This window comes from Vigna unguiculata, chromosome 5 (genome assembly GCF_037176805.1).
Source record: "Vigna unguiculata cultivar grain cowpea cultivar isolate G323 ecotype 2 chromosome 5, ASM3717680v1, whole genome shotgun sequence".
In the NCBI taxonomy this organism is placed as follows: domain Eukaryota; kingdom Viridiplantae; phylum Streptophyta; class Magnoliopsida; order Fabales; family Fabaceae; genus Vigna; species Vigna unguiculata.
The window spans coordinates 11,942,058-12,014,146 of NC_140796.1; the positions used below are offsets into that span (position 1 = coordinate 11,942,058).

The window sequence follows — 72,089 nt, forward strand, 5'->3', positions numbered from 1 at the left end:
TATAGCGGTAAAAACCTTATGATTTTCATGATAATGCATTGGGTGCTGGTCCAAAATGTTTTCTTGAATGCATCAGATCAGATTGATCCTATTGGATGGAATATCTTCTTCCTCCATATCTTTTCATATTTTCTTATGATCAAAACTTAAAATAGTTTGAGAAGTTAGACACCTCTCATATAGAATCCATGTTCTATTTTCTTTTTTCACTGAAGAATAATGCATCAGCTATGCATGGGTGAAAAATAGTGATATGTGAAATCTAACTGATAAATTACAGAAGGAGGTTCCTCCATACCTCAGCGAAAACAAATTCTGCTAATGAGTGTCATCAAAATGCTAAATCAGTAAATTGCATGTTTTATGGTTGAGGTTTCATTGAAAGCCAAGCCGAAGTGTATTGTTATAGTTTTATATATGATATAATGACTTTTGGCATTAGCGTCCTTGCATGTGTGCCTCTACCATTATACCTGATCATTTCATTCAAGAATTTAACAGTTCTTATTATGGCATGAATGTAAATGCAGCAATTGGACCATCAATTGTGCCATTTATTCACTCTAAACTCTTCCATAGTTTTTTAGAACAATTTTCTGTAGATTTACGCCTTCATCCATGTACAGGGAACAAAAAGGTCCCTTCCAAAATGGCCAGAGGAATTTTCTATATGCAAGGAATCCTTTGTCATGTACATGGAAAAGATCAATATTTTGATAAATAACCAAAACTTCAGTCTCTATGCAAAATAGGTGGTTTTATATAATAATTGGCTAGAAAAGAATAAGAATACTTTTTTTTTTGAACCATTCTGAGGTAGTGACTGCTTCAATTACTAAATTTTGTTCGGTAGTATTAATATTTAAGTTGGACTGAATATATTCCGAAACTTTTTTGAACTATAAATTGCTTGCATGACAGGACTCTAACTCAATCCACCCTGTTACATTTGTTTATTGCCATTTGGTTCAAACCTTTTAGGAAGAAACAGTATTGGTTTGGGATCAGATAATCTGCATCCTGAGGTTTAGAAACAAGATTTTGATTGGATCTAATCCTTGGGATGTAGATTATCACTTCCTTTTGTCATGACCAATTTATAGATCATTTAAATCACCCCTTCAATAAAATCAGCATCCATAGGATGTAGATTATCACTAGTGTTTGTTATTGGAGTTCCTTACGGGACAGTTCATGCTTCTTGAGGCATTGCTGCAGATCAAATGAGAGATTCTAGTGTACGTGTGCCATGAACAATGAATCACTGCATGCTACAGGTAAAAATGCACTGTGTACATGAGTGAGAGTGTTATGTGGTAAGATAGGTGACAGGAAATCTTAACCATGAGATCATATGTACAAAAGAGAATAATGTTACATAATCATAAAACTTATGAAACTTTTAATCTTAACCAATTCTCAGAGTAGATTGATTCGAGTGATTAAGATTTGTTAGTTAACTCTTTCTGTCCTTGTGAGTTCTGGATAGATCCTTCTTGACATCATTACAATCTCATTTTGGTTGACAACTCTTTTCTAAGAATAATTTTTTGGTGTCTAATGACTAGACAGAATTGTTTTTGAGATTTTCTCTGCTAGAAAAAACATCATATATAAAGTACACGAGTTCTGAAGAACATTTCTATAGTTTGTAGCGAAAAAAGCACTATATATGTATATATATTGGAGAGCAACCTAATGAAAAAAATAATTTTTATACTAGAGTAAGAGAATTAAGAATAAAACATACATGAAATTGGACAAGAGTTTGCACTTGTCAAACTGTACAGATAGGTAGACACTAATTAAGTAGCGAGCAAATACTTAATTTATTAGATAGCCATAAATAATATAGAAGCACTGTTTTGGTGTTTATGTCTGCTACTTTTACAACATTTTCAGAAACATAGAACATGTTTAGCACATGTTAATAACGAGAGCTTGTTCTACGACAACTTAAAATATTTTGGAATTTATGAATCATATTTTCTAGCTTTCTTGCAGCACATGACTGGCTTCTTCCCTGCCGTATGTGAAGCCTCTCCCAGAAGATAAGAAACTCCATCTCAACACCAAAAAAAAGAAACTATGAAACTTCTACACAAATTGAGTCCGTCACTAAAATGAAAATTAGACTGTGATATCATTGATGAGTATTTAAAGAGAATTCATTAGGAAGATACAAAACCAACGAGAAATTATTCCAATCTAGATAAATGATTGACACCACTTTCAACCTAAAATCTTAAGACAATGAGTTTGTGAGTCTTCTTCCTTATATGTTGTTCAACTTTCCCATCTCTGACTTCAATTGACACTTAGATTCTCAAAATTCTCTTCTCAGGTGTGAGTCCATCCTTTCCACACCAAAAATATGTGAAACTTCCCCATAAACTGAGTCAGTTACCGAGACAAATCTTTAACGCTGATACTACTAATAGGTTTTGAGATAATTCACCAAAAAAAAAAAACAACATCAGTGAGGCATAAGTCGAACCCACATAAGGGATTAATACCACTTACAACCCAAAACTTTAAGATAATGAATTTATGAGTTTTTTTTCTTATTTGGTGCCTAACCTTTTCAACTCTAGACATTGTGAGACTTAAAGTAACACTTAGATTTTTATCAATCTCCAATCAAGTGTGAGTCCTTTACATTGGTATCCCTCATGTATTGTTGTTCACCAAACGAGAAACTTGACTTTGATATTACTTTATGGGTCTTTCAAGGAAGGATGAAAAGACAATACCAATAAGACATGTGTCTAACGTACTATATAAGAGATTGACATCATTCTAATCAAAACTTTTAGACAAATAATTAATGGATCTTCTTTATTATATGTTATTCATAATTAATGCAAGATCCAAAGTCTTCTCCAACCACAAAATTCCATGCATTTTCGTATGCTTCATCAAGTTTATGTGAATCAAGGGAATTAACTGCCACAGTTTCTTATATTCATTAAATATAAAACACACCTAATATGCTGCAAATAACAGGATCATATTTAGATGAATTTTTTTATAAGTTCTTTTATAAAAATAGAATTAAATTTTTCATAAATTAAAGTTAGTTTATGCACAAATTAAAAGTAAAATTTGTAAATATTATACAAAATAGTTTTTACAACTTATGTATAAATTAATATTATACCAAACGGAGTTTGTTACATGTGCTTTACTTATATGTACTTTTCCTCAGTTATGAGTTTGTATGATTTTCATAAATTCTTAGTGTAAAATAGTTTGCATTTTGGTTTAATCAGAAATGATATTTAATATGATTATTATGAAAAATATAATTTTTATTTCAGAATAAAGATTATAAAAAATCGAGATTTTAGTCATATATGATAATCCATGACAAGATGATGCAAACAAATCATTATACTCCGACTGTATTGTGTAATTAAGAGTTACTGTGATTATGATACATTTCAGTGACTCTGGATTAATCATGTATTTAGTTCTTAAATTTCAATTAAAACTGTTATAAATTCTGTACCAATTTCATCTCCATACTTTATGAATGAAATGATTGTAAGAAGTCTTCTACACTCAATAGCGTTAAACAGTATATCGTATGATTTTTTCTTCAAATGTTATATGAATTAAATTAACTGAATAGCGTTAAATAGTTTATCTTATGATTTTTCTTCAAATGTTATATAAATTAACTTATGATTTGATGATATGAATTACACATAGCTACTCTTTCCTGATATTTACGAATAACCTAGCAAATACTATAGTAGATATGATGAGATTGCATTGTAATATTTTTAAAATAATAGAACTATGGAACTTGTTCCTCCTGCGATTAACTTTTTGTCTATGTCGGACAAAGGATCTAAACCAAATCATCACAATTCTTTCTACTCACACAACTAGCTATTACAGGGATGATGCCTTATAAGCTATACCTTATTTATTTAAAGCCATTATCGTCTTCATCATTGTAGAAAAAGACAAGGAAAACACTGTTTGGCAATTGCTCCAAACGTACTTTTTTGGAACTTTTGCCTTCAATTCTTTTGTAGAATTGGAATATTAACATTCGTTTTTCTTTTTCTTTGTCTCGCACTCGCACCATTTGAGGAGCAACCACATATAAAATTAATTTCTTTTTATATTAAGCAAAAAGTTTACCACCAATATGGAGGTTCGGTCATGGGTATATTTTTGTTAATATAAGCAACCACATTTAGTGTTCTTGTCCTAAGCAGGATTCGCTTTTATATTTATATATAAATATATCAAAGAATAATGTGATAAATTGAAATGCAATTCTGAACGTAACAGGTAAGGAAGATAGATTAACGAGGATACAAAATAACTTTGCATAAGAAATAGAAATGGCTGATGAACAAGAATACAAGTACAATCTTCCGTTTTCATCATTTCAAGTTTGAACGTTATTGGATTTAGTACAAAGTAATTTTTTTCACTCCTAAATACAAATAAGAAAACCTATATTAAAATTTATTGTTGAGTAGTTTTACATTTACTCTGTTTATATGAAAAATTATGCTTATTTAAATGTCCATTTGTCATATTTTACAAAGCAACATCCGGCATGTGATTCTATCTGCTCCACACTCTTATAGTATCTTCGCTGATCAAGGAACAAGTAACTTCCCTTCAATATGTTTGATACATAACTTCTTCCTTGAGTTTTAATTTTCTATTACATACTTTTGCAAGACACATTAGGAATATAACTATTATCTTAGCATTCATTAGATAACCTTTTTCTTCCAGAATTGTGATCACTTAAATATTATATTTATAACATCACCTTCTTACAACATCTTTCAATAACAAAACGGTTTCAAAACTTCTACTTTTAACAATATTGTCAAACTCAGAGGATCGTAAAGGTATTGAAAAAGCATAGAAACTTATAGCTCGAGATCATAACTCAACTTGTAAGAGTTACAAGTAGATGAAAAAATATATTTAAAAATATGTGCATCATTAAAAATAATAAAAATGAAAAAATTAACTCATACATAATTCTTGAAATTGGTTCATAACATAACTAAAAGTAGGTTCATAAGTCATAAAATAGACATGCATAAACAATTAATAAATTCATAAATGTTTAATACAAGCAAAAATCCAAGGAATATCAAATATAGGATATTTGTTGTTTTCCACCACATGATCTTCATTTTCATTAATGTTGTCTCCTCCATGACCTTCATCATTATCAACAATTAGAGAAACCTCTACTAACAACTTCATTTTCTCTAACTTCAACCAAAGTTTCTTCATCCAAACTTGAATTTGCCTCATTTTCCTCCACAATCCATTCATCATCAGAAGTAAGATCATCAATGTTATAATCCTTTGTTTTCTTGACATCCTTCTTCAATCTCGAGTTAGTAATCACAAACATTACATCATTCATGGTCTTTTGCTATAAATGATTTCTTTTCTTGGTGTGGACCTAAATAATTATAAAATTAATTAGCACATCATACTAGCCTTTAGAAAAATAATTATAAAATCAATTTCATAAATTTAAGTTCTTACCCTCTCAAAATAACTCCAATTATGCTCACAACCAAATGTACTGCAAGTAAAACTTTATGTTATAATTGAAAATCTTTGTAATTCTAGATGTTTATCACCATATGATTTCCAACATTGTGATGAAGTTTTGGTTGAGTGCATGTTGTCAGACTAAAAAAAATTTGTTGTTGAAACTCTCAATTTGAGCATCAATCCTACTAATATCATAAATGTCTCCTACCTATATATCCAATCATACATTCCACGTTTCATCTCATAATTAACTATAAACTAAGCATCATAATGAAACATGGGATTAAGGTAATGACTTCTAGCATGCAATGACCTATGCAATTGGTTATCTCATCTTTGATCGGTGATTTCCCAAAGAGAAGTATAGCTAAGTAAGATAAAAATAAATAAATTAATCTCCCAAAAACAAAGTTTATAAGTAAAAGGTAATTAGTTATTATTACCATGCACAACACCTTAATTAGGGGAAGAGAACCCTTCAAGCAATTCAAAATATTTTTCCATATTCTCTTAATATCAAATTTTCCACAAACCCTTCATCTCTAGTCTTTACCAATTGAATAGATTGTCACTTCTTTGATGAGAACATCCAAATAAGTAACTCTTTGTTTTCATTCAAGCATGTCAAAGCCAAATAATAAGTGAGAAACAAGTATTGGCAAGTCTTATTAAATATGACTCTTTAGTAAATTTGTGCAACAAAGAAATAACTTGAATAGAAGTAAATTATGATTTTCTTACCATTGGGTATTGTCTCATGATGAAGTGGTATTTTCCTCTCAAAATCTTCCAACATTAAATCGGTCTAGTGAGCTGCACAAGGTGTCTACTATAACTTTTATCTCTTTTGCATTAACAATTCTTTAGCGACCTTGTAATTTGCTACATTATCAATTACAATTTGGATCACATTCTCTTCCTTAGCCTCCTTAAGAGGGATGACAAAAATACATGTGCTCGCGGGTACCCACGGATAAAATTTGTAACAGATAGTTGGTACCAACAGGTATTTAGATAGTTGGTACCAACGCGCGGGTATTTTAATATTCATTCATAAATGGGTCGAGTGCATGTATCATAATATCTATACCGCGGGTATCTGTTACACATGAAAAATTGAAATTAATATTTAATTTATATTTTATTAAGTTAAATTTAATTAAAATTTAATATTTATTTTATTAGATTAAATTTAATTAAACTAAAACTTAATTTATATATTATTTTATATATTTTTAAATTATATTTATATTTTATTTTAAAAATTTATAAAATATCTTTTTTTAAATATTTATGGGTATCTATGGGTACATGTGGATTTAAAAAATTCGTGGGTATTTTTTAAACGGGTACTTAGCAGGTAATAGGTGAATTTTTCTATTGCAATTCAGGTTGTGGATAAGAACTATTTGTACCCGACCCGACCCATTGTCATCCCCACCCCTCAATAACATCATCCATCATCCTAAAAAAAATTCATTTGTCTTGCATATGTTAGAAGTGTCAATAGACTTCCAAAAGATAGTCCCCTTTGGACTATTAACTAGAAAATTAAGTATAGTCCGGATCCTCCTATCAATCCATCCATCTATCTATTATTATGCAGTCATTTTTCTTCCAAAATAGTTTATATTCTTCCAACATTAGATTGGTCTTTTCAACATGTTGCTTTAAATATTTCATCCTAATCTCATGGTATGGTGTTGGTTTAAATCCAACACCATGTTTTGCAACAAACTTAAGCATCCTTGTGAACTCTTCATTCTTTGCTACATTAATAACGTTGTTGTAAATACGGGATGACTTCTCACTCTCTTCTTGACTTGATATTTTTCTAGCATTTTTTTGAATCATGCACAGTATTATCCCGCTCAAATTCTCTAGATATTGATTTTTTAATCAAATTTTATTGCAACATAGAAACCACATCCAACATTGATTTGTTAACCTATTCAAGAACGGTTATACATGCTGCAACATCCTTTGAAGTTCCTACTAGATGATGCTTCAATCGATAAATTCCAACCATTAATACTTTTTCATAATATTTACATTTCACATTTCTTGTTTTCCTATCAATAGAAACACAATGACTCCATGTAGGATCAATCCTTACTCCAATTCCACTTCCTTTTCCACTTGACGTCATTATTTTTCTTAAAATTGTAAATAGAGAGAGGCGACAGGAGGAGAGAAAAAGAAGTAGAACAAACACACTGAGAAAATGAGTAGAAGAACAAAGTTACAAGGAAGGGTGGCGATGAGGGTGATAAAGGCGGCGACAACAACGACTAGGACAATTAGAGTTGACAATAATGAGGGTACTGATTGCAAGGATTTGTGAAGTTTTGTGTGTATTGTAAGTCTTCTTTGCTTGTGAGATGTGAAAGCTAGCCCTAACAAAAAGAGTGGGAAAAGTGTTAAGCTTTTAGGTTGGGTCGAGTTACTTTCTTAGTAAAACATGGGTTAGATCAATTTTTTATAAAACATCGGAACCGTCAAACCCTAAACCCATCACAAAACCAATTAAACCGTAACATCACAACATCAGGGAAGATCGAGGCGTCTAATGACGAGCAAACTTGAAAAAAAAATGCTCTGATTTGGCCAACTTCCAATTCAGCCTCCATATCAACTTGATTTGAGGGTGAAAACTTGTAAGATTGTGTGAGTTTGCAATCTTCCTTGCAATTTTAAATGTATAAATGTAGTTGCTAATTTAAATAATTCATATTAATATATATATATATATATATATATATAAATGTATGAATTTATTGTTTTGTTTTTTAGAATTTAATTCTTTTAAAGTAAAGTAAGTGTGTAGTTGTTCAAGTGTAACGATTGAATAATAAGTTGTTAAATTCAATAATAACTTTTAGATAATTGATGTGCTTTGCAATAATCTATTATTCATGAATATTGTGTTCTTAGAAATTAATCAAACTCTACGAATATAACTTAACTTGACTCTCTTATCTTGTCATTTGAAATAATCTCTCCTCAATAATATTTGCTTCACTGAAAATTAAACTTACCTCCTTAATTTTCATACAAATTATTAAATTGAGTGCTTATTAGTCAACAAAAATTTATCATGGCTATTTGCATTTTAATCAATAAATCTAAAAGTTATAATTTCAAGCCTTATTTATTACGTAGCAACATATTCCCTACAAAATCTTCCACGTAATGTCAACTATTTGACCCTTCTAAACCATTTCACTCTATCTTGCAGCTTTCATCCTTTTCAAACCCTATATTTCTTGTTATTATATGTGAACATTCTTCTTTTACCTTAACTTCTTTAAAGTTTTCACCTTTTTTCAATCACAACTCCTTCTACTTCCACTAGGCATACCAAACAAATAACTTGAAACAAGAGCATCTCCTTCTCTTTACAACCTCGTTATCCTTCCCCACTATTCAAGACAAATGTTCTATACTTTAATGACACAAACTTTACTTCATTTAAAACTAAGAAGAAAACAAAAGTAGATATAACGTGTATTGATTCTTCACTCCTTTAACAATGAATACACTTTTGTTTGCCATAAAGTTTACTGTCCTTTGTATTCTTTCAAAAGAGTCTTTTACTAAAGAAAGGAATCAAACCATTACAGGAAAGCAAATACTAACATCTCCAGCAACCAAATCTAACATTAACTCCATTTTTTTATTAAGAAAAAGGTTTACCATCGTGGACGTTCGATCATGGCTATATATATTTTTGTTAATATAGGCACCCACATTTATTGTCCATGTCTTAAGAAGATTCCCTTTATATTATATATATATATATATATATATATATATATATATATATATATATATATATATATATATATATATATATATATATATATATATATATATATATCATACCTCGGCAAATTATGACATTTTATGGTTGTCTTCATATCATACCTCGGCAAAATTTGGTAACAAAGGGAACCGTGTACATACATAAATTTTTAATTATTCTATTGAAATAAATATGCCATTAGTCCGTACAAAATTCCATTATTTATTTCACTTTTATATATAAAATGAGAGAGTATTTTTTTCGTTCTTAGAAGTTAGGAGAAATAGTCATTACTAAAAAATATATATTTTGTTAATTTTTTTAATTTTTTTTATAAAATACTTACAAATTTTGTTATGAATAATTGCTTGCAAAATTTGTTACCAATATTTTCGTAAATTATTTTGCACAAAACATTTATTGCAGAAAATTTGTAGAAAATACATACGTATTTTATAATTTTGCAAGTAATAGTTACCTATAAAGAAATTAAATGTCAATTAAAATTTGTAGGAAAAGTAGTAAAAAAAATATTTTCTTGCAAAATTTTATAATAAATTTGTAAAAAAAATTCCATGAAATATGAAAAAATCTAATAGTGAGTCAAGAAAAAATCGAGAGACTAATATATTAATGAAAAAACTAAAAGGAAAAAGTTATTGTAAATCATTTTCATGAGTGACATAATATATATAACTTTTATATATATTTTCAGCTTAGTCAATGATGTCCACATCATTTCCCCTTCTTCAAAAGGTTTAATTCTCAAATCCGATAAATCATCACCAATACAAAAGAAAAGAAAGATCAATCACACTAAAAGTATTACTTGTAATTAGGGATGACAAATAAACTCATTATGTGGATATTATTCGAATTCGTCCATGTTTTGACGGAGAATCCCCACATTAACTAAGTATGAATATGGAATATTTCTGACTTTTTCAATTGGATATGGGGATGTACATATTTGTCCCGTCCTCGTCCCCATTCCCATACCCACTATAATTTCCGTCCTCGCCATATCTCTATTCCCGTTTAAATTATTAAAATATTCATAGTTAATTAATTAATCTTATATATATATATATATATATATATATATATATATTACTACACACTTTTTTTTATTTCTTCTAATTGTTTGGTTTGTCATAAAATTCATTTGCATACTCAATATATATATATATATATATATATATATATATATATATATATATATATATATATATATATATATATATATATATATATATATTCATCTTATCATAACCTCTATTTAATTATGTTCAAATGATGTATGTCAATTAAATATTTTTTATGTCTCACATTTGAATAATTCTCATATTTTTAATATTTTTACTTATTGTATATTTGCCTTTTACATGAAAATGTTTAACACTCTCAACTGAAGCGTTCAATAGAATAAACTTTTCATTTACTAGGTAATATAAAAATTTATATTCTTTACTCTATTATTATTATTTTTTATTTGAATAACTCTTTTATTTCGCTAAAATAATTTTCGTTATTTCTCAACCATTGACTATGTTTATATTTGAAAAGTTTTCTTAGATCTTTAAGTTATTTTTCATCTTATCATATTCTTAATTATACATTTGTTTTCCTTTGAGCGATTTTATTCAATAGTCTCTTAAATTGTTTCTAAGACACACATTTGATACATTTTTAATATTTGTATTTATTGTTTATTTTTATCATGTAAAATAATATTTTGATATATTTTATCTAATTATTTTTTTTATTTTCTAACTCATTATTATTCTGTAATTTTGTCACTATAATTATACAAATAAATTTTATTTATTGTAATAAAAAAATTTAATGTACTTGCCATGAATTTCCTTTTTATCACCATCAAACATCTATCGAAGTTCAAAAGATACAAGATTTTTGTTAAAATTTTATTATTATTAGTTTAATCTCTGTTCTTTGCATGATTTTGTTCAAGTGATGTATTATAGCTTTTATTTGTGTATAAAAAATAGAGTCATTAGAATTTTAAAAATTAAAGTAAATAAACAATTTTAAAATATATTTTAATTTGAATATTTATTTTCCTTTCATATTTTTATAAAATATTTTTAAATTTTATCAACTAGGTTTCATTAGTGTTTGCAAATTTAATAAATATTTTGGTTTTCATGAAATTTCATTTGGTATTCTAATTTGAAATGTATACGATTATAATTTCTTTCTAAATATTTAATATCAAAAGAAACAACTTTCCTCTTAATATTGAATATTTGATAATAGGTATAAATACACATTTGGTACCCAAACTTTTTTGGAAAGTTCAATGTGATACCCAAACTTTAGGAATGTTCAATTTGGTACCCCCAATTTTCTAAAGAAGTTCAATTTGGTCCTCTCCGTTAAGTTGGAGTTAACACCGTGTCCGTACAGGACACGTGTCAAGCCATAAAATTTTTATTTTTTTTTAATTTTTTTTCAAAAAATTAATTTTTTTTTTCAAAAAATTTAAAAAACTGCCACGTGTCAATTTATCATCGTGCCACGTGGCAGCTTACAAGCATGACACATGGCAGTGTAATAGTTGTTTTCAATTTAGTACCCCAATTTAAATTTTTGGTTCAATTTAGTACCCCAATTTTTTAAAATCATTCAATTTCGTCATCTTCCATTTGAGACCAAATTAGTAAATAAGCTTAATTACAACCTATATATACATGTTACAATAACTTTTTATAATATATATACATCAAATCATTTCACCTAAATACTTAAATTATTTTTTTTTCCATTTTAACCTTTGTAATTTTTTATACATGAAATTTTTTACACTTGTAAAAAATAAAATAATTTGAATATTTAGGTGTAGTGATTTGATGTATAAATTCAAAACAATTATTTTAACATGTTTATATAAATTATAATTAAGCTTATTTACTAATTTGGTCTCAAATAGAAAAGGACGAAATTGGATCATTTTAAAAAATTTGGGTACTAAATTGAACCAAAAATTTAAATTGGGGTACTAAATTGAAAACAACTATTACACTGCCACGTGTCATGCTTGTAAGCTGCCACGTGGCACGATGATAAACTGACACGTGGCAGTTTTTAAAATTTTTTGAAAAAAAATAATAATTTTTTGAAAAAAAAATTAAAAATAAAAATAAAAATTTCATGGCTTGACACGTGTCCTGTACGGACACGGTGTTAACTCCAACTTAACGGAGAGGACCAAATTGAACCTCTTTAGAAAATTGGGGTACCAAATTGAACATTCCTAAAGTTCGGGTACCACATTGAACTTTCCGAAAAAGTTTGGGTACCAAATGTGTATTTATACCTTGATAATATTATCTTTTATTTATCGTAATTTTTTATTATTTTATAAACATTAATTAATTAATATTGAAATAGTAAGAAAGCGGGTATATGTATGGGTACGAGTATATACCCGTTACCCGGTGGGGATGGGGATGAGACAAAAGTTTGATACTCGTTAAGTTTAGGTATGAGGATGTGGATGAATTTTTTTTATGGGGATAGGTATGGGATAACGAAATTCGTCCTCGTCCCGCTCGATTGTCATCCCTGCTTACACCACACTCACCCGACAAATCTAGTTTGTATACATTAATTATCAATTATCAATTATCTTATACAATACTTGAAAAGGTCCATCCCTTCCTAGCATAAGCTTAGACTTTCTTTGTGATCATGGCTACCGCTCTTTTTTTAAATGCACTTGTACCTAGTCATTTGATTCAAATATGACATTTTTTTTCCACTTTGTTGGCATATATTTTGCACACCCTCCCATTTTCTTCTCAATTTGGCATTACCTTTCTCATCTAACTTCTTGACATGTTCTACTTTATCCTGCCTAGATTGATACTTGTATTAAGAAATGGTAGGTAATGGTAACAAATATAAAGGAGTCAAAGGATTAAAACTATAAATAATTTGAAAAAATGACAATTGAGTAGTACTATGTACAACCCTGTTGCAAGCAAATTCAACATGTGATAAACACTCTTCTTAAATTCTATGATTTTTCTTGGTTGTGTAGATCTAAAGAGAATAGAAGGAATCTATTCACCACCTTAGTTTCCATCTAGGGGTGACAATTGTTAGAAAAGAACAATTTAGTTATAATATTATCCTATAAAGTCCTACAGAAAGTGACTAAAAAATTTGGAATCTTGGTCACTTACAATAATTTTGGGCAAGCCATGCAATCTTACCACTTCTTTATAAAATAAGCTAACAACATGACATACATCATCTACTTTGTTGCAAGGTATAAAATGATCCATCTTGAAAACCTAACAACTACCACAAAAGTTGAATCTTTTCCTCCCTTGGACTAAGGCAAACCTAAAACAAATTTCATAGAAATATTAATCCAATGATGTTTTAGAACAGATAATGGAGTATAAAACCATGTAGCATGACTTTATATTTAGATTTATTGCAAACAATACACTTATCACAAAATGTATGCACATCATGTTTCATATGAGGCCAATAAAATTGCTCATGCAAGATGTTTATGTCTTTGGCACCCCAAAAAAATCCATTAATTCCCCATCATGTGCCTCTTTAACAAAAATTCTCCTAATTGAACCCTTAGGAATGCAAAGTCTTTTATCCTTAATCAAATACCCATCATGTTTAAAATATACCTCAGATGTAGTATGAGAACATGTATGATAGATGTGAGAGAAATCAACATCATGTTCATACAATTCCTTAATACATATAGCCAAGAAATTTAGTTTCAAGAGTAGATAGTAAAACATACTTGTACAATAAAGCATCAACAACCACATTAGACTTACCTCTCTTATGCTTGATGACATAGGAGCAGGTTGTAGCCTAACTAAACAAAGATCGGAAGATTGACATTCGTATTAAAGGACAATAAATGGTTAAAAGAGGAGTTCAAAAAGCTCCCACAATTCACAAACAAGTTGTTTATTTCGTATATACAGTAAAGCATGTGACGATAAAAAAAAAATTCTATTTATTTATTTATTACAGTATACTTATAAGAATTTAGAGGCAATAATTTATACACTAATATATCATTATATTTAAAATATTCACATTTATATATATATATATATTTACAATGCTATATACTTCCTATATCCACATTGTTTAGTACATTTTATATTTCCTACACTAGAAGAGGAAGAAGGATTATTTATTTACAGTTTCTCCCTCATATACGGTTTATCAAACAGGTGGAGGGAAAAGGTTATGGATAGGATTCACTTGGACTGTTGGGGGTAAATAAAAGGTAACTCCGATTTGTCCTTCGATGACAATCGGTGCATTCGGAGCAGAGAGAAAAGTAATGGTAGAGTTTCCCGTTCCCTGAAATGTTACAGAATTATTCACTACATTGGTTTGCCATGCATTTCCCGGAAAAACAGCTACAATGTCGGCGAAGAAGGGATCAGGCGTGTTCGGAGCAGCCATCTATGATAATGTTATAAAATTTTGTTTTTCGCACACAATCAAAAGAAATAGGGAAGTGAGACAAATATCACAAAAAAAAAATAACATATCATAATAAAATAAAATGAAATGAAAATTCTTCCAATTCCATAAAACGGGATCTTTATTATACTTTTATAAAGATATTGATTAATTTTGTAGTGACTAGTCAGGATAAATGAGTTCATGGCCAACAAAGTAACTCAAGAACATCTCATCTTGAGTGATACTAACTCGTTTAAATCCACAAGGTCATACCTCCAACTACAATAATCAAATCTTTATTTATCATAATTTTTATTTCAATATTAAACCATATAATTATATAAATAAATAAATAGATAGGATCAATGAATAATTAAAATAGATATAAATGAATAAAAATGGTTAATACGTAACTAGAGATAAATATAAATAAGTAAATGAGAATAAATATAAATTAAATAAATAGGACTAGTGCATAACTGGAAATAAATAAATAAGATTGGGAACTAAATATAATTTAGAATGAGGTTAGGGACACCTCACTTAGGGTTGATATCGAGATAAAAATTACTAATAGATAAAAACAAATAATCGAAGTAAAAAGATAAAGTGATGGATGTCTCCTTCCCTTACCTTAATTACTATGGAAAACACACCAAGGTTGTACGGAGACTGTGATAAAAATTCTTTCTTCGTTGTAGTAACCTCTCTCTCTTTCACACAAAACTTTTCTCTGATTTCTTTTGTCCAGCTTCTCTTTTGCTTTCTATTTCTCTTACCCCACCCCTATTTATACTATGTTAAGTAATCATTACTTCTAGTTTGATTTTAATTACTTGGTTCCTATACTATTCTAGTTCCATTAGTTCTTAACATTCCATCCGAGATATTTTTTTTTTTCACAATGAACGGATAAAGGATAGAAACATATCTGTTAACATTAAATGCTTCTGATTACTTATATATATACTCTTTTCTTTTAATATGATATTAACGTTCTCATCCATTTGTTTATTCAGTATACTGTCACTTTGCTTTCCAAGGTTTCATATATATACTCTTTTCTTTTAATCTTTTATTAAATATGATATTAATGTTCTCATTCATTTGTTATTCAGTATACTGCCACTTTGCTTTCCACTTATTCAAACTTTTGCATATAATTCATATATATATATATATATATATATATATATATATATACACACGTATATTCATAATTTATTTTATTATTAGTTTCAATAATATGTATATATATATATACATAATTTATAGAATATTGGACTATTGTATAATTTGTTGGTAATAAATTATTACCCATCAGTACAATTTATTTTGTAAATTTACAGCTAGCATATATTATAAGTACTATCGACATTTTTTTTTTATATATATATCATATGTTCAAAATTTATTATACTAGTCACAATACCTAAAAAAATAATGTATCATAAAATTTTAGGTATTGATATACTGAAAACACCGGGGTACAAATTTTGAGATGTTACAAAGCAGACCATAAATTATAAGGTAGCTAGAGACGAATACTACCAAATTTAGTAAAAAGGGCAAAACTTAGCTAAAGATGATGTGAGAAAATTTAAAGGCCCAACCCGATACTGGAAGATGGTGGATGGTTTATTACAACCTTTCATACCAGCAAGTTGAGGACTCAAGGTTGGAGGGTTGTGTACCATCCAAGAAATGATTGACTTCAACATGATCATTTTGATTCTGACCTGATAAAGATTTGTCATAAAACGACGAGTTTCGTTAAAGATTTGTCATGGGTTGAGGTGACTTGCTAGGATTTAGGTCGAGCAAGGAATCGAGGCAACATTTGGGCCGAGTTGAAAGGGAGGGGTCAACCTCAACATAGTTACTTTGAAGTGTGACTCTATGAAGACTTATCATAAAGTAGCAAGGTTAATTAAAGATCTAACATGGGTCGAGGAGTCCTTCTAGGACTTGGGCCGAGCTATTGCAAAAAGTTGATGGACTAGAAAGCTAGATGAATTTCATAAGTAGATCATCTATGGGTTGAGCAATATTGTCAATCTGACGTCGAAAGTTCCCCCCACCAACTGTCTTGGCAAATGATCATGGGTTGTTAGTACTATCCAAGTGGGTTGGATCCGCAAGTTGTGCTTTGATCGTTTCCTGGTCACTCGTGAACACTAGTTAACAAGGTCCCTATCAGGAGTAGTGGGTCGAGTAACCAGAGGATGATCCTTAGTCAGGCCATGGGAGGAGCTCTGAATTAACTGCAAGGCACTTCCACAACCGAGCTACGGAGAGGTCGCGGACCGAACTATGAGAATGACTTAAGTGGCGTTGAAAGACGATATGGATACACTAGTGCAGAAAGGATATTTGGCAACGATTATTTTTGCTATTCTGCCTCGGTTCTAACCGTATGTCCTGTTAACTTTTTAAATAAAATTTTTGTTTTTGGTTATTCCCACAATTTTTAACCTGCATATTTTTTTCAGAAAACCAGACTAGATCAGAACAGAAACAAAACTATATATTTTATGAAACATAACATCATCCACAATCCAAATACATTTAAAAGTGTCTTGTGACAACAATTCAATATCCTAATCAATACTATTGTACAACTGAATTATAAATTTCGCACATATTATCCTGCCAAACTTTATGGACTTTGCGAGAATTGGTGCAGTACTCTTGAATGTTTGCAAAATAAGACACTAACTTAAGCAAATAATTAATCACATATACATACAATAAAACTAATACATAATAGACTACAAATTCATAGACTCATATTACAAAAATAAGAACCTAAGAGCGTGAAAAGCAAAGCGAATGGCAATGGGAGGATGCAACAGTACTCACGTTCCTGAAAGCTACACAGTCTCACCATAATGCAACAATACTTGATAAAGAACACAACCATAAAAACACAAGGAACAATCAAAAATAGGAGAAAAAAATAGAAACCAAGAAAATCCCAACAAAATGCAAAATAACAACCCAAATTGCAAAAATAATTATATAAAACCCGAAATAAAAAAAGGGAATCACGTAATTTTTCGAATTTCAACTAACCACCACACGCAGGCAAAATGTGGCAGAGTGGGACAGTGGCTTGCCGAAACAGGAGCAACGGTGGAGCGAGAGACTAATAGACAATGGAGAAGCTTTGTTTGGGGAAAACAAAGCGTTGTTGAGGCGTAGAATGGTGGTGCAACGGAGGCTGGTGCGGTGGCTGCGTGGGACGAACCAACAACTGTTGTGGAACCCAAATGACCACAACAGCGTGGAAAGAGGCTCGACGATGGCTGATGTCACGAATGGAGGCTGAACGATGATGGTTGGGGACAAAGGAGGCACGATAGAAGAGAGAAAAGGCAAATGTTGCATTGTGGAAGACGAAGAATAGTGCATTCGCGTTTTGAATCACTAATTTGGTATACGGCCTCAGTTCAATTTTAACTGAGGCCAAATGTCCCTCTCCCAATTAATTTTTTGCTTCAAGTCAGGGAAATTGAAGCCTAAAAGGCTTTATGGTAGTGGGTCTGCTACAACCGAGGCAGAAAAGTATATTCTGCTTCGGGTATTGAGGGAACCGAGGCAGAAAAGCTGACAGAAATTACAAAAATGTCATCACACCATTATATGTTTCGGTTTCCTGATAATCAAGGCCTATAACGTGAGTTAAATAGTCAAAACTGTATTAGTGATAAGGTGTGAGGTGGGCCTGGCCCCACAACTGACCTTTAGAGGTAGGCTTGGCAAGGGAGGAAAGCTGAAACAAGATATGGGTCAAGTTTATCGACAGAAGGTCAAGTTAAGGTTATTGGATCTTTCGTAACGAGAGGATTCTCATTTCTTTTTTTGGGAGGGCGAGTGAGTGAAAATTTTGTATGACATTTATTTTTTTCTATAAATAAAACACTCACCCTTCTGATTAAGGAATGAAACTATTTTGTGTAATGTTATTTTTTCACTTTAGGTCAAAAAAAATTCTTTATATTTGTTTTCGGTAAGAAACACTCAGTTTTTTTTTCGAAACAACTTCTTTTTCTTTTTTTTTTAAGATAAAGTTTTTGTAAAGACACACATAACATTGGCACTGTTTTTGTAAAGACACACATAACATTGGCACTCCAGAGTGAAAACGCCTTGCAAATTAAACATATTGTATGAAAAATAAAAATTGGTTAACTAATTTAGTGAAAAAAAAGTGTAAGATGATGTTATTTTAGTTATCGTTCCAAAACTAGTTTAAATAATTTCTTTTTTAAAGTGGAATCAGCTTCTCATCTTATTCTTAAATATGAGTAGTTTCACTTTACTCTTGATATTAATATATTTTAGAATTAAAATTAGTGATTATTATTATACTTAAACATGATAGACATTTTCTTAGAAACTATGGCAACCATATTTTGTATGTATTTTACATTCTTACAAGCTAAAATGTTATTTTTTTCAACGTGAGTGCAGTTTTTCGACGAGTATAGTTGATACGAATGATATTGAGTTCTAGATATTAATAATACAACTATCAACAAAATAGTTAAAATAAATACCCAATCAAATTTTCTCATATATTGAAATGAGAACGAACACTCACAGACAACACACTAATCATGAGACAAACATGCATATCTATGAACAGCAACAGGAAAAATAAAAATTAAAGGGTTGGATATTTTAAGATTCATCTGTTTGATGAAATGAGCAACGAACAGTCAGAAACTTTGTGTGCATCGAGAACTTGGTGAGCTAATTCCGTGACATTGGTCTTCATCCTCTCTGACATGTCTGTTTCTCTCACCACACCTTTTCCTTCCAACATCTTAAGCACTTCACTTCACTCCAATGATACCACCAAACAGGGCCTTAGGTTGTCACTGACTACCTCCAGTATCTGCAAACCATAAGAACAACCACTCTGCCAAATCTTCAGTGGAGATTATAAAATCTTTCCATTTCGTTTTGTTCTTTTCTTTATTCTGTATTGGCCTCAGGAAAGTCCTTACCTTTTCCTTTCATCATAGAAAATGAGATTTGTACTCATTTGGGTATGTTGTTGCAATCCAAACAGTTGTAATGAAAATATCATACCTTTGACTGGCAACCATTTCCACTAATAATTTTGTGTTCCCTGTTTCAATCACATGTTACCATAAACCTTAGCTGGCCTATTTTTATCACTAACATTTTGAACTGGAAGAATTTTATCTTTGTAACATAACATGTTCATACGCACCAAATAATTGCAGTTCCGATTACTTTTCAGTTGTATTGCGTTGGGGGCTAATGTGGGCCAACATGTGGTCCTCAATCATACACTATATCACGTGATGCGGTTTGCGCTTTAAAACTCCAACACTCAGCATTGAAGTAACCCCATTTTTGGAATGCTTCAAGTGTATATATATATTTATATCTATATGTATATATATATATATAAGTTCTGATGAACTGATACTAGCTAACACACAGCTGGAAATTTCGATGAACTTTTAGTTAAACTAAGTATCGTTTGTTGTGCTGGAACTGCATCAATGATTGCTATAGTTCTCTCTTCATTAAAGATTATATCAAAGAAATGTTGACGGTAAAATTCCTGAAAAGGACTGGTCCCGAATTGCATATCATTCGTATTAAGATCTTCTGAAGAAGGTTCGAATGAAAAAGTGATTTGTGGACACCAAGCTAGTGTGCCACCATCTTCAAATCATGGCTACAACGAAAAAGAATGGTTCAACTACGACCCTAGCACACCTAGTCGTAGAAGCTTAGCTGGTTTTCTAGCGTTACATTACAATATATTATACCAGTGCTAGTAAAATAATAGAAATTTGGGATGACTCAACATGGAAAAATTATGCCAGAAGATAGGGAAAAGCGAAAATATGTTCAACTGGTCGCCAAAAAGATTGGCAGCAAGTAATTTACACAGTTTTATAATGACCAGTACCATCAAATATTCCAGATGCTGATTAAAAAGCAAGGAGAAAAACTGTATTACATTTTGAGTAAGATACCATGCCAAACAAGTAATGAATCCCACGGAAAAGCTCCGAAACCGCAGATTTATATAGTAATGGGAAGAAATCGCAGTGAATCAAAGCTGATATGGTAATAAATTCAAAATTCTGGAGCATAAACGAAATAGCAAAGATTCCTAGACCGTCCCTGTTTAACCCTGTTACATTATTATTATGGACAAATGCGAAAAAGAATACAGTATTGGCGATGAGATTAGTCCTAGAAAAACCCATCAACTTTACACAGAACTCACATGGGCAACAATTACAACACAGTCACCCCATCACCACCTTCCTCTTAAAAAAACCATTTTTTTTACAAGACTCGGATCTTACAAGTAAAAAAAAAAGGAACAACTCGTTCAAAATCAAGAAAACCATTAAACTAGTATCACTAATAGTTATGATGTATGATCAACAAATAACCTTGTTTTTTAAGTTCATAATCAGATAGAAGTTTGATCTTCGTCGAAAAATATCTGTTGACAGATGTTGTCAATATAACTTCGATAAATTAACACGGCAAAATGTACAATGGTCACCCAAATAACATTTGCGGGAAGATATCAATATCCGAAGAAATTTCAAGAAAACCAATAACTTTCTGGAATGACCCTGAAAAAAAAGAAAAACTATACTTTCCAATAGGTGTTTTTGTCATACTTCTTTTTCTTTCTTTTTTTCTGTACCGGAAAATAAATAAAGCGCCGAAACGGAAAGATTTTCGACTCGTTGCGGACTCAGCGGATGGCGGCGAGTCGGGATCGGAGCAAGAAAACGCTGAGTTCCTGGCCGGGGCACTCGTCGGGGTTGATGAGGTGGAAGGACTCGGAGTCAGCGTTGCCGACGACGTGTTCGAAGTTGGCGCGCATGTACATGAGTTCCTCGGAGGTGTCGGAGGAGAAGCCGGAGGGAATGACGCCGGCGCCGACGGAGACGCACTGCATGGTGCGGAGGATAGAGCGGACGCGGTCTCCGGCGCGTCGGCGCGCGGCGAAGCCTGTCTTCTTGCCGTTGCAGAAGGCTGTCCAGAGGGGGACGGAGCGGAGGGGACACGTGGCGGCGTCGGAGCACTCCAGCGCGATGCGCACGAGGCCGTTGCGCATTTCGCGTACGAGGTGGTCAGTGGAGAGTGGCAGCTCGAGGAGGAGCGAGGGCTTGGCGGAAAGCCGGTCGTGCTGCACGCAGAACCACACGTGCCCGCGGCGGTTCCCGAAGATGGTGCCGATCACCATCGACTTTGAGGGACGGGGCGGGGCAGCCGAGGTGGCGGTAGAGGAGGACGTTGACGACGCCGGGGAGGAGGGGCGGTTCTTGGTCTGCATATGGTGGTCGGCGAAAGGGACGGTGGGTTGCTGCTTGGAAGAGAAGAAACACGGAAGAAAGAATCGACGGAGGGTATCGATAGCCATGGTGGTGGGCGGTGGTGAGAAGGAAGTGATAGTAAAGTGTGTGTTTCTTGAAGAACGGGTGTTGGGGTTGTGGAAGGTCGAACTGAAGGGTAGGATCATGTGAGTGCATGCTTGTACGGTCCGTGCATGTCTCCATTTATATTATGATAATAACTCTCACTATTATTCTTCTTCTCTAATTGCTGTCAGTTTAACCCTTCCTCTAATGTAAGGTCGCTTTACATGTTTAAATTACTTTTTTCTTTCTGTCCTTTAGTTTATTTATTAGTCTTATACTTCTCCATACTTAGAGGCCTTAGGGATGAATCAATACATCATGCGTTATGTTACGAACAGGTATATTATGGAAAAAACGGTGATACTCAGCTCCTACATCGATGTTTAATATGTTGAGAGTAAAAATAAATTTCTACAAACTTGTGAACAAAGTTAGCGATCTTTTCTAACTGATATAAACTGTAACCAATTGATACGAGTGTAGCATTATCAATTGTTAGCTGGCTTGAAGGGATAGGAAGAAGATGCATGAGACCAGTTGAACAACGCCCAATGAAAATGTGGAGGCAGATTGCTGAACAAATAGTGGAGGATCTCCATGAGCTTAGTTGAATACTGAGTTACAAGAAGACTAAAAATGTTCTTTTATAGGAAGGTATGCAAAAGCAAAATTAAATCATAAAATACAAACATCTCTCAGTATTGATGGGGTTTTTGAAATGAGACTGAGTTATACATAATTGAAGTTCAATCCATACATCTCCTTACATTTATCCGGAGGTAATTGCCAATTTGACAATTTCACAACAAGCTTTTAAGTTTTTTTGTCTTGATAATGTCTTAATCATCATATCAGCACTCTTGTCAACAACACTACGAACTTTATCCAATTTCAGCAATTTAGCATTCAAAGCATCGTTAGCAAAATTAGTTTGTGAAAGTCTAAATTGTTCTCAAACACTGCATTTAGAGCACTTCATTGTGCAGGTAACGACAAGAAAAGAACTAAACGTACAAGTTCAACCCTCCAAGAACAACAATAGTGTAATAATAATACTCAAGCTTATTCTTATTCAAGTCACTACTATGCAACCAAGGTGTTCTAAGAAGTTCGTCCCAACAGGAAAATGGTTAGAGAGAAGGCAAAGCACAAAGTGTGAATGATAAAACCAAGGAACCAACTAACATTAGTCTCAATGTACAGAGGCAATAATAGCAACCAAAAGGTCTACTGTGAACCTATACATAGCAAAGATATTGCCACAACTAGAGATGTTAATTTGACCCATGACTAAGGGGTCAATCCAAACCCATCCTTGAATAACCTTTTTAGAGGTTGTTATGGTAAAGGTTAAGATAGGCTTGGACGCACGATAAGACTTTAATTAACTTTTGAAAACATTACTTTCAGCCAGAGTTAAAGTTCGAATCGAGTTGTTACAGGTCGAAGGTCGAGAAGGAGTGACTTAGGTCAAGGTCAAGACAAACTGTCTCGAGTCAAAATTTGAGATGGATCGTTCCATACCAAAGGTTGAGAAGGATCTTCAGAAAGAAGGTTGAGACGGGTCGAGCCAAGCCAAAGGTTAAGACGTGTCAACTCAAGTCGAAATCAGATCGGACTGACTAGGGTTGTAGTCGTGACGGGTAGGCCTAGGCTGAAGGTTAAGACGGATGGGCTCGGTCCGAAAGTGGAGATGGGTTGGTCCTAGCCAAAATTCGATATAGCCTGCCCTGAGCCAAAGGTCGAGATAGCCTTCCTTGGGCTTGGTCCAAAAGTGGAGATGGACTGTTCATGGCCAAAAGTCAATATGGCCTGCCTTGGACCAAAGGTCAAGATGGCCTTCCTTGGGCCCGAAGGTTTAGACAAGTCAACTCCAGGTCAAAGGTTGAGATGGCTTGCCTTGTGTCGAAGTTTGAAATGGCATGTCTCGGATTGAAGCTCGAAATATGTCGCCTAGGGTTGAAAGTTGAGACATATTCGTGCAAGTTGAAGATCAAAATTTACTGGTCCAAGCTGAAGGTCGAGACAGACTAGGTCGAGTTGAATGTCGACATTGGTTGGTCTGACCCTAAAGTCATAACAAGTCGATCTGAGTTGAAGATCGAGACATGTCCCGAGAAAAAGGTGGAGGCGCTAATAAGATATTTTAAAAAGTTAATATTTTGTCATGTTTAAAAAAAATGCCCATGAGGTGACCCTGTGTCACGGGGCTTTTGTGGACATTTTAGTCTTGTGGACTTTTTTAGTTCCAACCCATGTAGGTTAGAGTCATGTCCTGTGAGATTGACCAAATTGACTGGTCTAGGCACGACATGGGTACAAAGACCTCAACACATATATGTAGTATTTCAAAAAACAAATCTATATATTAAATCATTATGAATTGTTTAATATAACATCAATATTTATATAGTCAAAATCGTCTATAAACAAAGTTAGTCAAATATAATAATCTAAATGTATTGTCACTTAATACAAAATTGAATCCAATTCATCTATCTAATATAAAAAAGTGAAAAGCAATGATAGCATAATATTTATTTCTTGTTCTATAATCATAATAGAAACTCATTTAATTACTTTATAAGTTTGTCTTTTTAGAAAATCATTTTGTTTATCCTTATTAAAGTTGTATTTGAGTTATGTAAAAATTATGTCAAAAGAAAAATCCAGACACTTCATGGTTGCATGTCCTACAATTGTCATACGCGTCTTTTGGTGTTTTGTACATGTCGAATACCCCGGAACACATCATTTGTGAGGCATGAACAAGCTTTATAAAAGAGCTACGTGAACAAAAGGTACCACCAATTGCAGAAGCTCTCTAACGGAGCTTTCCCTTCCTCAGTTTTGGTATGAAATTGATGAGCTCCAAAGGCAATGTTGCAGTGTCTTGGACCTCGAGAGCCTACTGCAGTCAATCCAAGACCCAAATAGAGAATAGCAAGGTGTGTGCTTGTGGGTTGTATACAATCAGAACGACTAGAAACATGAATATTATGCCCTGTCATGTTATCATTGATTAGAAGTTATATTGTAGTACAGCACATAACAGAAATTAAAACTGCTTCTATATATGCAAATAAATATCCTGATTCATGAGCTATGCTCTATTTATGTACATACTTTGGCTTAAATTTCAAAGCACGATAACAATAACAATAGCTTCAAGTAATTAAGATCATGGAGTCTGGTTTTTTGGTAAGAACTCACCGGTGTGTAACAAGAAGTAACAACAGAATATAAAAGTAAAATGCATTTTCTTAAACCAGATCCTGCAACGTAGCCAGATCGATTTTTTTACTTGCCATCATCTGTGTGATTTATAAGGGAGAAAACACTACAAAAAAACTAATATCACCTTTACCAATTTGAACTGAACCAGTTTCTTTTTCTAAATTAACACGTTCCCTTTTAGCATAGAAACAAATGACCTGCCATTAACAAAAGATTGGATTCCAATCGCAAACAAATCAATTTTCATCAATCTGATAACAGCTAATTTTCATTTATCTGATAAGACTAATTAAATAAAATACACATAATAATTGTTTAAAAAAAATGAAACTAACAAGTTTGATATAAACCAAAATAAGTAAAACGGAAGCTAAGCTGTTAGAACATGTTATATATTGACCATGGTGTTTTTACGTTTCCAGATTTTGTCATAGCCTGTTAGAAGAATTTCTAAGAGCTTCTCCAATGGAAAATGATCTATTTTCAATAGAGAAACAAATGACTATCCCATAAAATATGCAGATCTTGACCAGGGAGAAGTGCTATCAACACACTTTTTCTAACACGCACTCTACCATTTGTTGCCGAAATAATGTAAGAGAATACAGAAGTAACAAATGGCATGCCTCTAAATTATTGCCTAGTAACATTTATCCCAGAGAGAAAATCTTTCTATCAAACCATGCAACCTTAACCAAGTAGCACAAATCTGCTAATTCCACACATCATATACTGATGGCTAGAAAATCACATCTACATGACTAGAATACAGATCAGGAAAAAGGAGTTATTGCACTCCACTCCATCTAGCCCAATCAACAAATTGCATGCCACCATACACATTGTTGGCAAAACGCACGCCAACAGTGAAAGCCAGAGCAACTGGGGGAACCTGCTTTGCCATTGGTGACGCTTCAACCAACCGTTCTAGTCCATTGACAATCTGGTATCGCGTGTTGGAAGAAACAGCAAGAAACACACCTACAATGGAGGTTCAGGGAGCAAGGAAATGTGTTACAACGAGGAACAAATTACAATAAGCTGAGTTAAGATGAAGTAATGACCAAATGTCAGGAAATGTGTTACAACCAGGAACAAAATACAATAAGCTGAGTTAAGATGAAGTAATGACCAAATGTCAAAATAACAGTAAATCAGAAAACATCAAATGAAGCTTGAGAAATGTTGAGAATCCACATCATACATTTGAACCAATATCAAATGGTACAAAGGTTTCTACACCCTTTTTAGCTACAAACTGATAGCATGCAACATTTGCATATTTGACATGCCACGTTTTGGGTTCAATGGTGTAACAATCATATACAAATATTGTGATGGGTCCTTTTACCTTTTTCTTTAATGATAGGAGGGGCTACAGGAATGGGGAGAGAAGTTACATTGAGGTTGAAAGAAAACAATACAAGTTTTCTTTTGGACAGAACCACAAATCATAAATTAGTTTCCAGTACTTTTCTCACTTGTTCCCAATAACTGACTAAAAAATAACAAATGTTGAAGGCAAAGAGATAATCTCTCTAGGCCTATTTGAGAAACTTGTCCATTAGCACTCTAGGAAATGAACATAAGAAAGTAAAATGGAATGAGCCCTTTTCTTTAAGTTAAAAGCAACTTATAATACTTATATGAGAATTTATATAAAAATTCAGAAGTTAATTTTAGCTTATGAAAGAAATTCAATGTATTTTATCTTCATATTTTCTTTTCTTAGAAGTGTTTAGGAAAAATCTTATCCAAACAGGACCTTCATCCTTTAATGATATAAATAAAGGGCATAATATTTGACCTCGTAACTATATTCATAAATTAATAAGTAATAATTAAAATTTTGAGAAGACTTTCCTAATAATTAAATGAAGACAAAGATTGTTGTCTTCCAGTTGTACGGAAGAGATGAACTACAGATTTTAAACAAAGAACATCTTACCCCAAAGAGCAGCACTCTTTATAAGTGGTGGCACAGGTATATCCTCTTCTGATTTCTTTATGCTCCTGGTATGCAGCAAGAACAAGTGAGAAATTAATTGCTCAGAATAATAAAGATTCATTCATACAGTTTAATGTAAACTATCATCCGGTATGAACACTGGTTCTTAATTAGATATAACTTTGGTACATTATCAACAGAAACGGTTCTATATCAGTAAACCATGTAGTGCCACCTCTTTAAAAGTGTGCACATAAAACATTTTATGTTATACTAAGTGAGAGACCTAGGTTTTACAATGTTGTACCTTGCACACTGTTGTGAATTAACAGAACAAACTCAAACCTTTGAGAAGACAAAGTAAGCACTATGCGGAAGCAAAATAATAAGAGTACGCTCATTTATAACCCGAAAAATCTCAGTGCTTTAGTTAATATCCAGTCATAATTTTATCTATTAACAGAATCGTCATTGTATTAGATGATCCACAAGGCCAATTACAAATATATGATTATAAGAGCCAACAAATTTTCTCTTAACTTGTTTGCTATGAGTGAAGGGATCAGGGTGTTGGAACAAGACATGTTACATTGTGCATACAAAAAAGCAAATCATGTAAAACAAACTCTAGGGTAGAAACTCGTACCTCTTTGCAGTCATGATCATATTTGCAATGCCTTGGCCTATAATACCACATCCAAATCCAACAGCTCCATACATTATACCCTAGAATTCAAAATGAAAGTTAAAAAATAACTGCACAACAGAAACTTCCCACATTGGTTGAAAAATGAAATGATTTCAGTCATTACCTTGTAGAAGTATGTTCCAAGTCTCTGCTGCACAGAAAACCTACATCCTGGCCTTTCTGCTTCAAATACACTGCATACAGTGAGAAAAATAGAAACTTAGGCGAAAGCTTCTTCATACTCCACAGACACAAAGCAAGTAAGACCTAAGTATTGTTAATTGTATATTGTTATTTATGGATAAACCTTACTTCCATGCCTTTTTTAGATGAACAACTATTACTTATATATACACATAAGATATAAAAACATTGACATAAGAAAACAATGCCATGTTAATGGTATGATGACAAACCTGCTAGGCAAGGCTGCATAAGCCTTCTGCATTCTACCAAGGAATCCACTAGATATTGATGGTTTCCCTATTCGAGCGTAGGGCGCCAACATACCTACCAAAGCAACATTAACAACTAAACCAACGAGAAGATCTGCAAGATACAACTCAAATTCGGCCCAAAAGTCTTTGCCTCTCTTTTGAACTTCAGCAAAAGTAGCACAACATGTATCAATGACAATCTGCATACCATGTAAGATAAAAAGTTACATAAATATAAATACATTGAAAACTTCCAACTATGTCAGCATTACATGAATATGAATTGTTTTCACTTATAGCTTATACCATATAAGGGCTGCAGTCATCAGCACAATTTTTTTAAAATATATAGATACCTTGTTACATAGGAAACTATTTTAGTACCATAGTTGCCAATGGTGAATACTTACTGTCATATGTTACATAGAGCACTCAGATGGTTGGATAAGTCAACACACTGCAGTTCTGCCATTAAATAATACGAAAAGTAAACATTAGGATTACTACAAAACAAGACCAACCAACCTCTGTGCCAATTTTGAAAAGAAACGCTGGATCAGCTAACATTCGATTTCGAAGCATAGAGCATGATTTCATGAAAAATCCTAAAGGCCAAAAGGACCCCTGCAATTAAAACAGTAAACATAACAGTATTAAAGTCTAAGGTAATGCTAATCTTGTTTTACACGAGTTTGCGCTCATAAACCATTACAGAATCACAACTTAGAAAGAATAGGGGAAAATGTATAGACATTTAGAAACTGTACCTGCAGGTCCAAATATCTAAGTAGAAGCACCTTACGAATTCCCACACTCTTAGCAGCCTCTATCATGTCTGAAGGAAGGGTGGCTCCACGAGCCTGTGCCTCTCTCATTACTTCATCATATCTCAGTATTGGCCCAAATTCCTCCTCTTCATTGTCATGACTGTCATCATCACCACCATCGCCACCTCCACCACTCCCATCCCCCTCTCCACCACTTCCAAAGCTTCCATTCCCACCACTGCTATCTACTACAACTCCATTATCATCATTTCTATCAATTTTTGAGTCTGACTCATTTTCTCGAGTCACATGCTCCTTACTCAGGAGACCATCACCTCCCCCTTCGGAAAATCCTATCGAAGTCACAGTAGATTGCGATTCAGCTGAGGGCTGCGACATACTCATTACAAGAAACGGCTTTTTCTTTTGCGTAGCCACACATGGTCTACCACACTTGTTCCCACATAGAACTTGAAATGCAGCCTTATTCAACACACCCTTGAAACTCAACCTAATCAAATTTGACTCCTGATTTCCCAAATTCCCGAAAAGGGCTTGTTGCCTCACATTGGCAACACCGGCCACGGAAAAATTTGAAAAAGAACCCGCCATTATCCTAAAAAACTGAACTTTCACTCACCACGATAATACCCAGAAAAGTCGACTGATTTTTTTTTTTCTTCCTGCTGATTAAACAATCAGAAGGAAACCAAACAGGCCATTCCCCAAATCTGCAGGACAAACAGAACCCAACAAACCAGTCACCAAGCCAAACTCAAGCATGCATGCATCAGGGAATGTAGAGAAAAATGAAAATCAACAAGGGCAGCACTCAAGCAATGAAATTTTTGAAAAGAAAATAGGAAAGTTCACTCAAAATGACTAAGAAAATAAAGAAAAAGTACAAGATTAAAAGAAAACATAACAGAATGGTAAGAAATCTACCTTGTTGAGAAGAAGATGAATGGTAGGAAGTTAGGGAAAAACTGGAAGTGAATAGATGCGGCGAAGTGAGGGTAACTGTGTAAGTACTTTTGGCTTCAGTGTTTTTCCCTACTTTGTTTTGTTGAAGTTGGAGTTATATACACATGCATATACAAGGATTGGTCTTATAGCTGCAATAATTCACGGCACAAATGCAAGTGGGGTACCACCTATTGTAAGCGTGGGTCGAACGAGATATTTATTTAGTAGTGTTTGACTGCAAAATTCTTATTAGTCATATTCATGTTCGATATGTCTTCTGCACGGACATTAAAACATCAAATAGTTTTTGTTTGGTCGAATTAATGAAAAAGATCATTAGCCTAATAAAATAGGGTAATGCAGTCAGTTAGAAAGTTCATAATTGGATTGGATTTACTTACTACAAGTAAGTGAGTTAGTTGGTCCAATTTACTAAATTTTAAAAACATAAAAAACAATATAAATGCTAAACAATTTTAAATTAAATAGAAAAACTTTCAATGCTTAATAATTAATGCAAATTCACTTTAAATATTATATGCATATCAGATTGAAATTTTAAAATAAATTAAATATCCAAACCTTTCAAAAGATTTAGAACAATGATACTGTATAATTTGTATTACTTTTTTATATTTTATAAATTGGGAAATTATCATCGACCTCGTTTAAATCCATTTAACTTTTACGAGTTAAATTTATTTTGGTTCACATGAAGATTTCAGTTTTGTTTACCCAATTAACCTGAGGTCTGTTATAAGTTTAACTTGAGCCTATAAGATGGGAAATTTCTTTTTCTTTTTTACTTTATAAGTACGAAAATTCGATTTTTATTTTTAAAAGATATTATTAAATTTTGTAATCTGAAAGGCTTTTTACTTTTAAATTACATAATTCAAAAATATTTTGTTTATGAAATTTAATTTTTTTGATGCAATTTATTTTTTTTTACTTTTAAATTATATAATTTTGTTTACAAAAATAAATTCGGAATTATAAGATTTGAGATCCTGAAAATTATAATAATTGAAAAGTAAATAAATGAGGTTAAATAGATATTTTAAGTAAAAGATAAAATAGTTTGCTAATTATATAATTTAAAAGTTTTGGTTAATAATTATTTAATTAAAAAAATATTAAATATTATTAGGTATTATTAATATTATGAAATATTCTTAGATACTGTTAAATATTAATAACTGATAATGAAATATTTAAAAGATTATGATAGGAGATAGATATAATGATTTGTTAATTTAAAATATTTATGTTATTTTCTAAGTATGATAAAAGATTTAATGAATAATTATTAAGAAGATATTAAATTAATTTCCTAATAAATAAAACAGTTATAAAAGGGAGTCTAAATTAGATTTTATGAATATAATAATATATATGAACCATTTCTCTAATTAATATTCTTTTAGGAGATAATTGAATTTTTGGGTTGAGGGTTTTATTATAAATAGTTGAGTTGAGAAAGTGGTAAGAACTCAAATTTATAATTTTTCAATGATTTAGAGTATGAAACTTAAGGAGAACTATGAATATTTTTTAAGCATTTTTTGAGAGGAACTTGTATAAAGAGGATTAGAATTCAAAGTAAAGATTAAAAGGTTTTAGTTTCAAATGTTGGATAGTCGAGTGAGGAAAGCTAACTAGTCATTTATGTGATTGGTGTTGAAAATGTGATTTTGAGCTATTTTTTATTATTAAAATATAGTTCCTTTTGAGTCAATGAAGGTGTGACTGGTAAAGTACAGTTATGTGAACATGTATTTTAGTTTTAATTTATGATTAAGTAGTGTTGATTTTGTTGTTCATGATGTTTAAAAGAGTTTTATGTGAACTACATGGAGATTTTAAAGTTTTAATGATTAATTTGGCGTATTGGACTTTAGCAATGTATTACTTGGAAATTGAGAAAGATAATGCTTTTAACAAAGGAGTGGGTTTTGTTGGGTGGTTTCAACTTGTTGTTTATTAATTTGTGATTATAAAAGAAAACTATTGATATTTTATGAGTTGCATGAGTGCTTAGGTGCATAGTTTAAAAGGGGGATTTTGTGAAAACACATCTATTTTGTTTGTTTCTACAAATATGTGATTGTGATATTTTGTTTCACCATAATAGAGGAAGTTATAAGACTCTTGCATGAGTTTGAGTTGTTTCATCATAATTGGGGGAGTTGTAAGACTCTGGTGTGAGTTTGAGTTGTTTCATTTGGCAGGGAGGTTTTAGGACTTCGTGTGAGTTTGAGTTTGTTTCATTTTGATCGGGAAGACTATAATTCAGCGAAAGCGAGTTTTTTAGTGAAATATTTGGTTTATTTAGTTGTTTTTGTTTCTATCATCCATAATTTTGGGATTTTTGTTAAAAATTATTAGTTGGAAACTCGTTTCATTTTCTAAGTTAGAAATAAGATGTGTGAAAGTGATCAGGGAAAAACTCTAACCAGGAAAGACAAGGTTTTTAAACTTGTCCATTGTGATTCATCTCTCTTTCCCATAAGTCTATTTGGTAAACTTTCACGTGGTTTACTTTTAATGAGGAAAATGATTCTTGGAAAGTTATATTTTCAAATATTTTGAGATTTTAAATACTTTGTGACATTACTTACGTTTATGTTTGTGGTTATGATTTCCACTTTCAATGATTGTATTTTTATATGCAAGCAATGATCGTATAAGTGTTGAAGAAGATGCACAACAATAAAAGACTAGAGTTGGGGCAAGTAATATGATTGTCACTTAGTATGGATGACAATCCTAAATAGTTATGGAGAGAGATAATAATGAGTAATATTATTTTTAGTCTTAGCTCGAGGGAAAAGGATAACACAATAGACACAAAAAATAAAAAATAATTGTTAATAAGAGTATTTTTTTAAATAAACTTATTTTTTGCTTTCAATTTTAGTTATTTTTATAGAAAATAAAGTGTTTATGATAATGTAAAATATAAGTTTAAATGTAATAACTCTTACTTTTTCAAATTTATATATACATTATTTTTATAAATAAAAAGTTATTCCAAATACAGCATATTACAATTTTTACAGCTGCTTCTCATTTAAGATTTCAAATATTTTAGGGTTAATTATGTTTTTTGTCCCTCAAGTATGGATAATTTTTGGTTTTAGTCCCCCACGTAACGTTTGCTCATATTCAGTCCTCCACGTTTTAAATGTAATGGAATTGGTCCTCAATTTTAAACTCCGTTAATTTTAATTGACATGTGTCTAACGGATGGCCACGTAAGGATCTCGTTTTCAGCTGAGAGGAATTTTTTTGCATGTTTTAGTTACTCATTAATAAGGCACATGTCATTAATGTGATTAAAACAACTTAGCTGAGGTTTTTGTTAGCATTAAAATGTCATTAACTTCACTAAAACAACTTAGCTGCTGAGTGGGGGTTATGTTAGAAAGTGATTAAGCTGTTATCATTTGTAAAAAATCTCAACTGAGGAGATTTGGAAGAACCCTAGGCACGACGAAGAAGACAGTCCGTAATCAAAGCATTTTCAATTTCTTTGGAAGAAGCAAGCTTTGAACGACGAAGAAGGTGGTGGTAACTGCTCGCATTTGGTGGACGAAGAAGTGAGGTTAGTCGTTTATGCATTTTGAATTTCTTTGGTTGAATGTTCACTTTTCTCTTCACCGTTTATGTGGTTGAATGTTGGATTGGGTTGGTTTGTGATGCGATTTCAAATATAGGGCTGGAAATGGGGTTCGCGGTTGTTGTAACATCCCTGGCTACCCCTCCTCGGGCCCCAGAGGCTGTCAGGTTACTACAGCCCAATGCACCCCAACCCCTCACCCTTCTCCGTCCATTCATACTGGGTGGGTTGTTGCCAGTGGGAATCGAACCCCCAACCTGACCTTTAACACCTCTGGCTCACCAGCAGATGCTACCTTATCCGTCCATTAATGCTGGTTCATTTGTGACTAATGAAGAAGTTGGACAACATGACATGAGTGATGAATATGATACTGATGAGTTGGATTCAGATGTTGATAGTGAGGATGGTGTTCGTCGTGATGGGCCAAAATTTTCCAGATATAAGGCTGAAGATATGACAAAGGACTTCAAGTTCAAATTAGGAATGAAATTTTCGTCTTTGAAAGATTTCAAGCAAGCATTAATGGAGCATAGTGTTTTAAATGGTAAAGAAGTTCAATTTGTAAAAAATGATCAGAAGAGAGTCAGGGCTGTATGTAAAAAAAAATGTGGTTTCTTAATGATGGCTAGCAAGGTTGGTGGTAGGGAAACTTTTCAGATAAAGACATTGGTTGGGCGTCATAGATGTGGCAGGGTATTTGGGAACAAAAATGCTAATTGTGATTGGATAGCACAAGTGTTAATAGACAAGTTTATGAATGTGGGTGTAATGACAGTGAGTCAAATTATTGAGGAGATCAAGAAGACATATAGTGTCGGTATAACCCCTTGGAGGGCTGTAAAAGCTAAGCAAATAGCAATGGACTGTTTGGTTGGGGATGGACAAAAACAGTACAGTCGCTTACATGATTATGTAGCTGAATTGGTTAGAGTAAAGGCTGGAACATTCAAAATTAAGATCAATCAGCCTCAACCAAGTATGCCACCAAGGTTTGGTTGTTTCTACATGTGCTTAGACGGCTGTAAGACTGGGTTTTTGGCTGGGTGCAGGCCCTTTATAGGGGTTGATGGATGCCACTTGAAAACAACTTATGGTGGTCAACTTTTGGTTGCAGTGGGCAGGGACCCTAATGATCAATACTTTCCACTTGCATTTGCTGTTGTAGAAAACGAATGTAAGGAGACATGGAGGTGGTTTCTTTCACTACTGCTAGAAGATATTGGGGACATTGAAAACCATCGTTGGGTTTTCATCTCAGATCAACAAAAGGTAAACAACTTACTTGCATTCAATTTATATAGTATTCATTCAGACTATATTCTAACACACAACAATTAACTTTTGCAGGGACTTATGGCAATATTTGATGAAATTTTGAATGGGGTGGAGCACTGTTTCTGCTTGAGGCATCTTTATAGTAATTTCAAGAAGAAATTTGGTGGTGGGATAGTTATCAGAGATCTTATGATGGGGGCAGCAAAGTCAACATTCTACGCAGGTTGGGAAAAAAAATGGGTGAGTTAAGAAACATTAACCCTGAAGCATATAACTGTTTAATTGGCAAACCTAGAAGTTCATGGTGTAAGCATGCATTCAACATATATCCTAGATGTGATGTTTTAATGAATAACTTGTTTGAGTCATTCAATAGTGCAATCTTATTGGCTAGGGATAAACCAATCATTAGTATGATGGAATAGATTAGGTCATACACAATGAGTAGATTTGCAACACTAAGAGAAAAATTAAATGCATATCCTGGTAATGTTATGCCTAAGCCACAGAAAAGGCTTGATAGGGAAGTGGAGAAAAATGGCAATTGGCTTCCAGTGTGGGCAGGGGGTGCAAAGTTTGAAGTAACACAAGGGTTCACCATGGAGAAGTTTGTGGTAGATCTGAGTAACCATAGTTGCACGTGTTATTTTTGGGATTTGATAGGCATACCTTGTAGACATGTTGTAGCAGCAATTAATTATAAGGTGGAAAACCCTGAAGCTTATGTGCATCCATATTACAAAAGAGCTGCATATGAGGCATGCTATAGCCCAGAAATAACCCCAATCAATGGACAACAATTGTGGCCTAAAAGCAATAAACCTGAACTACTCCCACCAATTTATAAAACACCACCTGGGAGACCCAAAAAACTGAGAAGAAGGGAAGCTGATGAACATGTCAGTCATTCCAAGCTGTCAAAGAAAAATCTTATCATGAAGTGCAGCAGGTGTAAGCAGATGGGACACAACATTAGGAGCTGTAGAAAGGGAATCAGGCACAGAAAGGTAAGAACACAAACTGGACCTCTGATTCAATTTTTTTTTTCATTCAAACAAACAAAATCTGGAGCTGTAATACATACCCAATTCACAGGCACAATCACAAGGAACTCCAAGTGTTAGTGCACCTAGCAGCGCTGCAGGACCATCTACCCAAAGCTGCAGTAGTAGAAGATCCAGACTGAGGGTTGCTGCAAACATGAACCAGGGAGAAAGACCACCAACAACCCAAACCAGAAGCATGGCTGCACAAGTGATAGGGTCTCAAGCAAGTACTGCAACCTCTGAACCCACGTGAAATAAAAGGAGGAATCAAACTGTTTTTGTTGCTTTTAATGGTGGACCACTTTTTTGTAGCAGTGGGCATTGTCATAGTGGACAACTTTTTGGATTAAAGCAATAGTTTAACTTATTGTATTCAGATGTATGGACCACATGTCTAGTGTCCAATACTTTATTCAATGTAGTAAAACTTATTGTATTCAGATTTATGGACCACATGTCTGGTGTCCATTAAAACTTGTGTATGGATTACTTGTGTTTTGTGATAATGCAGTAAAACTTTGTGTATGGATTACTTGTGTTTTGTGATAATGCAGTAAAACTTCGTGTATGGATTACTTTGATGAAATCAATTAAATGTATATCCTGTTTACATCAAAGGAAACCTTACAGGATAAAAGTCACAGCAAATAACCACTGTTATTTAACAATGAATTAAATTACAACAGACTTGTTAAGTAAAAATTATCTCATAATTTACAGCACAGTTGTTAAGTAAAAATTATCTCATAAATTACACCAGACTTGTTTCTACGCATGAACTTCTCAGTTTAAAACACCACCATGTAAAACACAATTGAACTTCTCATTTCATTCATTACTGCCATATTACAAATACAAAACACTTCCCCACCAGAAGTTACCTCAAACATACTTAACCATTAAAGTTCCATACATAACTAATCACTGCTAAATAGTAGTTACTAAAAAACTAGTTGCAATTGAACTTGAACAACAACATAAAAACAAAGACAATTGTTAATGTCCACGACAAAAGGAAAAAAACTTGCAGGAATCTCCCAAACTTTTTCTCTTCTTGCAATTTGGCCTTCAATTTCTCATTTTTCTTTATCAACTCCAATATAACTTTCTCCTTCTCCAAACACACTTCATCTTCTTCAGTTCGTGTTCTACCACTGTCTTGAAAGTCCGTTGCGTTCCCTTCATATTTAGAATCCTCTTCATTAAACCATTCAAAGAAATTGCAATGAGAATTGGACTGCATAAATAAAACAAAACCATTAAGACATCAAACGAAATCAAGTTCGCCCAATAAATAACAAATTTGTCACTTACAACCCAGTTTCTACATCTCCAAAATAATCTCCCCTTGTTCTTCATAGTCGTTGCCTTTAGGAGCAGTAATCTTTCCCCACACCCACACAGTTTGGATGTCATATCCTACAATGACGAACAGGTCTGCGAAATTTTCGAACCACTACTCCTCTGCGTACAATGAATCCCTCTGCTCCCACTTTTCATCACCCTACAACGATGTTCAAACTTCAATTTTGGCTGCCAATGAATTCAATACTATATCCCCCCAAACCAACACGAACTGCTCCAATTTTAGGGTTTCAGAAAGACCCCAAATTTCTCTTTTAAAACGGTCTTAAAATATCAAGACCACGTGTTGTTCATCAATTCCTCTCAGCTGAAAACGGGATCCTTACGTGGTCATCCGTTAGACATGTGTCAATTAAAATTAATGGAGTTTAAAATTGAGGACCAATCCCACTAGATTTAAAACGTGGAGGACTGAATATGAGCAAACGTTACGTGAGGGACTAAAACAAAAAATTACCCATACTTGAGGGACGAAAAACATAATTAACCAAATATTTTATTCTAATATTAATAAAATAACACATGTACTATCGAACCCAGGCTCAAACAAGTGTTTAATATTTTCATTTTATGATGAAAGTGATAAATAAGAAACAAGTTAAATTTTATCATACAAATAATCTTGTCTGGGTGGTGTAGTTGGTTATCACGCTAGTCTCACACACTAGAGGTCCCCGGTTCAAACCCGGGCTCAGACAAATTTTTTTATTTTTATTTTATGATAAAATAGCTTAATAACAAAGAACTTAGAAAATGCGTTACGTGAGCTGTGTTGTCTGAGTGGTGTTTATGTTAGTCTCTTTCTCTAGAGGTCTCTTGCTCGAGCCCGTTCGCAGACAATTACTTTTATATAATATTTTCATTTTGTGACCAAATCCAAGAAGGAAGACAAGTCAGAAATAAAATCGCAAGCTTCATTTCCCCTTTCTTTACTCCTTTGCACTTTCCTTCCCCTTCCTTTCGTCCTCCATTCAATTCCTTGCTCACTTCCTTTTTCAACAAACTTTTCTTCGTCGATCAGAGAAAGTGTGTGAGAGAGAATAATGGATTGGGGAAACGTCACCGCTGAGGATCTCATCGACGCTCTCCGCGAGGTCGATTGGTCGGCGCCGCCGCGCCCGCTGTCGGAATTCTTCTCGCGATTTACCGTTCCCAGATCTTCCTCCAAATGGAACAGCCGCCTGAAATGCAATCTCTACTAGTACCGTCTCCTCTTCCCTAACCCTCTCAATTTCATCGTTACCTCCCAATAATTCATGCAATTTTCATAATTTTCATTTTCCTATTTTTTTTTTCTTTTCGATTAATTGGATGCTCAGGCCAACGAATTTCCTTTTCCTTTATGTTTTATTTTTCTGTTGCATGTTTTCTTTTTTTACGATCTTTCCTTGTTTTGGCCTTGTTTAATGGTTTTACGGAATTATTATATTCTGTTCTTAAGGTTCCGTGATGAATTTCGAGTTACTAGGATGTGATGATTAATCATAGGATAGTGTTTTGTAAATTTGGAGATGACTTGTTATTGACGTATTGTGGTTTGGATTATTAGAGTAGAGGTATTATGGGGCTGGGAAATGATAATGATGGTTGTGTTTTTGTTTGCTGCAGCTACCGGACCAACTACTTCCTTTTGATTGTGTCTGTTCTCAGTAAGTGGGCTTCATGGATACTGTTTATTGAAATTATGATATTTGGAGATGGATTCTCATTATTAGCATTTTGAATTGTAGTTTTGGGTTTTCTTCGGAGGCCGCTTGCCATTGTAGCGGCACTTCTTACTGCACTCAGCATTGCTTTTCTGAATGACAGGTAAGCAGTGTAAATGGCTATCTTTATCTATTGTTGTAGATGATTGGTTTTGTAGTTTATTTGATTTTTCAAACATTTTGGTAAGGGTGGTGCTATTTAGGGGGCAGGTTTTATATGACTTTAGAGCTTAATGCATTTGATGCCATTCAAAAAACAAATTAATCTGAAGACTTTCAATTTATATTTTTCCCTTTTGGCACACTGTTAATGAGAGCCTCCAATAGCACGCTAACAGTTTACTACTATATTGAATCATCCCATTTAGTTCTAGGCTGATATGATACAGATGCCATATTTTGTGGGTGGTTGTTGTGTTAAGGAAATTCTGAGCTGCCTTTGGTAGAATATTGAATTATATTCTTTGCAGTGTTCATAGTGTTTCTTTATGCAGCATCATACTTATTAGAAGCATGGTGTAAACCGGTAAAGTTTACATATGGGTTTATTTCTAGATGATATAGCTTGACTTTTATTGCACTCCCAGTATCCATAAGAAATCCTGTCACAAAGCTAAGGCGACATGAATTGCGTGATAGTTGTACTTCTAGCTTTCGTTAAGGTTCTTTCATCCCATGATTGTAATAGCGGGTTAGTGACTTTCTTTGGGAGGCACATTGGATTTTCTTTCCCTTTTTGTGACATGAGCAGACAAATGAATAGGTCTTATTCTGCAGGATGGGAAAGGTAGGTAGGTATGGTAGGAAAGCAAGAGCTTTTGATCAAATTTCAATTTTAGTGTATGTTCTGGGTCTACTCGAGACAATCGTGTTAGTATCTTTGTTCTCAACTTGGATATAAAGAAAAAGTTATGTTCTCTAACACTGCACTAATCTTGTATTTAGAGAGGGAGAATAGCAATGCAAAATTATTTTTGAGGCTGTGATATTTTCATGGTTACCAAAAAGAGAAGGAAAAAAGCTCCAAGGGGTTATAACTTATAACACAGCTGTTGAGTACAAGGAGCTACCTAATAGTTGAGTTTGATTTTAGATATTTTATTATACTCAGATGATGGGATATTAGCCAACTATTTAATATTTACCTTTGGATAATTTGTAAAATATTTTAAAAATTTTCAGCACCAGTATTATGTTATGGAAGTGCTTCCCATCAATGTAATCGGTGTTTTTTTGCAGCTTTGCAGGTACCTTTAGTGAGAAGGTAACAAGAACAGTAAGGCAATTTTCACCACATTTAGCTGCCAAAATGAGACCTCCTCTCACGTAAGCATATTTGGTTGTTGTCTCTTTTTATTTTATAAGTTTATGCATGTTTATCAATTATTTGAATTCCAGGCCTGTTATCCGTGGACGTCCTTCAGCCAAGAGAGCAATTTATATATGTGGTCGACCACGTTGGGTGTTTGTCTTGATATTTTCTTCTGGTAAATGAAGTCTTTGAAATGAGGATTCTTTCAATCATTAGTAATGTAGGATGTGCTATCTATTCTTACTATCAGTATGATATTTTTGACTCTAATGATTCTTACCCAATTTTTGTGCAGCGAGTTTCCTCCTTTGGTTTATTTCTGCTGGTCTCCTGACTGTTTTATGGGCTCTTGCTATTGGTCTTCTTGGTACATTTCATACTGAGAATTTTCAATCCTTTTTGCGATTGTGAAATTTGCTTGAGTTTATTTCTTTTGCTATTTTCAGCTACCATTCTACATGCAAGCTTTAGAACACCGAACTTGAAAGCTCGACTAAACACATTCCGCGAAGAATTCCGCGCAGTATGGCGCAATTACAGTGAACTGTAGCTTACATAAAATTTGTTGGTCTTTGATGTAAGTGCTTTCTGCCTTAGCATTTGTCCATATTAATATGTTTAATGATTTTATGTTTATGTAAAATACAACTGTACATTGAAGTGATTGAGAAATAGATCTGTATATTATAGGTGTTAGGTTGAAAGTGTAGCTTCTTAAGCCGCATATTTTTTATTATCACATGATCTAAGACATTATGAGTAATCTTCATTCTCAATGAATGTGTATGTACTATCAAAAGATAGGTCTAAAAAACACGATACATATGGGAAGTTAAAGGTTGGTCTTGTGATAGACCTGTAAGTAATGCTTATAGTAATGCGATCCAGAGGAATAATTAGGGGAATAATTCCCACAAGACATTATGCAAATGGTTATGCAACCAGGCATGCCCAGGGATGGCAACGGGTCGAGTCGGGCACGGATAGTATGATACCCGTATCCGACCCGCTAAAAAAAAATCCGCCCGTTTACCCGCCGGGTATCCGCTTAAAAAATATCCGTGGATATTTTTAAAATCCGTGGGTACTCGTGGATACCCGATACCCGCAAATATTTAAAAATATATGTATTTTATAAATTTTTTAATATAAAATTATAAAAATAAAATATAAATTAAATTATAATTATAATTATAATTATAATTAAATTTGACATAATAAAATATACTGTTACTTCTAATTTTAATTAAATTTAACTTAATAAAATATAAATTAAATTTTAATTTTAATTTTTTGCGGGTAACGGGTACCCGCAGGTACGGATAGTATGATACCCGTAGCCGACCCGTTTATAACCGGGTATTAAAATACCCGTTACCTGCTACTCGCGGATAATAAATACCCGTGGGTAGTAACTATCCGTCGCGGATTTTATCTGCGGATATCTATGGGCATGGGTATTTTTGCCGTCCCTAGGCATGCCGTTGAGTTAGTAGGGGGATGAGTTGCATGAGAGAGATGAGAAAATAACAGAGCGACTGGCGAGGTGGTATGGGGAAGGCTTTGGAGATCATAAGCTAGGAAAGATTTAAGATAGTGAGAGGACTGAGCCTATTGTAGAGCCGGAGAGGTTCTAGGGTGTGCATTACAGAGTCTCCTTTCTTTTTCTTTGCATTCTTAGTATTTTTGAGATGCAGTTGAGCTCCCAGTTATTTCTTATTAAGATTGTTGAATATATAGGGATGTTCTTAACCATTAATGTAATGGTTTTACTTCTGTATCTTTAATTTTACATATTATTATTTATTTTGTACATCTTCAAAGGCTTGTAAAACAAGCTTTCTTTACTTCATAAAATTAAGAACAGTGTCTGAACTGGACATGAACTCCTTTTGTTGGCACATATGACGATTCAATTTGCTGTCCCTATATATGTAGAGATGTTTACTTTTAGTGCGTCAGTGAAATGATCTCCTTTTAGCTTCTATTGATGAAAATGTGTCAGATGTGGTCTTTGTCTTCCACAGAAAATTCTTTCTTTTTGGCTCCTTGATATGAAAATAGTAACCACACGTGACATGTTTACATAAATGAGAGACCGAAAGGTTTATTTTCAGGACTGAAGAAAACGAACATTGTTATATTTGAAGGGACTAACAACGTATTTGATCTTTAAATATCTTCTCTCTCTGTCTGATGCTACTATCACTTTTCTTCCACTAATGCCTAGGTCTATTTAGACGAACTTCTCTTTAAGCTCTCTTCTAGAAAGGAAAAATAAGAAAAAAAAAATTGAATTAGCTTCTCCATTAGCTAAAACTAGTTTATACATAAGCTAATTTTTGGAAGTTCTCTCAGTTTCTTTTTTTGATCATTTATTTTAAGTTTGTGCTAATCTACGGAGAAGTCAAATTCATATTTTTCTTATTTCCCCCGTAGAAGGTTTTGTGGAGAACCTGGCCTAAAGAGATCCTTGGTATATTAGAGGCATTGAAATTAAACAAGTAATAAACTACTTATGATCCCCAGAGATATGTACACTCAAGTTGTACTCAATGATCTGATTGGCTAATCTTTGGTATTTCATTTCAATTCTTCTATTGTCTTTATCTTATGTCCAGTCGCTAAGAAGTTTTTTCCCCCTTATTGGTGACTGAAACAGGGGTCAGATGTCATGAATATGATATGACACTTGGCTTACTATTCTGATAATGTGTAACCTTGGGGAATTTTATATTTCTTTTGGCTATTAAGATTTCTTCGGCTTAAGGCTTAAGAAATTTATCCATTTACTGATTTAGAACCATGTTCCTCTTTCCTTCAAATGCCTTGCCCCTTTCGCAGTGTCTGTTTTTGTAGTTAGTATAATTGTGATGTCTTCTATTGTGATGCTTATTTTTTGAAATAGCAACATATTTGCATGTTATATAGTGTTTTGTAACGTTGACACTGATTGGCGAACTGATGTGACATAAATGCTGTAGGTGTTGCTGCTTTATGAAGTATTTTCCTTTAATTGAAATGGCACATTCTATAGGAAGTTGCGAACCATTGGAACTACCAGCAGATTGTAAATTTTCAGGAATCTTGTTTTTGTAAAGTACACTGTTTACGTTGTTTATTATGTCTAGAGGAAGCATTGGATTATTGATACATGCTGTAACCTAGAGAATATCATCATTCTAGTTGTCAAAATTCTTAATTGCTCTAGACATTGGTGACATAAGATACGTCAAGTTCTTTTATGTTTCTTTTATTTTGATATTGCTGTGATTCTGATTAAGGTAGCAAAAATGGTTGCTTGCATTTACGATGCTTGCTTCTGAAGCACGTTATTTTAGTGCGTAGTGGATGAGTAGAACTTCAGTTCTTGCATCACATATATTGACTTTGTTTTGCCTAATTTAGTTTTGCATGCTGTTACCTTATTTTCTTAGTTGCATACACAAGCTCACCTAGGGTCAGGTGTTTCTAACCTCCCTTCAAATGAAAAAAAATAAAAAAACAAGTTATTAAAATTACTTTTATTCTTGGGACTTGAGTAATAGTACAAAGATAAGATGTTCTGATACTAAAATATATATATAAAGAAAAGGAATAAATTCAGGAATTTAAACAAAATTCTATAACTTTTTAGGAACTTATTTTAGTTTTTATAGCCTTAGAGATTAATATAATAAGGTGTAATTTAGAGTATTGATCATTTTACTTGCTCTTTTGTAAATCAGAAGGAAACATATGGGTGACACTTCCACTTTTCTATCACTCAATTTGGAACTTCATAAATTATTTTATTATATTATCCAATTTATATTTATTGTTATTATGTAAATAAATTATTAAAGGCCATTGTCAAGTAAAGATATCATCACTAAAATTTTTGTGGTTAAGGTTTCTGTTTCGAGAGTTAATATAGCCACCACACGATTCTTGCATATTCTTTGGAATTATTCCTATAGCTAAACTACCAGTCGTGGAAAACGTGGATAAAGGTTTGGTCTAACCTAGATGAGACACTAATTATAGTTCTAGGAACCACGTTTGACCTTTATTTACGAGTCACGATCTCCACGAATTATGTGAAAATGTGGCTGCTGATTTTATTTTATCCGTGCTAACGTTTCTAATCACAGCTGAATTCTATTAGAATTTGGACTTTTTGCATTACTTTTGTTAGCTTATATATTCTTTGTTTAACTCTACAAAGACTACATCTACTGCAATTAACCCCTCACGATGTTCACATGGTTAGTAATCATTTAAGTACCCAAGTATTCATAATAAACATAATGAATCATTAAAAATAAAAAAAAAATTAATGAAAATAATCTTTGTTATAGTTAGAAATATTTAAATAATTTCACATGTTGAATAATGATATTTATTTCTAATATTCATTCTTTTCATTTAATGAATGAAGTAGAAAATTAATTCATTTACGTTCTTGTGAAGAAAATCAATCTCAAGATTGACTTATGTCAAATTAATTTATCCGAAGTCTATGGATATGAATAAGTTTGTCATTAAGTCCATGAATATGAATAATTGTCATAACTGATGTAGATATGAATGAGATAATTGTTGGGAAGACCACAGAAAAGAAAACAAATGGAGGAAATACTTAAATCAATTGTCTTCGATATGAATAATACGAGTTTGAAAAGATATCAAACAATAAACAACAATAATAAGTAAAATAACGGAATGCAACAAACAAAAAAGGGAAAATAACTTACAAGCTTTTAACTTAGAAAATTGAGTAAAAGACTTCCACTAATAAAAATTAATAGATAATCCTCGAAGAGTCTTCAAAGGTTATAGTTTTTTTTCCTTTTTTTTTTTCTCTACCTGCTTTTTTCTTTAATATTTATGGAAGAAATTAGACCATCGATAAAAAAAAAATATCTTTTTTTTTTTAAGGAATTACTCTTAAACATTACAACTTATCACAATCAAGGTGATTATTATTTTTTAGATATAAGTAAAAGAGAGATACTTTTACCAAAATAACTAATTAAAAAAATTCTTTAAACAGACTCACACAGAATTTACTTTTTCAAACTAGAAGTGTTTATGTAAGTTTAGAATTCAACTTTCGAAGAGTCGAATTCTTAACTGTAAATAATGATTTTCAGCACACAAAAAAGCTAAAATTTGGTTTCCTGATGCTAAAATCTGATTTTTATTTTCTATTTTTCTTTTAAAAATTTCTTCGACAAAAGAGAAAAAAAAATAAATAAAAAGTTATACAATAAAGTAAAGTAATTAATTAAAATATTGAGATTAATTTTAATTTGACTAGGGAGAAATAACATGGCAAAAAATCATTTCAGTCTTGATAAATTAATAAAAATTTGAGTATGTTTGAGAATAATTTATTATTATATTGTTATAATTTGTACAAAAAAATGATGAAAAATATAATAAAAATATAAAATTTTATATCACTATGATAAAAGTATCAAAATATTATGATCATGAATTAAATTATTTAACAATTTTATTATAATGAATTTAAAATTTATAAATTAAAAAAATGGTGTAAAGTCAATTAATGCACTGATAGTTAAACTTAAGGATTAATTTTAAAATTGAAAGTTAATTTTAATTTAATTTGGTTTGAATAAAATATTTGAATGTTTTTAACCTTAAACTATCATTTTTCAATGAACTTTTTAAAATTAAAATATTGGAATGAAAACTTAATCTTCATAATCAATTAGTTAATATTTTACTACAGGACAATTTTACTCTAATGACAAACTCTTAGCTCATATATTATTATTAAAGGTAAATAATAAGTTTAACATAATAAATATTAATATATTTTATTTTTAATACAATAAAAAAAGTTAATAGTCATATTATAAAATTTAATTTTTAGTAATGGCAACATACATATATTAAAAAAAAATTAACATTAACACACAAATTAAACTAGAAAGAATCGCTAATTATTTTAAATTTATAAAGCAAAAATTAAAAGATGAAAGACTTTTTTTCAAGAATAATGAATATTGTAACGATAATTTATATTTTAATAAAATGATTACTAAAAGTTAAACATATATTTCATTATGTTAATCATTAAGACAATTAAAACAAGAATTAAGAAAATTAAATTTTTGTTTTAAGACTATAATTTTATTTTTTAATTATTTTAAACACGAAATATGTCAATGTTTTATTTATTTTTTAATTTTTGAAAAAAAAACAAATTGATTATCACAAATAATTGTACAAATTATTAAATTAATAACACTTCATATGTTACATTCATTTATACAACCCAAAAACTATTTATTTTGTAAGAAATACTATATTTTTTAATTTCAACAAATTTAAAATTAAAACTATATTTTCTATTATACATTTTTTTTTACTTTTTAAGTATTTTTTTTTAATTTAAAAAAATTCAATCTTCAAGAATCAAATTCATATATATATATATATATATATATATATATATATATATATATATATATATATATATATATATATATATATATATATATATATATATATATATATATCGTCACACTTGCAATACAAAACCAATCTTGTTATATTTTTCAACTCCCAATTTTATAGTAGAGTAAATTCAAAATTTAAACAAGTTAAATTTCAAACCGTATTATAATGGTCCTAGAAAAACTTTCCTAGATGACTACCGATTAAATGTCACGTGTCCTGAGCTAGAAGTGTCAAAATGGATTGTGACTTGCGGGCCAACAGCCAAAACCGCACGACCCGAGTTGCAATTTTTAACCTGTCAGTCCGTTTTGGTCTGACTCACCTAATCTGTCAAATTGGCAACCGTCCTTAACCCATTAGCCCGTTTTACTTTTTTTTTAAATTTGAAATTTAAATAAAAATAATTAAAAAGATTAAATTTTCTATGTTGGCAAAAGCAATACAAGTCTAAATGCTGAAGCAAGATTTTGATGATGATAAAAGAAGCCATGAAAGCCATTTGGAAGCCAATATGAAGACCATGTGTTGTAGTGTTTAAAGCTATCTTGTAAAATATAATTAGATTGGTTATAATCAGTATTGTACAAGAAAATTCTAGTGTTTCTCGAAAAATCAAAGTGATAATCGATTATCACTTAGAATAATCGATTATCCTGAGCTGAACCAACTTTTTCAAAGAAAGCACTGGAATAATCGATTATCACCTCTGATAATCGATTATCTGCTCAAAATTTTGTTTTTCATAAACCACACTGGAATAATCGATTATCCTAGTCAGTTGGGCGCGACTGTTCAACTTTTTGACCTAATTTCTGGAACCCCTATTTAAGAGACCTCAGAGTTACTTCTCACTTACCTTTTTGAGAAGCTAGAGTACTAGTGTTGTGACTGCAAGAGAGTTCTCTGAGTGTTCTCAATAAAAGCTTTGAAAAACCTAGTGTGGGTAGAGCGATAACTTTTCCTGAGAGGTGTTCTAGGAGATTGAGTGCTGCTGTGTTGCTAGGAAAGCTAAGGTAAAGGTTCTCTGTGTGATTCAGAGAAAGGTGTTCATCTCTTGTGTGATTCAAGAGAGGTGTTTTCTTTCCTTACACTCTTAATATCTAATTGTATATCTGTTACTTGTTAGTGATTTGGTTAATCTCGTTTTTGAGAGATTAACAACTGGACGTAGGGTCTTTTGATCCGAACCAGTATAAATACTTGTGTTCAATGTTCTTCTCTATCTCTTTATTTCATCTATTGTTGTGTTTAAAGAAATTAATTATTGATTTAATTGATAAATTTTGCAAAAAATTTTAAAGTATTAATTTTATCACTTAAAACCAATTCACCCCCCTCTTGGTTTTTGTCAACACGCTCAAACATTCCGCTGCGCGATACCAACAATTGGTATCAGAGCTTGCTTTGATAGTTATTCAAAATTTTCGAAAATGGGTGGACAAAATCAAACCTTTGCTGAGGGTGCATCTATCAACATACCTCCTCTATTTACTGGTGAAAATTATCCCTTTTGGAAAGTTAGGATGCAAATTTTTCTGGAATCTGTTGATAGAGGTATTTGGGATGCTGTGGTAAATGGTCCATTTGTTCCTGTTAATGTTGTAAATGATGTGCAGGAACCAAAGCCATTCTTGAAATGGACAACAGACGAAAATAGACGAGCTCAGTATGATGTAAAAGCTATAAATATAATTTCATCTGCTTTAACCCTAGATGAGTTTTACAGGATCTCAGTCTGCTCCAGTGCAAAAGATATGTGGGAAATATTGCGTGTGACCCATGAAGGAATAGAAGATGTGAAAAGGGCACGCAAGAACTCCTTGATCCAAGAATACGAAATGTTTCGGATGCAACAAGGAGAAACTATCTACGATGTGAAGAAGATCTTGGAAGAAAGAAGAACATAGCCTTTAAAACCGAAGTGGTTAAAGGCAAAAAGCAAAAGGAAGAAGAAGATTCGGATGACGATGAAAATGTTAGTCTTATGATTAAGAAATTTACAAAATTCATGAAGGCCAAAGGTAAAAATCAATTCAAGAGCAACAAGAAGGATAATCAAGGATCATCCTCAAATTTCAAATGCTACGGATGTGGAGAATCTGGACACGTCAAAGCTGATTGCCCAAATTTAAAGAAAAGTGAAGAAAAGAAGGGCAGAAAATTCTTTAAAAAGAAGGCATACATAGCTTGGGAAGACAATGCCTCAAGCTCATCAAATTCTAGCGATTCTGAAAATGAAGAAGCAAATCTATGTTTGATGGCTAATCATGATGATTTTGACAGTGAGGTAAATTCTACTTGCCACGAAAATGACTATGATGATTTGTATGATGCCTTTCAACAATTGCTTATTAAATCTAGTAAATTGGATACTGCTCATAAAAAGTTAAAATCTGATTTTAAATATTTGCAAAGTAAATTTGAAAAATCTCTTGAAGAAGAAGAATTTTTGAAAAGTAAAATTTCAATTTTAGAAAATAAAGAAAAAGAAACTGTTGAATGTGCTATATGTTTGATATATGTATTTTGAAAAAACATCTTGAAAATGCCTTAGAAAATAAAAATTGTGAAAAGTTAAATATCAAGAAAAACCCAAATAAGACCAAGCATGCTTATAATCATAGTTTTAAAAATAAAGCTAAAAGAACTCATAGAGTTTTGGTAGAAAAAGGAACATATAATTCTATGAATACATATACATGTACTACTACATGTTTTTATTGCATGAAAAAGGGTCATACTTCAAACAAATGCAATATCAAACATTTTGGTGTTCCTGATAAGAAGTATCATTGGGTTCCTGTTCATAAGTAGATATTTTTATTCTAACCCCAAGGACCCAAACAAGTTGTTGGGGACCTAAATGAATTGTTTCCTTATTTTGCAGATAACTTATAAATCCAGAAGATCAATGTGGTATCTTGACAGTGGTTGTTCAAGACACATGACTGGAGATAAAAAGAAGTTTAAGAACTTTAAAAAGAAGGAACAAGGATTTGTCACTTATGGGGATAACAACAAAGGAAAAATACTTGGAACAGGTGATGTAGGTGGAGGAAATACTTTGGAGATCAAGGATGTACTGTATGTGGAAGGACTAAAACACAATCTTCTCAGTATAAGCCAATTATGTGATAAAGGACTCAAAGTAATATTTGAGAGTGATTACTGCACTATTCATCAAAAGGACTCCAAAGAAATAGCCTTAAAAGGTATGAGACACAATAACATTTACTTAATTGATCTTGATACTGCATCATCTAGTGATATAACTTGTTTGGTTGTTAAAGAAGAAAATCCTTGGTTATGGCATAAACGAGCTGCTCATATTAACATGCAACAATTAAACAAACTGATTTCTAAAGAATTAGTAATTGGATTGCCAAAAATAAAGTTTGAAAAAGATAAACTATGTGATGCATGTCAAAAAGGAAAACAAGTAAAATCTTCATTTCATTAAAAAAATGTGATTTCTACATCAAAACCTTTAGAACTTTTGCATATGGATTTATTTGGTCCTTCAAGGACAAAAAGCTTTGGAGGAAATTATTATGCTCTTGTTATTGTTGATGATTACTCACGATATACATGGACTTTCTTTCTTACACTAAAAAGTGAGGCATTTAAAGCTTTTAAAAAGTTTGCAAAAGCAGTTTAAAATGAAAAAGATTTGAAAATTAAAGTTTTAAGAAGTGATCATGGTGGAGAATTTCAAAATGAATTATTTGAATACTTTTGTGAAGAAAACGGAATTATGCATAATTTTTCTGCACCTAGAACTCCTCAACAAAATGGAGTTGTAGAAAGGAAAAATAGATCTTTAGAAGAATTAGCTCGCACAATGTTGAACGAATATAATGTGCCTAAATATTTTTGGGCTGATGCTGTAAGCACAACTTGTTATGTATTAAATAGAATGCTCATTAAACCAATTTTAAAAATTACCCCCTATGAATTGTTTAAAGGAAGAAAGCCTAATGTAGCATATTTAAAAATATTTGGATGCAAATGCTTTGTTCTAAATAACGGAAAAGAAAATTTGGGTAAATTTGATTCTAAAGCTGATGAAGCTATTTTCTTAGGATATTCATTAACTAGTAAAGCCTATAGAATTTTTAATAGAAGAACCTTGAATATGGAAGAATCTGTACATGTTGTTTTTGATGAAATTGTGGACCTTGAGGAAAACCCTCTTGAGTCAAGTAAAACAAATGCATGTGATGAAGAATATTTTAAAGAAGCTCTTGATGAGATGTACCTAAATGAGAACCCATTGACTGAATCTGAAGATCTTTCCAAAAGCTGGAAATCACCTAGAGGATTGTCTCTGAAAAATGTCATTGGAGGTATATCAAAGGGAGTAGTTACTAGAAATATGTCAAATTTTTGTATGACTGTTGCCTTTGTTTCACAGATAGAACCCAAAAATGTAGAAGAAGCTCTTCAAGATGATCAATGGTGTATAGCAATGCAAGAAAAGCTTAATCAATTTGAAAGAAATGAAGTTTGGGAACTCATTCCTAAGGAAGATTCACACCAAGTCATAGGAACAAAATGGGTGTTCAGAAACAAGCTAGATGAAGATGGAAACATCACTAAAAACAAAGCCAGACTTGTAGCAAAGGGGTACAGACAAGAAGAAGGTATAGACTATGATGAGACTTATGCTCCAGTTGCCAAGTTAGAAGCTATACGTATACTTCTTGCCTATGCTTCTCTCATGAAATTTAAACTATATCAGATGGATGTCAAAAGTGCTTTCCTAAATGGATTTATAAAAGAAAATGTGTATGTTGAACAACCACCTGGATTTGAAGACTATAAGTTTCCTAATCACATTTATAAATTAAAGAAAGCATTGTATGGATTAAAACAAGCACCTAGATCTTGGTATGAACGATTAAGTACATTTTTGTTAGAAAATGATTTTGAAAGAGGTAAAATTGATTTAACCTTGTTTATTAAAAGAGTAAATGAGCACATTTTACTAGTTCAGATTTATGTAGATGACATAATATTTGGGTCTACTGATAGTTCACTATGTAAAGGCTTTGCAAGCATAATGCAGGGAGAATTTGAAATGTCAATGATTGGAGAGTTGACATTCTTTTTGGGTCTTCAAATTAAGCAAATGAAAAATGGAACCTTCATTTCTCAATCTAAGTACTGTAAAGAAGTACTTAAGAAATTTGGAATGGATACTGCTAAGGTAGCAAGTACTCCTATGGGAACCTCCTGCTATTTAGACAAAGATGAATCAGGAATAGAGGTAAATCAAACTATGTTTAGAGGCATGATAAGTTATTTGTTGTATCTTACTGCTAGTAGGCCTGACATTATGCAATATGTATGTGTGTGTGCTCGTTTTCAAGCCAATCCAAAAGAATCACATCTTACTGCAGTAAAAAGATTTTTAAAATACTTAAAAGGAACTGTATGTTTTGGACTTTGGTATCCTTCAGGAGCATCTCCTAATTTGATAGGTTATTCAGATGCTGATTATGGTGGTTGTAAAATAGATAGAAAAAGTACCAGTGGTACTTGTCACCTCTTAGGTAGTTCATTAGTCTCTTGGCACTCTAAGAAACAAGCTTATGTGGCTTTGTCAACTACAGAGGCTGAATACATAGCAGTTGGAAACTGTTGTGCTCAAATTCTTGGATGAAACAACAACTAGAAGACTATAATATCTTTCTAAATCACATACCTCTGAAATGTGATAATACCAGTGCTATTAATTTAACCAAAAATCCCATAATGCACTCTAGGACAAAGCACATTGAAATAAGGCATCATTTCCTAAGAGATCACATTAATAAAGGAAATTTTGAGATAAAATACGTAGATACAAAGCACCAATTAGCTAATATCTTTAGCAAACCTTTAGCTAAAGATAGATTTTATGAACTAAGAAGAGACTTAGGCATATTAGAGATCTCTTAAATTGCCAAAAACTCAAATTCCTTAAAAATCCGAAAAATAGCGTCAATAATCGATTATAAGTGTCAATAATCGATTATCAGACACTCTTCAAAAATCCCAAAACATACTGGAATAATCGATTATTTTGGGTAATAATCGATTATCCTTAAATTCTCAACCTTAAAATTCAAAAACATTTTGTAATAATCGATTATTTAGGGCCATAATTGATTATCCTTAATTCTGAGCCAAAAATCAAAAACTCACTGGAATAATCGATTATCACTTAGGATAATCGATTATCAGCTCGTCAGACTTCATATTTTGCCCAGTTCATGAACAAATAATCGATTATCACCTTAGGATAATCGATTATTACACGTCGTTGGACCAACAAATTTCAAAAACTAGCCGTTGCAACGGCTAGATTTGCATCAAATCGCGTGTATATGGCCGTTGGAGTCTTCTCTCTATAAATATTAGCCATTTTTGTCACCAGAACACTCTTTTCTCTCCATCAACACTCAAGACCCTCTCATTTTCTCACAAACTCTCAAAGGCTTCCCTCTCTTTTACCTCAACCATGGCTGAATTCTCTCGTAGAAAGATTCCTACACGTAGAAGGACTGCATCTCGTGCCTCTCAACCCTCAACTGCACCTAGAACAGCCTCCATTGAAGGATGGATTTCGGATGAAGAAAGAAGATCTGAATTCATCACATTGTGGAAAGACAAACCCCTCATCACTCCAAAATTCATCCAGTCTCAATGGTTTGTAAATCGCCATTTCACAATTCAAAATTTTCTGGCTGAACAAGGTGTGAAATTCTTCACAGAGATGCAAGGCACCTACTACCCAGATTTGGTACGAGCCTTCTACTTCAATTACAAATTCAAAGATGGAGTTGGGTTCACAAAAGTGAAAGGTGTCGACATCATTTTAGATGATGATATTTGGGAAAATGTTGCACAATTTCCCATTCATGATGGCACATCTCCAATCTTCACGGCTGACATTGAAGGGTTCAACAGAATTTTTGCATATAGATCCTTTATGAGACGCCCAGATCAAGAAATCGGTCGCCAATTGCTAGCCGGACCTCTCAAAATCGATGAGCGTCTACTTCACTATCTCATTGTTTGGATTTTATGTCCACGTGGTACAAACCACGCACAGTGCAGTGAAGCAGATCTTATGATCATATATGCCATGCTCAACCACATCCCCATCTATTGGCCAAGCATCATTCTTGACACCATGCTCAAAGCCAAGAGATTGCCTCAATATCCTCTCTCGTATTACCTGCTCATCTCTCGTATTTGTGAGTATAAAGGGGTAAATGTCTCTAATGAACAGTCTCATAAGACAACTACAACAAACAAAATTGCGGAAAACTCCTTGAAGCAGATGAAATTTATTCCTTTTGGGAATACCTACATTCACAAGGATGATATGCCTCCCTCCGACAATGAAGAAGAAGAAAATCCTCCCACTGCTCCTATTCCTCCTGTTGACACAAATATTGGATCATCCAGTGGAGTTGGTGGCTCATCCTCTTCTTTAAAGGATCACATTTTAAATCTCAACCAGAGATTTGAAGAATTCTTTCTTCTCTCCACTCACAGACATGAGGAAGTCATTGGCTTAATTAGAGGATTAGATTCTCGGATCTCTAACATAGAACATAAATTTGATAAATATGAGGAAGATGATGACATGAGTCAAGACTTTTAAAAGTCTCCATCATAGTCTATTTTTTAAATTGTAATCTGTTTTCCAGTTTTATTATTTTTTTCAATAAAAGTATATTTGTCTTGTTATTCTTTACCATTGCCTAATTGAGGGGGAGCTTCTTTATTAAAACCTTTTTCATATGATCAAAACAGGGGGAGAAAAAGTTTAAACGTTTAAATCCAACAGTGCTACTAACAAATCTACTTGTAAGATATTTTGATTGCAGATACTTTAAACATATTGTTTTGATCATCATAAAAAAGGGGGAGATTGTTGGCAAAAGCAATACAAGTCTAAATGCTGAAGCAAGATTTTGATGATGATAAAAGAAGCCATGAAAGCCATCTGGAAGCCAATATGAAGACCATGTGTTGTAGTGTTTAAAGCTATCTTGTAAAATATAATTAGATTACTTAGAATCAGTATTGTACAAGAAAATTATGGTGTTTCTCGAAAAATCAAAGTGATAATCGATTATCCTGAGCTGAACCAACTTTTTCAAAGAAAGCACTGGAATAATCGATTATCACCTCTGATAATCGATTATCTGCTCAAAATTTTGTTTTTCATAAACCACACTGGAATAATCGATTATCACTAGTGATAATCGATTATCCTAGTCAGTTGGGCGCGACTGTTCAACTTTTTGACCTAATTTCTGGAACCCCTATTTAAGAGACCTCAGAGTTACTTCTCACTTACCTTTTTGAGAAGCTAGAGTACTAGTGCTGTGACTGCAAGAGAGTTCTCTGAGTGTTCTCAATAAAAGCTTTGAAAAACCTAGTGTGGGTAGAGCGATAACTTTTCCTGAGAGGTGTTCTAGGAGATTGAGTGCTGCTGCTGTTGCTAGGAAAGCTAAGGTCAAGGTTCTCTGTGTAATTCAGAGAAAGGTGTTCATCTCTTGTGTGATTCAAGAGAGGTGTTTTCTTTCCTTACACTCTTAATATCTGATTGTATATCTGTTACTTGTTAGTGATTTGGTTAATCTCGTTTTTGAGATATTAACAACTGGACGTAGGGTCTTTTGATCCGAACCAGTATAAATACTTGTGTTCAATCTTCTTCTCTATCTCTTTATTTCATCTATTATTGTGTTTAAAGAAATTAATTATTGATTTAATTGATAAATTTTGGAAAAAATTTAAAGTATTAATTTTATCACTTAAAACCAATTCACTCCCCTCTTGATTTTTGTCAACACGCTCAACATTCCGCTGCGCGATACCAACATTCTACTTTATATTTTTGAAAGATATAAATATGCAATACTATTATAATTTAAATAATTAACACTTACATATTAAGTTCCATTATAATAGAGTAATTTAACATGTAAATATAATAATTATTTTAATTTATCTAATTAGAAATATTAATTAAGCAACTCAAAGCTTAGAAAATATTTATGATTAAATTCTTTAAATATTTATTTATAAGTATATATACAAACAAATTTTAAAAATAAAAATTTTAAAAAAAAGTGATGGGATAGCCTGTCAACCTACCCTGTGACGAGGTGGGTTGCAATTTTTGGTCTATTTTTTGTAATGGGTTAGCTCAATCCATTTTTGAGAGGCCAAGGACGCATTGAGTCAATATGGGTCAAGTTGACTCGTTTTGCCACCCTTATCTTGAGTAGTTAAGATTTGATCTATATGTCTTTGTAGTGATTGCTATTTTGTTCATCTTTTTTATTTGCTTTGAGCCTTTATTTCCATTCTACTTTCTCGATCGACGTTTGTTATAGTAGTTCTTTTCCATTTTTTCAATCCTCAAGTCGGAGGTAAATAGTTGACTTCTATCTATTTCGATAATCTAACAAGGTGTAAATAGTAATAGTTAACTACTAACGAATTACATGCTTTTTATCACATCCTTCACTGCTGACATTATCCTGTAAAATATGATGCACTTTGACTTTTTCAATCTTACCATTTTTATAAGACTTGAAACACTTTTCTATTGACACTTAACTTCATAATAACTTTCCGTATTTTGAACAATGTCTTTTCACTTCTGGATATCTTCAATAAGGTGAAAATTTAATGTCTTTCCACTTCTCGATACTTTTAACAAAGTGGAAAATTTTGAATAATGTCTTCCCATTTTTCAATACCCTCAACAAGATGGAAAATAGAGTGTGTGAAAATTTATTCAAGAAATTTAATTTTTTCTACTTAATTTATTTGGTAAAAGAATAGTAAAAGAAAACCTAAAACAGTGGGAAGAATTTTTCGTTCATATAAAAACCATTAAGTAAGCATTACTTTTTTTGGAAGAAAGCAGTGTGATTGAATAAAGTCGAATCGCAACTTTTTGTGACCATTACGCGTAATTGAAGAGAGTAAGAAAGGTATATATGGTTAAGAAAAGTTTATTGCTAGATATACAGTGTTCACAAATCTTCACGTAAGTTTAGTACAAACTTTGTCATCAAAAGATTCCCTATACTAACGGGTTGTGTGTGAAAAGAGAATTTTATACTACTTTTTAAATTAAAATATTATCATTGTAAAGTGATTTTTAAGTGAAAATATAGTTATATATAGTTTATCAAGTGAATATTACTTTACAACTAGAGAAAGATACTTTTTTAATAAAAAAAAATGTACACTAAGGAATTGGAGGAAAAAAGTATATCATAGAAGTTTTTCCAAATAAAAATATTATTTGTTTTAAATGTTAATACATTAATGTCAGATTTCTAACCCATTATAATTATATAATAATAATAATGTAAAACTATGAATTAATTAATGTAAATCATATATATATATATATATATATATATATATATATATATATATATATAATTTGCATATAAAACTAAACAAATGATTTAATAACAATTAATATAATATAATAATGAGTGACACGATTAAAAGTTAAGATATAGACTTGACATAATCAAATGCAATATTAAAAAAAGTAGATTTTGAATTTAACTCCATCCTACGTAACTAATTCATAATTTATAAAATTAATTTATAATCTACCAAGTAAATTTTTATAATCATATATTATAAGTATGTCTTATATGAGATCTCCATAATAAATTACAATTTTTAATAAAGAAACGAAAAAAAAAAAAGACCTTGTGGCTTAAGATAGGTGAGAGGTGGGTCCTATAACCTTCACAGGTTGGCCCATGTTATTTCAGACTCTTTCAAAACTCACTATGTGCGACATCATGTCTCACTCAAACTTCATAATATCATCATCTTCTTCTTCATGAGAAATTCATAGCACTACTCTCTTCCCCCAAAGGGTATAGCTACCACATACTCTATCGCAATCTGATGCATCAAAGTAGTAAGGATCTGTGTAAGGAAAAAGTTGGATGGAGAATTTCTTGAGCTGGGCACAGGCTTTGGGTTGTGCATGGGGATTTATGTTGGTGGTGGCTCTCATGTGTTGCTGCCTCGGCACCAAACCAAGACAAGATACTGATCTTCTCTCTGGAAATGGTGGTTGCACTTGTGACGGTGGTGGCCAAGCTTGTGTTTGATTCTTTTCCTCTTCAATCAATTATCTCTCTCTTTTATCTTTTTCTCAGGTGTTGTGGTTCCTTTGGTTAGTACTTCATGTATATAACTGATTAATTTAGTTTTAGTTTTGTTTCAGCTTTTTGCTTTCTTCACATTGTGTTAGAGGTGATGATTATTCAAACCATCTTGTAATTTAGTAACATTCAGCTTATTGAAGAAGGATATGAGAAGGGTAGCAGATGCATATGTACTGTTCTAAATCCCACATCGTAGATTTTCAAAGAATCTGTCTTGCTTTTCACAAGCCTTTTGCCTTTAACATTGTTAAGTAGAAAATAAATAAATACATTACCTTTTCCCGCAAAAAGAATGTTGGGTATTAAAGGATAAAAAAAATATTTTTTAACAACTAAATTTGGACAACTTTTTTTCACAATTTGAAGTAAAATTTTTAGGTTAAATTATTTTTTTTGTCCCTCTATTTGTCAAGAAATTTCAGTTTGATCCTCAAGTCTTTCGTTATCTCAATTTGGTCTTCATTTTCTTAAAAATGATTCAATTTGGTTCTTGCCGTTAATTTTGACTAGATGGTGTTAAAGTCAACACCACGTGTCAATTTATGGTTTTTTTATTTTTTTTTTCAATTTTTAAATTTTTTTTACACGTTTCACTTTACAGTTGTGTCACGTGTCAAAATGACTCAATTTGATCCCTATATTTGTTTTTAATTTGATTTTAATCACAATTTTTATAAAAATGAAGCAATATTGTCCCTCCTTAGATTGACACTCAATTTAATCTTTGTATACAAATTATGATGATATTCTTAATAAAATTGACGTTTTTATTAAATATTTGTAGAAATATTTTTAAACAAGTTTTTTTTTTTTAGTTTTATTATTAAACAAAATTAAACTCCAAACTTAATTTCAAAAATTAACCAAAGTCTAATGTTTTATATAGAATTTAAAGTTAATTTAAAAGATTTATAGATTATAACCAATTTATGAAATTTCGGTCGGTAATTCTGTCACAAATGATATTAGCAACCAATTTACCTAGTGATTGAAAATTATGATTGCAAATATGCATTTGTTGTTGTGTAATAAGTTAAACCACAAATACAAATCAATTCAAAATATCTTTTAATCTAATTATCAAATCAAGATTAAAGCGACTTTTAATTTGATTTATAAAATAAAAAATGAAAATAATAATCACACATTGCAAATTCAAAATTGGAGAGAAAAATAATTGGAGTCTTAAATAATTGATGCAAAACTCAATTTGGGAATTAATTCTCGAAATTTAATTCTTCATTATACTAATCATTAAATAATAATCATATTTAGAAAAAAAAATTATTAATCATTATATTGAATAAATTAAACACTATTTTATAAAATATTTTTTTTTAATATTTAAAATAGTTTTTATTATTAATAAAAAATTATAATTAATTTGTAAATTAGAGTGTAAATTAATCTCTAACATTAAGTACATAAATTTTAGCTACTTACTGTTATTGATATAAATTAGTCTTTAATTTAAAAGTAGAATCCAATTTAAATTTAAATTTACAAATTAATTATAATTTTTTATTAATAATATAAACTGTTTTAAATTCCGTTAATAAAATGATTTTGTAAAGAAAGTTAGAGACGTGTTTTAAGGGAAATAGATATGTTTTATAATTAAATTTATATTCTATTCATTACCCTACATTTTGGTAGCCACTAGAGATGGCAAATAAACCCGTCCCCATGGGTATTGTCCGTACCCGTTCCCGTTTTGACGGGGAATCCCCGCATTGACTGGATATGGGGAATCCCCGATTTTTTCAATTGGGTATGGGGATGGGGATGAGGATGAATATATCCCCGCCATAATACCCGTCCCCGCCATATCTCCATCCTCATTTAAATTATTAAAATATTCACAATTAATTAAGTAACCGGGTATATATTTATATATATATATATATATATATATATATATATTTATTTATTTATTTTCTTCTAAATATTTTGTTTGTCATGAAACTCATTCGCATTTCCAATAGGGATGGCAACGGGGCGGGGCGGGTACGGGTATCATGATCCCATCCCCATCCCCATAATAAAAATTCATCCCCATCCCCATCCCCAAACCCAACGGGTATACAACTTTTGACCTATCCCCATCCCCACCGGGTAACGGGTATTTTCTTATACCCATACCCATACCCATTTTTTTATTGTTCCATATATCAATTAAATATTTTTTATAAAAAAAATTTAAAAATCACACCAACGGAATCATGATACTATCAAAATATTCAATATTAAAATAACATACTCTTTTTTATTTTCATGATGTCAAATATTAAGAAAAATATTATAATAGTATAAATCTCAAATTAAAGTATCAAATAACAACTAAATAAAATTCAAATAATTATATAAAAGCTAAAAAATTACACATTACTAAAATTTTATAATAACCAAAATATTTATTAATTTTACAAATGATCAGTGGTTTCATTTGCATTCGATCCACATACACATAGAAAAAAGATGAAAAATTAGATATGATATAATAATTGAAATTGAAAATTTTAATTACTAGAATATAATGTACCTTCTTCATCAGATTCATTTTCACTCATGAGAACATCTTTTCCTTTTAATTTTTTAACACCTACAAACACCAAATGTAGAATATTAGATGAGAATTCACAAAAAATACTAACAAAAAATATTAATAAATTTGAGTAACTTACCTAGATGGTTTGAGTTCCATATCCAACTTCTTGTACACATCAAAGCCTCTATAGTAAATAATTAAACATTATCATGAAACAAAAAATAAATAATAAATAAAATTATCATAAAGGAGTAAAGATAATTAAATGTGTGACCCAAATTTGAGAATATCCATTTGAACATAACATAACGGAAAAAAAAATGTATAATTAAGATTATGATAAAAGGAAAAGTACCTTGAAGATCTGCTTAAACCTTAAAGAACAAGCCAAACAATTAAAAGAGAGTAAAAAAGTGTATAACCAAAGTAACAAAAAGAAGAGCTACAAAATAAGAGTCAAACATTTTCATGAAAATAAATAAATAAATAAAGATAATCAAATGTGTAACCTAAAAATTATTTCATAGAATGAAATTGAGGAACACCTATTTGAACATAACCATGTACAGAGAGTAAAAATTATGTAATAAGAAGAAGAAAAATTACCTTCAAAATTAAATCTTGAAAAACAAACCAGACAATTGAGAGAGTAAACAAAGTGTATAACAAAAAACAAAGAGAATGAGAAATATGTTATATATATATATATATATATATATATATATATATTATATTATATTATATTATATTATATATTATATTACTATGTATATATATATTATATGTGTGGATATCTTATGTTTATATATATATATATATATATATAATTATTTATATATATTATATTATATTATATATTATATTATTATTACTATGTATATATATTATATGTGTGGATATCTTATGTTTATATATATATATATATATATATATATATATATATATATATATATATATTTATAGATATATATTTATTTTAAGTATATATTATATTATATAATAATATAAATATAATAATATATATTATATTATTATGTATATATATTATATGTATATGCGTAGATATTTTTATAAATTTGTCATGTTATAAATTTGTTTATAAAAGATCTCACTAGTTAAATGATTAATTTGTTTTATACGTATATATTATATATATTATATTATATTATTATGTATATATATTATATGTATATTATATTATATTATATTATATTATATTACATGTATATGTGTAAATATATATATATATATATATATATATATATATATATAAAAGTATATTTTATTTATATGTATATATACTATATTATATTATATTATATTATATTATATTATATTTTATGTGTAAATATATTATTTATTTATATATATTTTTTAGATTATTTAATAAATTATAAATAGTTTAGTAATTTAAGCGGGGACGGGTATTTGGGCGGGTATATATATATCCCCATCCCCATCCCCATCCCCAGTTGAAAATTTCAGGTATTACCCATACCCATACCCATACCCAGTCAAAACGGGGACGGGTTCGGGTGATACCCACGGGCACGGGTTTATTTGCCATCTCTAATTTCCAATATATTTGTTTATCTTATTATAACCTTTATGTAATTATGTTAAAATGATGTATGTCAATTAAAAAAAATTATGTCTAACATTTGAATATTTCTATTATTTTTTAATATTTTTATTTATTGTATATTTTCCTTTCACCTGAGAATGATTAATACTCTCAATTTAAGTATTTAATAACATTTCATTTACTAGGTAATATAAAAAAAACTCTTTACTTATTATTATTAATTTTTGTTTCATTTGAAGAACTCTTTTATTTCGCTACAAAAATTTTGTTATTTCTCAACCATTGAGTATATATGTTGATATTTGAAAAGTTTTCTTAGATCTCTAAAATATTTTTCGTTTTATCATACCCTTAATTATACATTTGTTTTTCTTTGTGCAATTCCTTCCAATAGTCTCCAAATTGTTTATAAAACACATATTTGTTAATTTTTTAATATTTTTATTTTTGTTTATTTTCATCATATAGAATACTATTTCGATAAATTTTATCTAATTATTTTTTATTTTCTAACTCATTACAATCATATTTTAATATTTTCAATATAATTGTATAAATAATTTTTATTTACTACAATATAAAAATTTAATGTAATTGCCATGAATATTTTTTTATCACCATCCAACATATATTGGAGTTTAAAAGATACAAGATCTATGATAAAATTTTATTATGTTTACTATTTGTTCTTTGCGTCATTTTTTTATCAACCATTTAGTATATATGTTGATATTTGAAAAGTTTTCTTAGATCTCTAAGATATTTTTCATCTTATCATACTTTTAATTATATATATTTTTTTCCTTTGTGTGATTCTTTCCAATAGTCTCCAAATTGTTTATAAGACACACATTTGTTAATTTGTTAATATTTTTATTTTTTGTTTATTTTCATCATGTAAAATATTATTTCGATAAATTTTATCTAATTATTTTTTATTTTCTAACTCATTACAATCATACTTTAATTTTTTCACTATAATTGTATAAATAATTTTTATTTACTACAATATAAAAATTTAATGTAATTGCCATGAATATTTTTTTACCACCATCCAACATATATTGTGGTTCAAAAGATACAAGATCTATATTAAAATTTTATTATTATATTTATTATTTGTTATTTGCGTCATTTTAATCAAGTGATGTATTATAACTTTTATTAGTGTATAAAAAATAGATTCATTATAATTTAAAAAAATTGAAGTAAACAAACATTTAAAATATATTTTAATTTAAATATTTTTTTTCTTTTATATTTTTTTAAAAATATTTTTTCCTTTTATATTTTTTAAAAAATATTTTTAAAATTTATCAACTAGGTTTCATTAATGTTTGCAAATTTAATAAATGTTTTGGTTCTCATTAAATTTTATTTGGTATTCTAATCTAAAATGTAAACAATTATAATTTATTTTAAAGTATTTGATATCGAAGAAACAACCATACTCCTAATATTGAATATTTGATAATATTATGTTTCCTTTACCGTAATCTTTTATTATTTTATAAAAATTAATTAAAATTAATATTAAAGTAGTAAGAAAACTGGTACGGGTATGGGTACGAGATTATACCCGTTACTCGGTGGGGATGGGGATGAGATAAAAGTTTAATATCCGTTGGGTTTGGGTATGGGGATGAATTTCTTTTACGGGGATGGGTATGGGATAGTGAAACCCGTCCCCGCCCCGCCCCGTTGCCATTCCTAGTAGCCACGGCATATATGGTCTTTCACTTTTAAAGAAACTCCGATGTATAATCAAAAATAAATGAAATAAATAAATGGATGATTTAACTAGTCGGGTGATGGTAAATTTCAACCCTATTCGTTAATGTGCAAGTGCAAGGAAAATATTATATCATTGCGTAGCATAGAAGGTATATAATAAATGCATGAAATTTTGAATATTTCGTGTAAAGTTTGCGCTTGACTTTAACCTTATATTAATTGCATACGAATTTGAGAGTGAAGGCCGGTGTCATGGAAAAGAAAAGATGGGGTGTTCTTGCTTCGGAGGAAGAAACAAAAGGGATGATAAAGAATACAAGAGCAGTGAAGGATTGAAAGGTTCGAATAAATTTTTTACAAATATGGTTATTTTGACAGCCACTGCTTCTGTTGGAACTCATGGTTCTTCTGGTCATTATGGAACTGGTGGAGAAGGAGGTGGCTGTGGTGGTGGATGTGGCGGTGGCGGTGGTGGATGTGGTGGTGGAGGGTGCTGAGGTGGAGGCTGGTGGTGACTATAGCCACTGGTTTCATGGTGAGATAATGCGTTTGTTTATTTTGTATATTTTCTGTTTGGATAGTTTGGTTTGTATTTTGTAATTTTTTTAGAATGGTGGGTCAGAATTTGTGAGTCACTTCGATCTACTACGGATTTGGGTTGTGTTGAAATTTTTTTATAAATTTGAGTATGAGTTAATTTTTTATTCAGTCCATCAAGAATTCGACTCACTTGGGTTGAACCTGTGGTGAGTAGGATCAATCCACTCGTAAATAAATGATCATACAATTTTATTATATTTGAGTTGGGTTGAAGTGTTTTTTTAGCCAACATATTAGAAATGCAAACCTAATATTGGTGTGATTTTGGTTTGTATTTGAGAATGAACATTATTTTGGATTTTATTTTGATTGTATCGAAGTTTATTTATATTTTAATCATAATTATAATTTTTTTGGGACTGAAGAAAAAAAATGTATTTTTTTTAATTAAGTGAGCTAGTGAGTAAACCCGTTTAATCCATCAAACTTGATTAAATTTATTTAATGTCTCACACGCGTTTCTCAACTAACATTGAAGTAGAAAGGTATCAAACAATGTAAACCATCTGAATGCTATCATGAAATGTGTTTAAACATTAAAAATTTAGCTAAAAATACTAAATTTATGCATTTCTATTATATTGGACCAAAGTTTTGAAACCAAAGTTTTGCTAATACCGTTTAAATCATTAACGGTAATGAATAGTGAACGACCACATATCACTTAGTGTTTTTTTTTTATATATATCATTTTTTTTAATTTTTTTTAAATATCCACATGTCAAAATCAATGATTTATATTTCATACAGTTTTTATATTTGTTATTTTTGCTCAATTTAGTCCTAATTTTATTTAAAATTAAGCAATTTTATCATTCTCAAAGTTAAGACTAAATTTAATTTTTGGATATAATAACAAAATTATGACTGATTTGAAAAAGTTGACTAAAATTAGAATGAAAAAGATATTTTAACCAATAAAACTATAATACGAAAGCTAAAACAATTCAAAATATTTTAACTTATATATATATATATATTATAATCAATATTAAGAAAACAAAACGCCGCACAAAAAACATATACAAAAGAAACAGTGCTACCGCACCCTCTATATTAGTTACATTGTCAATACATAATACTAAGCATTAAATCCTGAAATTTTCCTTTCGATGTCTCTAAAAGTATTACTACTCTAACCTTAACAATGCTGGCACTGCCCACTGATTATACTTTATAATACTTTGAATATGTAAACAGACTGCACCTTTCTAATATCAATAAAAGCGCACCGCTTTGTTCCAATAAAACATTTATCATCCAACCTAAAAGCGTGTCTATCAGGTATCATTGGACTCCTTAACTTTTAGTTCACATAATGTATCTATAAAAAAAATTATACTTTAATACTTATATTTTATTTTACTCCAAATCTGTACCATGAAATTAATTAGAATTTGGCTTCAAACTCTAACTCATTAACCACATAATCTCATGAACCCAAAATTGGACCGTCTCAATTCTTCCCCAACACCATTTTTACAAATTGATTAAACGGGAATACAATTGTGTAAGAAACATATCCATAGCTCCAATACACTTCCGTACACATATAAAAAATTACTGTAACATCATCAAACTTCCATCTCATGTTCATAGAAAAGTTTTCATCATCACTTAATACAAACAAAATTCTAACAAGACAAGGTGGCTTCCTCACACCAAAAATTTAACTCAAACGTGCATTTCACAATTTCATCATTAATTCATCCATAAAAACATAAATATCATATTATTGTCATCAATAAAACACACTTCACCATTTTATAATTCAAATTACAAACATTGTTATACACATAAAATAATAATAATAATAATAATAATAATAATAAGAGAAAATGTTAGTTCTTGGATTGTACAAATTAATTCAAACACGTAGTACTCAGATGTTCTTCTATAACGTTGTTCTTCTATCCCCACTCTCACTCCCACTTCCTTCCTTTTTTTTTTCTTCTTTCACAATCACTTATGTGCCCTTTAAAAGAAAACCCCCTCCAAATAACAGTCTACCTTAATTCTATACATAATTAAATTTATTAAATTCCCATAATTCCATTCAAAACGGTCTTAATTCAGCCATATTATAAGTCCAAATTCATTTCGTTTTAATAAAGTCCTACATTATATCCCCAATAACATTTAACCACAATATTAAAAATCATCCAAAAATAATGTCCAGGTAGAAGTTAAACTCAACTCCTCTTAATCATATCATTAATTTCCAACAAACTATGCCACACTAGCATTTGGTATTCATTCACATTTAATAATTTAAATATTATTTGAAATAAATAAATACTTTTCTTAAAATAGCTATTTTTTCCGGGCCTTACACATTGATTCTTCAAGCTTTGTTCCATCCGAATTTTGGGTGAAGACTATGTCACTACAAAAATTCTAAATTTTAATTGGGGTTTATTAAGAGGGGTTAAAATAACCTCAAATAAGTTACACTCGTAATAGGGTTTTCCAAACCCTTGAAAAGTAACAGAGGTTTTTTTAAATAAACCCTCGAAAAATTATATTTTTCTCTCACGTTTTCACAGTACCACCTTTTTCAACTTTTCGAATAGCTTTTCGTTTTGCTTGTGTGACCTATTCATTCTCTTCTCTTGCCCTCATGAGCTAACAAAGTCCCCATTACTTCATCTCTCAATCTCAGTTAACAACCTTATGTTTGCTTCTCTAAATCTCAATAAAAGTTCTTTCGTTTTGCCCTCTCCCAATCCTAGCTTGCTTCCAATCCCTCTGGATTTCTCTTTACAAATCCTCATCGGTGAATCGCAACTTCAAATCGGTAATGGCTTTCAATTTTTTTTTCTCATTTTTCCTCTTTCATCCAAATTTGTCCTGCTTTGTGTGATTGCATGTTCAATGGCTCTGGTTTGTGCGTCGCAGGTATGGTAGTTTGTGTTGCTTTTCCGCTGCTTCATGCGTTCACAATTGCTTCACAGGTTTGCTACTTGACCTAACCTAAAGCTATTACCAAAATTGAATAATAGTTGTGTGCGTAGATGGTATGTTTGTGATTTCCTTAGGTGCGTCATTGTCATGGAGTGTTATGGTCTATTTAGATTTTGGATATAATTAGAGCGTGTGAAATGGGAAAAGGAGGAGTGAGAGAGTGACCAACTAAACAGACACAAAAACAAAAGCAGAAGAAGTTGGGGGCAGCAAAGTATTGTTGCACTTTTCAAATAATCTTTTTTTTAAATTAAGTCTTGGAATTAAAATAATATTCCTCTAAGTTGGATTTGGATGCACCTCCAACCCGTGTACTCCTTAACACACATAAACCTAGCTCCACTCGCTAATTCTTCTATTGCTTCATCAATAGTCACCTACACCTCATTCACATCAAATTAAATTTGATTGAAAGGTATCGAGTTTGTGAATTAGCTGTTAGTGACTGGTTGGTCTCTACTTTCTCTTCTTTTTTTCTAGCTTAAAATTCCATCTCTTTGTTTAGCTGAATAAAAACACATATTGTATTCTATTTAAAGCTTGAAACTGGAATTTCAAGTTCACTAAATCAAGGAAAAAACTAGATGTTAGCATTTATATTTCATAAATGATGGTATTTTAATGGCTTCAGGTCATGAATGTTCACTGTAGCAAGATAAATTGGTTTTAAATTTGATTAATAATGAACCTGCCCTTGGAAACACTATCAACAAAGTTTTTGAAGCAATAAATCTTTACTCCTTAGTATTTTCACTATATTTTAGGTTCACACTTTTATGAGTAGAATATCCTTAAGGAAATCATTCCTTCTTTATTATGTAATTTTTATGACTTTTGGGTGAGAAATAACTTGTCAATAATCACTTGTCTTTTGCAGTAATGTTTCTAATAATCCTTAAGGAAATCATTCCTCCTCAACTTTCTTTTGTAGTAATGTTTCTAATAATCACTTGTCAAACCCATCATGGCATCACTCAATCGTTCTTGATTGGAAGGTATGTTAACTTTTGCAATTTTTGACAAAAACTAGATAACCATATTTGATATGCATTGATAAGAGAAGAATCAATTCAAAAAAAGAAGTTCTTAAAGATAAAACTCGTTAATATATTCCAGGCCATGGTGTCATCCACTTTATTGCAACTCTTGGTATATCTTGCCCATAAGTATTAAAAAGGATCACATTTTCTTCAGCAACAAGGTAAATCAACAAAGTACAAATTCCATGTAGGGATTTTTTTTTCAAGTCTCCTTTTCTCTTTGTTATTGTGAATTATAGTTACATGTTTGATTATTACTAATGTATTGCATGCAGGCATACCTTCCAAGTGAAACGCCAGAGCCACTTCTTAAGTATAGAGAATAAGAACTAGAGAGTTTAAGAGAGGATGGAAGAGTTGTAAGAATGGGACATGGTGTATGATTGTGCATACTACAATGATTTGAGTGATCTAGATAAGGGTGAATAATATGCTAGTCCAGTTCTTGGAGGGTCCATTGAATATCCATACTCTCGAAGGGGAAGAACTGGTAGTTAATATTGAATTGTGCTTCTTCTAGTTAGTTAACATTGGAGGTTGATGTATCCATGCACACACTTGAATTTTACTTTAGCGTCATTTATTATTTGGTTAAGACATAATTGTATTCAATCGTAATTATGAATAGAATGTGTACCTTTAATGCTTACATACTTAAGACTTATCTTAGCTCGTATTGGTTTGTTGATGCAAAACTGGTTTAATAAAATATTATTATGAAATGTTTAGATAATTTAATAGAATACAATATTGATCACGTGAAGGAAATAGCGGAGGTTTTAAAAACCCCAGACAATGACAGGGGTTTTAAAAACTCCAGGCAATAGCAGGGGTTTCAAAAATCCAAAGTAGTAACAGGGGTTTCAAAAACCTCATGCAGTAGCGGGGGTTTCAAAAATCCCAAGCAGTAGCGGGGGTTCAAAACTCCAAGTAAGTTGCACTTTCCTAGGGGTTCCTAAAAACCCTGGTAATCTATTAGCTACGCTTACTCTTATAGGGGATTTGCAAACCCCTGATAAAGCATTAGTGGGGGTTAAAACCCCTAGAAACACCAAATATAACCCCACTAAAAAGAATTATTTTTGTAGTGTATCCACCGTTGTGTTTTTAATCAATCGTCCTCCGTTTACATTTATTGATTTTGACTATTATTTTTTTGTCTTTTTAAAACTCACATTGATTATAGTATTTTACATACTTTTGGGTGTGTATATTTTGTTCATTCTTCGCTTGAAAGGCATAAGCTTAGGGTTTAATCGGTCTTGTGTGTGTTTTTTTTTTGGTATAGTCCCTTTCATAAGAGTTTTGTGTGTTATGATACTTTTAATCAACGTTTTCACATTTCAGAAATGTGACATTTTTTGATAGTTAATTTATGTTTCCTTGTCTTTCTCCTACTTCACATGATGTTACTACTCTTCCCACTTTTTTTCTACATTATCCATATCTATAGAATGTTTCAAACCTGACATCACACATATAGGACAACGTTGTCAACAAGTTGTCCTTCTTCTTCATGAAAGGTTATGTTTTTGTAAATTGTTTTCTGTTAAATATGTTGTAACAGTGGGTTAGTATTTATTGAAAGCCATGTTTAGATTTATCTGTTATTTTTTATGGTGTTATTTATTTTTCTTTTAATATTGATATATTATATTTTGATATAATATACATGTGTCTATGTGTTTCTATTTAAAAATTTTAATAAATTTCATCCTATATATATTTTGTTTGGGACCATATAACACAATATGCCTACATTTTACTTTAATAACAACCTCTGCATATGCATATTTCATTTTAATATAACATTAAAGTGTTTATATGGACATGTGTTTCTGTTTAAAAATTTTAACATCAATTTCATGTTGTATTTAATTTATACGAGACAATATTACACAATATGCCTACATTTTACTTTAACAACGATATGTGGATACATTTATATCTACATGTATTTTTATTTAAAAATTTTAACATCAATTTCATGTTGTATATATTTTGTACAAGATCATATAACACCATATGACTATATTTTACCTTAATAACAACCTGTGCATACACATTTCATTCTAATATATCATATAAAGTACGCACCTTATTTTAATATAACATACAATATTTCTTTTTAAAAAAATTAATATCAATTTTACATTGTATTTAATTTATACAAAATCATATTATATAATATGCCTATATTTTACTTTAGTAACGATTTATTATTATTACAAATTGTAATAGTTAAATAATAAAATTAATCATTATATAATTAAACCAATAATAATAATTATTCAAATCATTAATTTATTTATACTAACAATAAAATTTATTTTAAAAATTAAAAAATATACAACGAAAAAAACATGACCCGTGCATATGCATAGGTCTCATGCTAGTTTTAGATACAAAATAAATACAATTTCTTACGAGTTTCCAAACCTCTGTACCTATGATGCACGAATATGATACGTGTATCGGATACGACACGTATTCGATATGTGAATACGTTTATTTTAAAAATAATAAGATACGATACATGATATATATGCGATATATGAATATTGAAAAGTGTGTACAATAGCTCTTAAAAAAATAATAAATATATGATTGCTATTGTGTTAAACCAAATTAAAATTATATGTACTAAAGTTATCAACATAAAAAATATAAATTATTGTCATCATAAAAGTATCGCTATGAGAAAACTCTTAAATAATGACCAATTTTAGTAACCAAAAATATATTAGAGACCAATTTTCTAATTAGAGACCAATTCATAGACTAATTATTTTGGTAGCCAAAACGTTGGTAGCTAATGTTAGTGACTAATTTAGAAACCAATTACTTTGGTAATCAAAATTTTGGTAGGTAATGTTAGTGACAAATTTAGAAATCAATTCATAATAAAAATTATTTTAATTAACAATTTAGAGACTAATTATAATTTTTTGAAACTATTTTAGTTACCAATAATTTTTAGTTTTTAAATTGATACTTAAATCGGTAACTATATAATGACTAATTATGTTTTTACTAAAATTGATCAATAATACAAAGATTTTATTATATTGTAGTCTAGCTCTACACTATAATTGCAGCCTTGCTACCTACATGCCATAAGCATAATAAGAAATAAAATTGAAGCACAAGTATAAAGTTATAACACATAATGTATACTTTAAAATAATACATTTATCATTTTATATATATATATATATATATATAATATTAATAAAAAAATATATTATTAATATATTGCGAATGAA

At 31.2% G+C, this 72,089-nt stretch overlaps 5 protein-coding genes and 1 non-coding gene across 6 annotated transcripts; 4 read left to right on the forward strand and 2 right to left on the reverse strand.

The window, feature by feature from the left end:
* Nucleotides 1-21,366: 21,366 nt before the first annotated feature.
* On the reverse strand, nt 21,367-22,520 carry LOC114186057 (MIZU-KUSSEI-like protein (Protein of unknown function, DUF617)). Its single transcript, XM_028074058.2, has one exon. It carries the CDS (start codon nt 22,383-22,385, stop codon nt 21,615-21,617), a length of 771 nt encoding a protein of 256 aa, XP_027929859.1. The 5' UTR covers nt 22,386-22,520; the 3' UTR covers nt 21,367-21,614.
* A 3,555-nt stretch (nt 22,521-26,075) lies between these two features.
* On the reverse strand, nt 26,076-30,501 carry LCD1 (reticulata-like protein, putative (DUF3411)). The gene is made up of 8 exons (XM_028074353.2): nt 30,307-30,501; nt 29,362-30,092; nt 29,120-29,218; nt 28,574-28,794; nt 28,282-28,351; nt 28,116-28,195; nt 27,470-27,534; nt 26,076-26,502 (listed from the first exon to the last, which is right to left on the reverse strand). The coding sequence occupies exons 2-8, from the start codon at nt 29,971-29,973 to the stop codon at nt 26,309-26,311; spliced, it is 1,341 nt and encodes a 446-aa protein (XP_027930154.1). The 5' UTR covers nt 29,974-30,092; nt 30,307-30,501; the 3' UTR covers nt 26,076-26,308.
* A 3,736-nt stretch (nt 30,502-34,237) lies between these two features.
* LOC146886079 (uncharacterized) lies at nt 34,238-35,476 on the forward strand. Its single transcript, XM_085673293.1, has 2 exons — nt 34,238-35,221; nt 35,300-35,476. The coding sequence occupies exons 1-2, from the start codon at nt 34,238-34,240 to the stop codon at nt 35,474-35,476; spliced, it is 1,161 nt and encodes a 386-aa protein (XP_085529419.1).
* Nucleotides 35,477-35,721: 245 nt separating this feature from the next.
* Nucleotides 35,722-36,526, forward strand: LOC146886080 (uncharacterized). Its single transcript, XM_085673294.1, has 2 exons — nt 35,722-36,234; nt 36,323-36,526. The coding sequence occupies exons 1-2, from the start codon at nt 35,722-35,724 to the stop codon at nt 36,524-36,526; spliced, it is 717 nt and encodes a 238-aa protein (XP_085529420.1).
* A 1,736-nt stretch (nt 36,527-38,262) lies between these two features.
* On the forward strand, nt 38,263-38,336 carry TRNAV-CAC (transfer RNA valine (anticodon CAC)). Its single transcript has one exon. It is a non-coding gene; the product is annotated as a tRNA-Val (tRNA).
* A 168-nt stretch (nt 38,337-38,504) lies between these two features.
* LOC114183225 (PRA1 family protein A1-like) lies at nt 38,505-43,912 on the forward strand. Its single transcript, XM_028070159.2, has 8 exons — nt 38,505-38,839; nt 39,247-39,287; nt 39,369-39,447; nt 40,584-40,670; nt 40,743-40,831; nt 40,952-41,023; nt 41,103-41,233; nt 43,641-43,912. The coding sequence occupies exons 1-7, from the start codon at nt 38,682-38,684 to the stop codon at nt 41,204-41,206; spliced, it is 630 nt and encodes a 209-aa protein (XP_027925960.1). The 5' UTR covers nt 38,505-38,681; the 3' UTR covers nt 41,207-41,233; nt 43,641-43,912.
* Nucleotides 43,913-72,089: the final 28,177 nt, after the last annotated feature.

Bases quoted from the DNA above. Each gene is read 5' to 3' on its own strand.
- LOC146886080 (XM_085673294.1), top strand. From the start codon at position 35,722: ATGCCTAAGCCACAGAAAAGGCTTGATAGGGAAGTGGAGAAAAATGGC. The intron at 36,235-36,322 runs GTAAGAACACAA...CCCAATTCACAG, and splicing joins AGGGAATCAGGCACAGAAAG to GCACAATCACAAGGAACTCC.
- LOC114183225 (XM_028070159.2), top strand. From the start codon at position 38,682: ATGGATTGGGGAAACGTCACCGCTGAGGATCTCATCGACGCTCTCCGC. The intron at 38,840-39,246 runs GTACCGTCTCCT...TGTTTGCTGCAG, and splicing joins CTGAAATGCAATCTCTACTA to CTACCGGACCAACTACTTCC. The intron at 39,448-40,583 runs GTAAGCAGTGTA...GTTTTTTTGCAG, and splicing joins ATTGCTTTTCTGAATGACAG to CTTTGCAGGTACCTTTAGTG.
- LOC114186057 (XM_028074058.2), bottom strand. From the start codon at position 22,385: ATGATCCTACCCTTCAGTTCGACCTTCCACAACCCCAACACCCGTTCT.
- LCD1 (XM_028074353.2), bottom strand. From the start codon at position 29,973: ATGGCGGGTTCTTTTTCAAATTTTTCCGTGGCCGGTGTTGCCAATGTG. The intron at 29,219-29,361 runs GTACAGTTTCTA...TTTTAATTGCAG, and splicing joins TTAGATATTTGGACCTGCAG to GGGTCCTTTTGGCCTTTAGG. The intron at 27,535-28,115 runs GTACGAGTTTCT...GCTGCATACCAG, and splicing joins ATGATCATGACTGCAAAGAG to GAGCATAAAGAAATCAGAAG.
- LOC146886079 (XM_085673293.1), top strand. From the start codon at position 34,238: ATGCTACCTTATCCGTCCATTAATGCTGGTTCATTTGTGACTAATGAA. The intron at 35,222-35,299 runs GTAAACAACTTA...TAACTTTTGCAG, and splicing joins TCATCTCAGATCAACAAAAG to GGACTTATGGCAATATTTGA.